Source organism: Haliotis rubra, unplaced genomic scaffold (genome assembly GCF_003918875.1).
Source record: "Haliotis rubra isolate DU_JTF1 unplaced genomic scaffold, ASM391887v1 Scf177, whole genome shotgun sequence".
NCBI classification, from domain to species: Eukaryota; Metazoa; Mollusca; class Gastropoda; order Lepetellida; family Haliotidae; genus Haliotis; species Haliotis rubra.
The window spans coordinates 724,861-796,949 of record NW_025765747.1 but is presented as its reverse complement, the minus strand read 5'-3'; the positions used below and the strand labels follow the sequence as shown (position 1 = coordinate 796,949).

At 41.2% G+C, this 72,089-nt stretch overlaps 4 protein-coding genes and 1 long non-coding RNA gene across 6 annotated transcripts; 1 reads left to right on the top strand and 4 right to left on the bottom strand.

The window, feature by feature from the left end:
• Positions 1-36,835: 36,835 nt before the first annotated feature.
• Positions 36,836-38,000, bottom strand: LOC124273141. Of its 2 annotated transcripts, XM_046708359.1 has the most exons (3): positions 37,837-38,000; positions 37,430-37,681; positions 36,836-37,063 (listed from the first exon to the last, which is right to left on the bottom strand). In XM_046708359.1, the coding sequence occupies exons 1-3, from the start codon at positions 37,845-37,847 to the stop codon at positions 36,853-36,855; spliced, it is 474 nt and encodes a 157-aa protein (XP_046564315.1). In that variant the 5' UTR covers positions 37,848-38,000; the 3' UTR covers positions 36,836-36,852. The 2 variants fall into 2 exon arrangements, with proteins under 2 accessions (XP_046564315.1, XP_046564314.1); XM_046708358.1 differs by lacking the exon at positions 37,837-38,000 and having other exon boundaries at positions 37,430-37,724.
• A 1,281-nt stretch (positions 38,001-39,281) lies between these two features.
• LOC124273143 lies at positions 39,282-45,581 on the bottom strand. The gene is made up of 5 exons (XM_046708360.1): positions 45,427-45,581; positions 44,739-44,795; positions 41,269-41,347; positions 40,505-40,757; positions 39,282-39,557 (listed from the first exon to the last, which is right to left on the bottom strand). The coding sequence occupies exons 1-4, from the start codon at positions 45,490-45,492 to the stop codon at positions 40,555-40,557; spliced, it is 405 nt and encodes a 134-aa protein (XP_046564316.1). The 5' UTR covers positions 45,493-45,581; the 3' UTR covers positions 39,282-39,557; positions 40,505-40,554.
• On the bottom strand, positions 40,327-56,596 carry LOC124273144. Its single transcript, XR_006897560.1, has 3 exons — positions 56,509-56,596; positions 47,109-47,114; positions 40,327-40,341 (listed from the first exon to the last, which is right to left on the bottom strand). It is a non-coding gene; the product is annotated as an uncharacterized LOC124273144 (long non-coding RNA).
• Positions 46,656-54,021, top strand: LOC124273140. Its single transcript, XM_046708357.1, has 6 exons — positions 46,656-46,820; positions 48,921-49,603; positions 51,488-51,573; positions 52,077-52,245; positions 53,157-53,547; positions 53,967-54,021. Exons 2-5 carry the CDS (start codon positions 48,922-48,924, stop codon positions 53,540-53,542), a joined length of 1,323 nt encoding a protein of 440 aa, XP_046564313.1. The 5' UTR covers positions 46,656-46,820; position 48,921; the 3' UTR covers positions 53,543-53,547; positions 53,967-54,021.
• Positions 56,597-59,112: 2,516 nt separating the features above from the next.
• On the bottom strand, positions 59,113-60,594 carry LOC124273128 (homeobox protein Meis1-like). The gene has a single exon (XM_046708345.1). It carries the CDS (start codon positions 60,592-60,594, stop codon positions 59,113-59,115), a length of 1,482 nt encoding a protein of 493 aa, XP_046564301.1.
• Between the last annotated feature and the right edge of the window lie 11,495 nt (positions 60,595-72,089).

The window sequence follows — 72,089 nt, the reverse complement described above, 5'->3', positions numbered from 1 at the left end:
TCGCAAAATTACAAAAGCTTCTGATCTCCAAATGACAAAACGCATCTGACCAAGATTTCGCGCATGGAATCTATTGTACGTGATGTTGTTTAAACGTTTCGGGCGGAAAATGTGAAGTGTGTGGTTATTTCAAAAAACCGTATTAATAAATAACTCAGCAAATAGATCCAGATGCCAAGGTTAGTCAACAAAAACAACTCAAAGACCTTCGAATGTGTGCCAGGGCAAATATGATTCTTTTGCTTTATGTTGAGACATGTTTTCTTAACTGCTGAATTCATTAAGTCGTCATATTAAGAATATATCAGACAAATTGCGAGTTTAACTTTTTGTAAATCAAAGGGACTGATTACATTAATATCCGTTTATCCACCATTTAGAAATGGCAGTTTGAGAACCCGACAATTATATATATATATATAGTCCAGTTATTTCTTCTTGCCAAATGTCCTTTATATCTGCACAAGATCTTTCGCCGTTCAACGGCTCTTCAGGTGTATACATATATTTATTGCTTATACACCTGCAGAAATCACGTGTTTATATATATAGGAAATCTTCCAGTCTGGCATTCACTCATTGTAAGGAGATAACAGCTATGATTCACATCAAAACAATTTCCACGCCCTGCGTGCTTTAAAATGAATGACCACTGACAAAAACCATGGAAACGACTACAACAAATCAATCGACCACTCATAGATCTGACTGACCAGCATCTATTTATAGCACCCTAACGAAGGGAAGTTCTCCAAAACAGCAACAACAACACATAGCACGTGTGGTCATCAAGGTCACATGACCACTTGAGAACAATCACTTTTCACGTGATGGTATCTGACGTCAGACACATGACTAACGAGCTTGCACTTTGCAAAGTTAAATAATTATATCCACCGTAATCGCAAATTCTAATGCGGTTGCTCGTCATTCCTTGTATATGTTTGATGAAGGAAAATAGCATTGGTGAAGTTTAGAAACGACGTTTTCCACGCCGTACATTTGATTCTTTGGTTGAACAGGAACACTAGTTAAATATGTACATTGAATTTGAATCTGTGAATCTGTACATTGGTTGAATCTGTACACTGGTTGAATCTGGCCACATTGGTTGAATCTGAACATTGATTGAATCTGTACATACGGCTGAATCTGTACATTGGCTGAATCTAATACATTGGTTGAATCTGTTGAACTGGCTGAATCTGTACATTGGTTGAATCTGTACATCTGAGCTGTTGAATCTGTACATTGGTTGAATCCTGAACATTGGTTGAAATCTGTACATTAGCTGAAATTGTACATTGGCTGAATCTGTACGATATTGGTTGAATCACTGTACTGTACGGCTGAATCTGTACATTGGTTGAATCTGTACACTGGTTGAATCTGTACGTTGGTTGAATCTGTACACTGGTGGAACTGGTTGAATCTGTACATTGAATCTGCTGAATCTGTACACACTGGTTGAATCTGTACATTGGTTGAATACATTGGTTGAATCTGTACACTGGTTTGAATCTGTACATTGGTTGAATCTGTACATTGGCTTTGAATGGTTGAACTCTGTACACTGGTTGAATCTGTACATGCTCAATCCATCCACTGATTTGCCCAGACACGATACTCCGGTTGGTTATCTGTACATCAGTCTGTACATGGATTGATCTCACTGCCAATGTACAGATTCAACCAGTGTACAGATTCAGCCAATGTACAGATTCAACCAATGTAAGATGACCAATGTTATTAGATTCAACCAGTGTACAGATGTCAACCAATGTACAGATTCAGCCAATGTACAGATTCAACAGTGTACAGATTCAGCCAATGTACAGATTCAACCAATGTACAGATTCAACCAATGTACAGATTCAGCCAATGTACAGATTCAACCAGTGTACAGATTCAGCCAATGTACAGATTCAACCAGTGTACAGATTCAGAAAATGTACAGATTCAACCAGTGTACAGATTCAACCAGTGTACAGATTCAGCCAATGTACAGATTCAGCCAATGTACAGATTCAACCAGTGTACAGATTCAGCCAATGTACAGATTCAACCAATGTACAGATTCAACCAATGTACAGATTCAACCAATGTACAGATTCAACCAGTGTACAGATTCAACCAGTGTACCCAATGTACAGATACAACCAATGTGAAGATTCAACCAATGTAAAGATACAACCAATGTACAGATTCAACCAGTGTACAGATTCAGCCAATGTACAGATTCAACCAATGTACAGATACAACCAATGTACAGATACAGCCAATGTACAGATTCAACCAGTGTACAGATTCAGCCAATGTACAGATTCAGCCAATGTACAGATTCAACCAATGTACAGATTCAACCAGTGTACAGATACAACCAATGTACAGATTCAACCAGTGTACAGATTCAGCCAATGTACAGATTCAACCAATGTACAGATTCAGAAAATGTACAGATTCAACCAGTGTACAGATTCAACCAGTGTACAGATTCAACCAATGTACAGATTCAACCAGTGTACAGATTCAACCAGTGTACAGATTCAACCAATGTACAGATTCAGCCAATGTACAGATTCAACCAGTGTACAGATTCAGCCAATGTACAGATTCAGCCAATGTACAGATTCAACTAGTGTACAGATTCAGCCAATGTACAGATTCAACCAATGTACAGATACAACCAATGTACAGATACAGCCAATGTACAGATTCAACCAGTGTACAGATTCAACCAATGTACAGATTCAACCAGTGTACAGATTCAATGTACAGATGTACAGATTCAGCCAATGTACAGATTCAACCAATGTACAGATACAGCCAAAGTACAGATTCAACCAGTGTACAGATTCAGCCAATGTACAGATTCAGCCAATGTACAGATTCAGCCAATGTACAGATTCAACCAGTGTACAGATTCAGCCAATGTACAGATTCAACCAGTGTACAGATACAACCAATGTACAGATACAACCAATGTGAAGATACAACCAATGTTAAGATACAACCAGTGTACAGATTCAGCCAATGTAGAGATTCAGCCAATGTACATATTCAACTAGTGTACAGATTCAGCCAATGTACAGATTCAACCAATGTACAGATACAGCCAATGTACAGATTCAACCAGTGTACAAATTCAGCCAATGTACAGATTCAGCCAATGTACAAATTCAGCCAATGTACAGATTCAACCAATGTACAGATTCAACCAGTGTACAAATACAACCAATGTACAGATTCAACCAGTGTACAGATTCAACCAATGTACAAATTCAGCCAATGTACAGATTTTAACCAATGTACAGATTCAACCAATGTTCAGATTCAACCAATGTGCAGATTCAGCCAATGTACAGATTCAGCCAATGTAAAGATTCAACCAATGTACAGATTCAGCCAATGTACAGATTCAGCCAATGTACAGATTCAGCCAATGTACAGATTCAACCAATGTACAGATTCAGCCAATGTACAGATTCAGCCAATGTACAGATTCAGCCAATGTACAGATTCAGCCAATGTACAGATACAACCAGTGTACAGATTCAGCCAATGTACATATTTAAACAATGTACAGATTCAGCCAGTGTACAGATTCAGCCAATGTACAGATTCAGCCAATGTACAGATTCAGCCAATGTACAGATTCAGCCAATATACTGATTCAACCAGTGTACAGATACAACCAATGTACAGATTCAACCAGTGTACAGATTCAGCCAATGTGCATATTTAAACAATGTTCAGATTCAGCCAATGTACAGATTCAGCCAATATACAGATTCATCCAATGTACAGATTCAGCCAATGTACAGATTCAACCAATGTACAGATTCAACCAGTGTACGGATTCAACCAGTGTACAGATTCAGCCAATATACAGATTCAGCCAATGTACAGATTCAGCCAATGTACAGATACAACCAATGTACAGATTTAACCAGTGTACAGATTCAACCAGTGTACAGATACTACCAATGTACAAATTCAACCAATGTACTGATTCAGCCAATGTACAGATTCAGCCAATGTACAGATTCAACCAGTGTACAGATACAACCAATGTACAGATTCAGCAAATGTACAGATTCAACCAGTGTACAAATACAACCAGTGTACAAATTCAGCCAATGTACAGATTCAGCCAATGTACAGATTCAGCCAGTGTACAGATTCAACCAGTGTACAGATACAACCAATGTACAGATTCAGCCAATGTACAGATTCAACCAGTGTACAGATTCAACCAATGTACAGATTCAGCCAATGTACAGATTCAACCAGTGTACAGATTCAACCAGTGTACAGATACAACCAATGTACAGATTCAGCCAATGTACAGATTCAACCAGTGTACAGATTCAACCAATGTACAGATTCAGCCAATGTACAGATTCAACCAATGTACAGATTCAGCCAGTGTACAGATTCAACCAATGTACAGATTCAACCAATGTACAGATTCAGCCAATGTACAGATTCAGCCAGTGTACAGATTCAACCAATGTACAGATTCAACCAGTGTACAGATTCAACCAATGTACAGATTCAACCAATGTACAGATTCAGCCAGTGTACAGATTCAACCAATGTACAGATTCAGCCATTGTACAGATTCAGCCAGTGTACAGATTCAACCAATGTACAGATTCAACCAATGTACAGATTCTGCCAATGTACAGATTCAACCAATGTACAGATTCAACCAATGTACATATTTAACTAGTGTTCCTGTTCAACCAAAGAATCAAATGTAACGTGGCGAAAACGTCGTTTCTAAACTTCACCAATGCTATTTTCCTTTTCTCAAACATATACAAGGAATGACGAGCAACTGCATTAGAATTTGCGATTACGGTGGATATAATTATTTAACTTTGCAAAGTGCAAGCTCGTTAGTCATGTCTGACGTCAGATACCATCACGTGAAAAGTGATTGTTTCAAGTGGTCATGTGACCTTGATGACCACACGTGCTATGTGTTGTCTGCTGTTTTGGAGAACTTCCCCTTCTTCGTTAGGTGCTATAAATAGATGCTGGTCAGTCAGATCTATGAGTGGTCGATTGATTTGTTGTAGTCGTTTCCATGGTTTTGTCAGTGGTCATTCATTTTAAAGCACGTGCAGGGCGTGTGGAAATTGTTTTGATGTGAATCATAGCTGTTATCTCCCTTACAATGAGTGAATGCCAGACTGGTAGATTTCCTATATATATAAACACGTGATTTCTGCAGGTGTATAAGCAATAAATATATGTACACCTGAAGAGCCGTTGAACGGCGAAAGATCTTGTGCAGATATAAAGGACATTTGGCAAGAAGAAATAACTGGACTATATATATATATATATATAATTGTCGGGTTCTCAAACTGCCATTTCTAAATGGTGGATAAACGGATATTAATGTAATCAGTCCCTTTGATTTACAAAAAAGTTAAACTCGCAATTTGTCTGATATATTCTTAATATGACGACTTAATGAATTCAGCAGTTAAGAAAAACATGTCTCAACATAAAGCAAAAGAATCATATTTGCCCTGCACACATTCGAAGGTCTTTGAGTTGTTTCTGTTGACTAACCTTGGCATCTGGATCTATTTGCTGAGTTATTTATTAATACGGTTTTTGAAATAACCACACACTTCATTTTCCGCCCGAAACGTTTAAACAACATCACGTACAATAGATTCCATGCGCGAAATCTTGGTCAGATGCGTTTTGTCATTTGGAGATCAGAAGCTTTGTAATTTTGCGATTTTAAATCGTATAATTCTGTTGAACATACATCACCCATGTTTACATTTATCACGACCCGTTCCCGTACTTCCTAATGAATGTGGTTTGGTTGTGACTTGTTTAACGAGGCACTCAGCAATATTACAGCTATGGTGACCAGACACTCCAGTGACTGACATCATGAGCATCGATCACTGACACCCAACAACCGAGTGATCGTGTCTGGGCAAATCAGTGGATGATGTCACGAGCATCGATCACTGACACCCAACAACCGAGTACTCGAGTCTGGGCAAATCAGTGGATGATGTCACGAGCATCGATCACTGACACCCAACAACCGAGTACTCGAGTCTGGGCAAATCAGTGGATGATGTCACGAGCAATAACACGACACCCGGTGTGAAGACACGTGATCAGTTCAGCCTAACAGCTTGACCATACATACAAACGTGAGTGAGTAAGTGAGCGAGTTTTACGCCGCACTCAGCAACATTCCAGCTGTATGGTAGTGGTATGTAAATAATCGAGTCTGGACCAGACAATCCAGTGATCAACAGCATGAGCATCGATCTACGCAATTGGGATACGATGACATGTGTCAACCAAGTCAGGAAGCCTGACCACCCGATCCCGTTTGTCGCCTGTTACGACAAGCATGGGTAACTGAAGACTGATTCTAAGAGTTGCCATTATCAACGTGAATATGACAACGCAGTTACGGAAAAGCTTGAAACTACGATCTGCAATTTCAACACTACACTACACTACAACTGGAATAAGCTAGTCTGAACAAAATAAGAATACCTGGCATTCGCGAGGCGAGATGAGTAAGGGAAGTAAATTCTAGCTCAAAATCAATAATTAAAACAATATTAAAATTTCATGTAAGAATTCAGATTTTTAATAAATGCATTTGTTTAGTCATATAACTGTCTGTTCCGAGACGACATGGAATGAGACAGTCATGTGACGCTGCCGTCGTTGTCAAGACCACAGCATGTCGTGCCCCGACAACACCGATATCGATTAAAGCCATGACCAACCCCTAACACGTGACTCAAGCCAGTAATTAACTGACCAGCAAATTACACACTAGTCCCCTAGCGACTAATAGTAATGTAACATTAGACGACATCACAGAACCTGAGACGAAATTCCTGTGGTCTTTTGATGAATCACGTACCATTTTGGAAACAATTTCCCCATTTTGTCGATGTTGATGAAGCTGACATAGAACTATTTTGGGGTAAGTTGTGAAATCGGTAGCCATATTGATTGCAAACGTGAACACATCAGTTTCGTAAGTTAATAAATAATAAGCAATATGCGCAGTTGATTTGCAATTATGTTATTTTCTGCCCATTAGTCTCTGATGTTAAATTAAGTATTACAAACAGGAAACTTTTCAAAGCGATGAATTATTGATCTTAAATGGAAACTTCCGAAAATATTCATACTGCATTGACAATACATTGACAGTAGCTTTTCTGTGAGGCTAACTCTAATTTTGCAAGACTGTACATTTAGCACGAGGTAATTTTCGTTAAAACTGAAGAAAGTTAGTCAAATATTAGACATGATCACCCAAAAAGTAAACAAGATCAATTTGCCCTATTATGTGATGAGATGTACGCAGCATATTGATGATGGTGCTGTGTGATTCAATAGAGGGTGTGTCATGTGATAAAGTTACAAACAACAGACGCCTATTGTGATAAAGCATGCATGTCGGACCTGTTAATTTTCAAAAGCGTTCACTCGTCACATCGAAGAACCGGGTTCGATTCTGACATTGGAACAGAAGACCAATAATGACACCCCTTTATGTCCCTTTATGTGTTGGGTTATAATTGCGTGATATAAACATGATACGAATATGGTATAAAAGTGGTATATATATGGTATAAACATGATATGAATATGGTATAAACATGATATAAATATGGTATAAACGTGGTATAAAGATGGTATAAACCCGACTGACCAGCAAGATGTTTAGAATATCCTTTCATGCTCACAGGACCATAACTGTCGAAAGCCAACAGTACCGATCTAACAGTTGAAAATCCAGTTACACCATTTCATATTGCCTCAACTAATACTACTGAGAGTAGTGCTTGGTGCCATTCACAAACTAAACCAATTTATAGAGAAAATTTATAAAAAGGGCACGTCCACATTGACACATTGGTAAATTCCGCCATCTTTGAACCTATGAAGAATCATTGGACTTATCTGTTGTCCTGCCAGGAATAGACGTACAGTACTCAGAGGGCACAACATGCACACAGCACAACACGGCTCTTATTGCCACAGGGTTACCTAAATAAGCTCATATATCTCCTGTGATGAACTCGCTACATTGGCTGCACCAAGTAAATAAATGAGTGGATTGTGAAACCATGTTCCCTTCTCAGTGCGTCGATAACATAGCGTGGAAATAGCTCTCAGACAAGATTGACCTCTCCAGCCTTGCTAGGTCACTCCGATCTAGTCAACAACAGCTAGTTGTACCCATATGGAAGCTGGTTTGGTTGTCTTGTCATTACATGTGTGCAAGCAGCAATAATATTTTACTATCTCACGATGGAGTGAGTGAGTAGGGTTTAGTTCTACGCCGCACCCAGCACTATTCCAGCTGTGTGGCGGCGGTCTGTAAATAATAGAGTCTGGACCAGACAATACAGTGATCAATAACATGAGCATAGATCTACGCAATTGGGACACGATGCCATGTGTCAACCAAGTCAGCGAGCCTGGCCACCCGATCCCGTTAGTCGTAGTGGTAACTGAAGACTGATTCTAAGAGTTGCCATTATCAACGTGAATATGACAACGCAGTTAGTCTGAACGAAATAAGAATACCTGGCATTCGCGAGGCGAGATGAGTAAGGGAAGTAAATTCTAGCTCAAACATCAATAATTAAAACAATATTAAAATTTCATGTAAGAATTCAGATTTTTAATAAATGCATTTGTTTAGTCATATAACTGTCTGTTCCGAGACGACATGGAATGAGACAGTCATGTGACACTGCCGTCGTTGTCAAGACCACAGCATGTCGTGCCCCGACAACACCGATATCGATTAAAGCCATGACCAACCCCTAACACGTGACTCAAGCCAGTAATTAACTGACCAGCAAATTACACACTAGTCCCCTAGCGACTAATAGTAATGTAACATTAGACGACATCACAGAACCTGAGACGAAATTCCTGTGGTCTTTTGATGAATCACGTACCATTTTGGAAACAATTTCCCCATTTTGTCGATGTTGATGAAGCTGACATAGAACTATTTTGGGGTAAGTTGTGAAATCGGTAGCCATATTGATTGCAAACGTGAACACATCAGTTTCGTAAGTTAATAAATAATAAGCAATATGCGCAGTTGATTTGCAATTATGTTATTTTCTGCCCATTAGTCTCTGATGTTAAATTAAGTATTACAAACAGGAAACTTTTCAAAGCGATGAATTATTGATCTTAAATGGAAACTTCCGAAAATATTCATACTGCATTGACAATACATTGACAGTAGCTTTTCTGTGAGGTTAACTCTAATTTTGCAAGACTGTACATTTAGCACGAGGTAATTTTCGTTAAAACTGAAGAAAGTTAGTCAAATATTAGACATGATCACCCAAAAAGTAAACAAGATCAATTTGCCCTATTATGTGATGAGATGTACGCAGCATATTGATGATGGTGCTGTGTGATTCAATAGAGGGTGTATGCATGTCAAACAACAGACGCCTGTGATAAAGCATTACCTGTTAATTTTCAAAAAGCGTTCACTCGTCACATCGAAGAACCGGGTTCGATTCTGACATTGGAACAGAAGACCAATAATGACACCCCTTTATGTCCCTTTATGTGTTGGGTTATAATAGCGTGGTATAAACATGATACGAATATGGTATAAAAGTGGTATATATATGGTATAAACATGATATGAATATGGTATAAACATGATATAAATATGGTATAAACGTGGTATAAAGATAGTATAAACCCGACTGACCAGCAAGATGTTTAGAATATCCTTTCATGCTCACAGGACCATAACTGTCGAAAGCCAACAGTACCGATCTAACAGTTGAAAATCCAGTTACACCATTTCATATTGCCTCAACTAATACTACTGAGAGTAGTGCTTGGTGCCATTCACAAACTAAACCAATTTATAGAGAAAATTTATAAAAAGGGCACGTCCACATTGACACATTGGTAAATTCCGCCATCTTTGAACCTATGAAGAATCATTGGACTTATCTGTTGTCCTGCCAGGAATAGACGTACAGTACTCAGAGGGCACAACATGCACACAGCACAACACGGCTCTTATTGCCACAGGGTTACCTAAATAAGCTCATATATCTCCTGTGATGAACTCGCTACATTGGCTGCACCAAATAAATAAATGAGTGGATTGTGAAACCATGTTCCCTTCTCAGTGCGTCGATAACATAGCGTGGAAATAGCTCTCAGACAAGATTGACCTCTCCAGCCTTGCCAGGTCACTCCGATCTAGTCAACAACAGCTAGTTGTACCCATATGGAAGCTGGTTTGGTTGTCTTGTCATTACATGTGTGCAAGCAGCAATAATATTTTACTATCTCACGATGGAGTGAGTGAGTGGGTTTAGTTCTACGCCGCACCCAGCACTATTCCAGCTGTGTGGCGGCGGTCTGTAAATAATAGAGTCTGGACCAGACAATACAGTGATCAATAACATGAGCATAGATCTACGCAATTGGGACACGATGCCATGTGTCAACCAAGTCAGCGAGCCTGGCCACCCGATCCCGTTAGTCGTCCTCACGATGGAAATACGGGTGTCTCTAAAACTGACGACGTTCGAACAACGTCTTAAACACCAGTTATCTGTTTAATCGTCATACCTAAAACTAAATCAAGTCAGTCTGTACGAGCTTTGATCGTACCAGCCGTGTGGGGAGTCTAGTGTTGTATCATTTATACTTTAGAATTATAACAATTTATTACCTGGTTCACATACATTATGGCACCAGTGTCGCAGTTGTTTCGCCGACGTGATGACGTACACGGACGACTATAAAGTTTCAGCACCTGCGTCACCCTTCCGGTATCTTAATGGACGTCCATGCCATTAGCATCTCAACTCGACAATTAGCCAGATATGTGGCATACTTGAACAGTGAATTATTACCCAGGTCTACAGTATAAATAGAAATCTAATTACATGTGTATCAATCATTGGTGACATCGCACTCTGGGTCGTTCACGTATATGATGTATCAGACCCAAATTGGAGTCAACTATGGTGATTGCCAATTAATGTATACAATCATAATTAACTGATGTCGTCAGTCATGGCTGTGTGTCATTTAGCTGTATGCCATTGCTGTTATTTAGAGCTATTTGTTATAGCGGTGGCGGGGAACTGTGGGATTTAACTGCAAGTTTTAGCTGTGGATTGTAGCTGTGGGTTATTACGATGAGTTGTAGCTGTGGGTTGTAGCTGTAGCTTGTAGCTGTGGGTTGTAGCTGTAGGTTGTAGCTGTGGGTTGTAGCTGTAGGTTGTAGCTGTGGGTTGTAGATGTGGGTTGTAGCTGTGGGTTGTAGCTGTGGGTTGCAGCTGTGGATTGCAGCTGTGGGTTGTAGCTGTGGATTGTAGCTGTGGGTTGTAGCTGTGGATTGTAGCTGTGGATTGTAGTTGTAGCTGTGGGTTGTAGCTGTGGATTGTAGCTGTGGGTTGTAGCTGTGGATTGTAGCTGTGGGTTATTGCTGTGAGTTGTAGCTGTGGGTTGTAGCTGTGGGTTGTAGCTGTGGATTGTAGCTGTGGGTTGTAGCTGTGGATTGTAGCTGTGGGTTGTAGCTGTGGGTTGTAGCTGTGGGTTGTAGCTGTGGGTTGTAGCTGTGGATTGTAGCTGTGGGTTGTAGCTGTGGATTGTAGCTGTGGGTTGTAGCTGTGGATTGTAGCTGTGGGTTGAAGCTGTGGGTTGTAGCTGTGGGTTATTGCTATGGATTGTAGCTGTGGGTTATTGCTATGGATTGTAGCTGTGGGTTATTACTATGGATTGTAGCTGTGGGTTATTGCTATGGATTGTAGCTGTGGGTTATTACTATGGATTGTAGCTGTGGGTTATTACTATGGATTGTAGCTGTGGGTTATTACTATGGATTGTAGCTGTGGGTTATTACTATGGATTGTAGCTGTGGGTTATTACTATGGATTGTAGCTGTGGGTTATTACTATGGATTGTAGCTGTGGGTTATTACTATGGATTGTAGCTGTGGGTTATTACTATGGATTGTAGCCGTGGGTTATTACTGTTGATTGGAACTGTGGGTTGTAGCTGTAGGTTGTAGCTGTGGAGTGTAGCTGTGGGTTGTAGCTGTGGGTTGTAGCTGTGGGTGTGTAGCTCTGGATTGTAGTTATGGGCTTTATATATATTTGAGAGACAGGTGTGGAGTATAGCCGGTGGATATTAGTGTTGACTATTGCTGATCTTACAAGTTGTTGTGATAGCTGTCATGAATGAGGCGTGATTTGTTTGTCTGTGGTCGCTAATAACTTCAAAAGAGGGACTTCAAGAATTACTTGTTTGTTGGAGTTCTTGGTAGTTGAGATATCTGAGTGAGTATAACGCTGTTGGAGGATCTCAGTTGACGATGATCGCAGATGCTATATATGCCGGATCCACGACTTCGGATTCCGACACAATTAAGGAGCAAGCATAGGATAGAAAATCAAGATGGTTATCTGTGAAAAAACCCGTCCACCTCTAATTGATCGCAATCGTGTCTTCAGGTAACCTAGCGCTACACGCGCACTACATTCCACTGCCATGTTTAATATCATTTGTGTGCGTACATTGTTTTGAGCTCAAGGGTAGCCTAGTGGTTCAACCGCTCGATCGTGACGAGGAATATCCGCATGGGTACAATCTGTGCAGCCCATGTCAGATGTCTCCACGCCGTGGCGTTGCTGGAATATTGCTTGAAGCGGCGGTAAACCTCACTCACTCCATTTCACGACGTGTTCAATGTCAGGTAACAATAGATTGTGTTTGGCCAAATGTCGCTGACCCGACCGAATTTGCCTCGATCAGCCATTCTTTCTCAGACAACAGTAAATTCAATGTTCATTCTGTTTTTATATTCAGTTTAATGTGCTTTCCCCGTGTCAGTAACCTCACAAGTAGTGCTTTACCTTCACCTGGGACGACGCTATACAAGCACTGCTGTAGAATGTATACACCAAGAGGGGGTTAACTCTCCATAATTACATATGTGACCTCTGAACGAACGTTGTTAATGGAGTCTCTCTGTCAATTAACTACGAGCTTTAACAAGCCCAATTACCACCGGTGCTACATAGCTTGATTGGTATTCCTCATTAAATGTAACTAATCATGCATAGAAACACTGGTCCGATGCCAGGTTTTGGTTGTTTAAAAGTAAGAAGCACGTACATTGTGAGGCGCTCTGTGAACTGAGTGTATGACTTTTATCTGGGCCGTCATGATACCCGTCAAAGAGTGTGTTTATGTGCGTGCGTGCGTACGTGCGTGTTAGAGTTAGTGTGTGTTTAAGGCGGAGACTGACCCATTAGATAGCTAGATTATTTAATAACATCTGATAAAATACTTTCCATGTATCAAAATCGGGGTGGAGGCTGAGTTTGTGCTGTAGCAGCTCGTACCCCACGAGAACAATAATCTCGTACATCTAACCAGAGGCACATTATCAGCGGATTAAGTAATGCGAGTGTTGGCTAAACAGAGAAATCTTTTCGGTGAAAGTTTTGTTTGTGATAATAAGCTGCATCTTGTGGCCGCCACATGACTCTCATCTAACAGTGTGACGTCATAACAATCGTTCAGGCAGGCCAGACAACTTGTATTGTTTTTTTCTTTATCGGGCAAAGATGAAGCGCTTGTTTCTCATTTTGCAGCAACGCTATTAACTATGGTACCGTGGTGATGTAAAGGTTGGGAATCAGATATCTGATCAAAACTTGTATGAGTGAGTGTATATTTCACGCTGGTCAGCTGTAGTATGTCTGTATCATGACACCTTGCAATACACGCGCACCAGTGAGCGAATCAGTGGGCTATCATGACGTACACAGGTCGCCACAAGTCGGTTCACATGACGTATATTGGTCGCCACAAGTCGGTTCACATGACGTATATTGGTCGCCACAAAATCGGTTCACATGACGTATATTGGTCGCCACAAGTCGGTTCACATGACGTATATTGGTCGCCACAAGTCGGTTCACATGGCGTATATTGGTCGCCACAAGTCGGTTAACCTGACGTATATTGGTCGCCACAAAATCGGTTCACATGACATATATTGGTCGCCACAAGTCGTTTCACATGACGTATATTGGTCGACACAAGTCGGTTCACCTGACGTATATTAGTCGCAACAAATCGGTTCACATGACGTATAATGGTTGCCACAAGTCGGTTCACCGTATATTGACGTCGGTTCACATTATTGGTCGCCACAAGTCGGTTCACATGACGTATATTAGTCGCCACAAAATCGCCACAAAATTGGTCGCCACCTGTCGGTTCACGTACGTATATGGTCGCCACAAGTCGGTTCACAGCACGTATATTGGTCGCCACAAAATCGGTTCACATGACGTATATTGGTCGCCACAAGTCGGTTCACATGACGTATAATGGTCGCCACAAGTCGGTTCACATGACGTATATTGGTCGCCACAAGTCGGTTCACATGACGTATAATGGTCGCCACAAGTCGGTTCACCTGACGTATAATGGTCGCCACAAGTCAACAAGTCGGTTCACATGACGTATATTGGTCACATGGCGTATATTGGTCGCCACAAGTCGGTTCACGTATATTGGTCGCCACAAGTCGGTTCACATGACGTATATTGGTCGCCACAAGTCGGTTCACATGACGTATATTGGTCGCCACAAATCGGTTCACAGCACGTATATTGGTCGCCACAAGTCGGTTCACATGACGTATATTGGCCACAAGTCGGTTCACAACGTCGGTTCACAGCACGTATATTGGTCGCCACAAATCGGTTCACCTGACGTATATTGGTCGCCACAAGTCGGTTCACCTGACGTATAATGGTCGCCACAAGTCGGTTCACATGACGTATAATGGTCGCCACAAGTCGGTTCACATGACGCATATTGGTCGCCACAAGTCGGTTCACAGACGTATATTGGTCGCCACAAGTCGGTTCACCTGACGTATATTGTCGCCACAAGTCGGTTCACATGACGTATAATGGTCGCCACAAGTTGGTTCACATGACGTATATTGGTCGCCACAAATCGGTTCACAGCACGTATAATGGTCGCCACAAGTTGGTTCACATGACGTATATTGGTCGCCACAAATCGGTTCACATGACGTATATTGGTCGCCACAAGTCGGTTCACAGCACGTATATTGGTCGCCACAAATCGGTTCACATGACGTATATTGGTCGCCACAAGTCGTTTCACAGCACGTATATTGGTCGCCACAAGTCGGTTCACATGACGTATATTGGTCGCCACAAGTCGGTTCACATGACGTATATTGGTCGCCACAAGTCGGTTCACCTGACGTATATTGGTCGCCACAAGTCGGTTCACCTGACGTATATTGGTCGCCACAAATCGGTTCACCTGACGTATATTGGTCGCCACAAGTCGGTTCATATTGGTCGCCATTCGGTTCACATGACGTATATTGGTCGCCACACAAGTCGTTTCACATGATTAGTCGCCACAATGTCGGTCGCCACGTATATTCGCCACAATTCGGTTCACATTCACATTGGTCGCCACAAGTCGGTTCACATGACGTATATTGTACACAAGGTCCCCACAAGTCGTTTCACCGAACCGACTTGTGGGGACCAATATATGTCATGTGAACCGAATTGTGGCGACCATTATACGTCAAGTGAACCGACTTGTGGCGACCAATATACACCATGAGAACCGGCTTGTGGGGACCAATATATGTCACGTGAACAGACTTGTCACGTATATTGGGTCCTGAGGATATTATGAAAGAATCCTTTCATTTTACATTCATCTTAAGGGTTTTGAAGCAAAACAAAATTAATTCCACCAATGGAACTAAAACGGGTTTCAGTATTGATCAGCCTCGGCACTCTGTCACGTTTAGTTTCTTCCGACTCAATTCGGCTATTTCCGTATGTCGGAGAAAACAGTCGAGTAGAAGGCGGATGATTGGGGAGGATGAAGAGCTCAAATATTTGTCGGCAGGTTTTCTTTAACACCAGCTGAGTCCGACAATTTGAATGTCAGCTGATTTAAAATGAAACACTTCAATATGCCACTCTTGATTCACTTGTGTCTTCACAAAGAGGCGGGCACGAAGTAAAAAGGTCAGTTCGTTAACTGTGTTGTGGAAAACCTCCAGTAAAAATTAAACAGTACGTTGTCCCTTGTAACAACGGGATTCGACTGTAATGTGTGTATACCAAGTGGGTTTCACCATGTGGTACATATCTATATTGTGACTTCGTGGGTTTCACCAAGTGGTACATATCTATCACCTGGGCTTGTGGGTTTCACCATGTGGTACATATCTATCATCTGACTTCGTGGGTTTCACCAAGTGGTACATATTTATCACCTGAGCTCGTGGTTTTCACCAAGTGGTACTGTATCTATCATCTGAGCTTGTGGGTTTCACCAAGAGGTACGAATCTATCATCCGACTTCGTGGGTTTCACCATGTGGTACATATCTATCATCTGAGCTTGTGGGTTTCACCATGTGGTACATATCTATCATCTGAGCTTGTGGGTTTCACCAAGTGGTACGTATCTATCATCTGACTTCGTGGGTTTCACCATGTGGTACATATCTATCATCTGAGCTTGTGGGTTTCACCAAGTGGTACATATCTATCATATGAGCTTGTGGGTTTCATCACGTGGTACGTATCTATCATCTGACTTCGTCGGTTTCACCATGTGGTACATATCTATCATCTGAGCTTGTGGCTTTCACCATGTGGTACATATCTATCATCTGAGCTTGTGGGTTTCACCAAGAGGTACGAATCTATCATCTGACTTCGTGGGTTTCACCAAGTGGTACATATCTATCACCTGAGCTCGTGGTTTTCACCAAGTGGTTCTGTATCTATCATCTGAGCTTGTGAGTTTCACCAAGAGGTACGAATCTATCATCCGACTTCGTGGGTTTCGCCATGTGGTACATATCTATCATCTGAGCTTGTGACTTTCACCATGTGGTACATATCTATCATCTGACTTCGTGGGTTTCACCAAGTTGTACATATCTATCATCTGAGCTTGTGGGTTTGACCATGTGGTACATATCTATCATCTGAGCTTGTGGGTTTCACCAAGAGGTACGAATCTATCATCCGACTTCGTGGGTTTCGCCAAGTGGTACGTATCTATCATCCGACTTTGTGGGTTTCACCAAGTGGTACATACCTATCATCTGTATTACTGTTGATAACCTCAAAACCCCCCCCACCCCACCCCCATTTAACATTCAGTTGACACACCCTTGTAACTGAGCCACTGAACAAAGCGCTGTAAACAAAAAAACAACAGTCGTAAGTCCACTCACGATGCAAGAGCATAATCAACTTGAAGAACTGAATGTAATAAATAGCTCAAATATAAGCCGAAATCCGAGAACAATGTGTTTTTATGCTCCAGTCCATCTCCAATGACTATGTCATACGTGGAACATAAAAGCACAATGGAGACTGTATTTCATAAGACGCTATCGACAAGATCATGTTCTATAAATCTGTCATCAGCCTGAGCTTGACATTTAAATTGTTCTTTTATGTGTAGTTGTGCAATATGCCACAGCAGGTCATCGTGACCTAATCCCGATTCCAGAGTCAATCTTATTACAACGGACACGCCCTGAATGTTGAACTGATCACTTGTGTAATAAACACATTAACGGATTCTTTACATGGGCCAAAATAACTGCATTGTTTTTCAGTTGGGCGTTTTGAACATGCTTGCCTTCTGAACTTTAAATTGCTTTGGCTCAGAGGGCGTTGTTGCTTTGTAGTTAAGATGCCCAGTTCGATTCCACATATGGATACACTCTCATTCCTGGCATCAATTTCGTGGTCTCCGTCTTAAATCGCTTTAATCTATTCGTTATGTTGCTCCGGCGGGATCCTACGTGTGATATGTGTGAGAAGGCCAGCGTGTATGTAATTACAAGTATAATATTACGGTTTATAAAGCACTGTATAATATCTTAAACCGTGAGCACTGTATAATATTGTTTATTTTCTGTAGAAGGCAGGTGTAATACTTTGGTAAAACTGTTAATTTTAAAATGGCACAGTTTAAAACAACGATGTAGAACAAGGCCCGTATTGACCTATTGGACATGTCAAACTTGCATCCAACTTCAATGTTAACTGACCAACAAATAGCCATTTTCTACACACTCGTGGATTTTGGACGCTTTCACAGGTTTTCAAGTGGAGTGTTTTCTAATATTCGAACATGAGTAAATATTTTACCCCACCTGATTTAGGAGTTGTACCAGAAAACAGTACAGACTCATTGTATCAAATCTCTGGTCACTCGTCATATGAGCGAAATATTCTCAAGCACGACGTTAAACCCAATTTCACCTCACCTCTGGTCACATATTTACTCATACATTTCTGTATCCAGACACTCCCTAAAATTTCGAAATATTTACTCGTGTTCGAATATCAGAAAACACTCCACTTGAAAACCTGTTCTAGCTTCTGTGAGAGTCGTCTCTATAACTAGTGTTATACGTCATCAAACATGAAAGTACTGAAATACGTATACTTCTCACTCATAGGAACACATCTTATAACTTTTATACTTACTTGAAAAAATGTTCTCATTCATAATGCGCTCATAACGCCAAAGACCCGGGTTCGATTCACCTCTTGGGTACACTGTGTGAAGCCCATTTCTGGGGTCCCCCGTCGTGATATTGCTGGAATATTGCTGAAAGCTGCGTAAATCTAAACTCACTCACTCATTCATAAATCATGAATGGCTGAAAAGGGCCGATCCGTCTACCTTGTCTTTGGCACAATATGGACATTCCTCGTACAGTGGTCTCTTGTACCTGATTTATATCGTCAGTTCCCCATTAAGCTGTAGCCAGCGATCACAATACTTCTATACGAGGTCAATTTATTGCGTTACTATGATACAACTTAGACTTGATCAGGGTTGAAGATCCGAGCTGCACGAGTTCGATGAAGTATAAATATGATTTGTTTCTGATCGAAAATAGGGATAAAGAGTGTTGTAACGCTGTTGTAGCTAGGTCGTGCTGTGTGATTGTAGGGTTATACAATATGTTGTTAGCTTGATACAGGCGGACATACGACCTGGCTGTCACCCCGGGGCAGTACAAGGGGGATCTGAGGCTGAGGGTTAATTAGGGGACGGTGGGGTGACCTAGTGGTTAAAGCGTTCGCCGCAGACCCGGGTTCGATTCCCCATATGGGTACAATGTGTGAAGCCTATTCCTGGTGTACCCCGCCGTGATATTGCTTAAATATTGCTAAAAGCGGCTTAAAACTAAACTCACTCACTCACTCACTCACTGTTTTCTATTATCGGTTAGAGGGTGATTCTTCAGAGATATATGGGTTACAGCTGTACCAAAGGGTGGCTGTCGTTATCAATCCATATTGTAAAACATATTGTAATTGTTGAGTGTGGACACATATTCCTCCGAAAGAGGCGGACATGTTGGCGTTGAGGTGAAGGTCAACGTAATTCCTGATATTGCCTCATCATACTCAAACAGCCATTGTGTCGTACAGGTAGCGAAGGTCAAGGCCACCAGAAGGTGACACAGGTTAACCCTAACTCATGCACGCACGCACGCACGCACGCACGCACGCACGCACGGGCTCACTCAGTCCCTCATCCAACCACCCATCCGCGCGAAATCCACTCACTCACACTTGTGAGTCCTTGAGAAAGGCCCCAAGAACTCCTAATTAATTTGGTCAGCTGTGTAAGCTCTAACGCTGACATTTAGCCTTGCGTAACACCGATCAATACTGTTACTCAACTCGGGAACATTTCAGGTGGGAACGTAGGTACCGACTTACATAACCATATGCTGCCGTGACGACCTCGTCTACAAGGTCACGGTGACACAGGACAATCGAACATCGATTAACAATTATGGTAATGACGTGCGTGTAGTGAGGTTGTAAATATGTTCATTGAAAACCCATTCATACCTCGAGAAGGACAAACACTCCCCACAAGGTTACCAGGGGAACGCCCAAACAGAAACACCCCGGAATCCCCCACTCCCTCGGGTTACGGCAAATTACACGTTAAACTTCTGTTGTTTTCTTCTTTGATAAAGTATGCAATGACTGACTGACTGAGTTTGGTTTTACGCCGCTTTTAGCAATATTCCAGCAACATCACGGCGGGGACACCAGAAATGGGCTTCACACATTGTACCCATGTGGGGAATCGAACCCGGGTCTTCGGAATGGCGAGCCAACGCTTTAACCACTAGGCTACCCCACCGACCCAAGTATGCAATGAAGTTAGCTTGTCATATAAAAGTAAAAGTGCTGGTAAGTCCATCTTAGTGTTTCTCTATCTCCTCTTTACAATCCTAGAAAATGGTTCGTGTGTCGGATCGTCTCTGGAGAAAGACGTCTTTAATTTGTAGAAGAATTGCGTGAATTAATTTTACGAGACCACACATATTGCCTTACGTCTTACATAACATTACACAACCCTTCACGCATCACTATTTCCTATAGAGCGTGTGTCTGATTTTCTTAACTACTGATGCCCGGTGAGCGTATCCCCATCACTGACACACGCAAAGGCAAGTCAATTATTCGAACGAACACATGAAAAAGGTGGTACAACAGACCCCGTTGTTTACAGTCATGAATATATTTTGGGAAAAACAAAGAATTGTTTACTTTTCAGCGTCTTTTGTACATACAAAGCATTGAAAGCGTGCATATTATTGTGTTCAATACTTTTATTTACAGAAACGATTTACATATGCTGAAGTTATCATCTATGTCTTCAGTGACTATTAGTGAATGTACAGTATTAATTAAGAAATACAGTTCGCTCTACCCCTATGAAAAGTGTAATAAAGTACACATTTGCCCTTAACTATTATAGTTAAAGTACGAGAATGCTTGCATTAACGTTTTAATAGTTCAGGGCAAAAGTGTTTAGACGAATATATTAACAAATATCATAGAACAGTATACAACCAAATACAACACAATACAACAGTATACAACACTATAGAGCTATATGTAATATTGCAATATGAAACCATATTCAACATTATACAACACTATAGAACTATAAACCATATTCAACATTATACAACCGTGGATGACATATTAACTTAGTGCAGTGTATGCATTCTTTGAAACCTGTTTATCAACTAATGTTGATAAAAAATATCTACGAATAAGAACAACGGGTATAATTCGTTATGGATAACATTCATTAAGGTCTGGTACAAGACATGTAGGTCACGTTAGTCTCGTGGCTCATATTGTTTGAGTATCGTGTAAAGTACGTTATTGGTGTCCTTCGTTGTGATGTTGATGAAACATTGATACAAGGGACACAATACATCACTTATTCGTAATCTCTTGTATCTGTGTATTGTAACGATCTGACAAAACAGCAGGCTTTTAACGCCTGTCACCTACCTATATTTATTGGTGACCAGTAACTGAGATGATGTTGCTTCGCCAGTTCCTACATAGCCTGAAGTAGCGATGTTATGTTCAGCTCCTATCTTTTAAATGTAGGTTCCTAGAGAATATTATCATTGTTTTTTGTATTATTCTAGAAGAATATAAAACAAATTTGGAGTAATTAATACTCTATCACCACTGCTGCTGCTGCCTCTGCTGCTGCTACTACTACTACTACTACTACTACTACTACTACGACGACGATCTGACAAAACTAGCTGGCTTTTACTACGCCTGTAACACCTACCTATATTTATTGGTGACCAGTAACTGACTACCACGACTATGTTGCTTCGCCAGTTCCTACATAGCCTGAAGTAGCGATGTTATGTTCAGCTCCTATCTTTTAAATGTAGGTTCCTAGAGAATATTATCATTGTTTTTTGTATTATTCTAGAAGAATATAAAACAAATTTGGAGTAATTAATACTCTATCACCACTGCTGCTGCTGCTACTACTACCACCACTACTACTACTACTACTACTACTACTACTACGACTACTACTACTACGACTACTACTACTACTACGACGACGACTACGACTGCGACTACGACTACGTACTACTACTACTACTACTACTACTACTACTACTACTACTACGACTGCGACTACGACTACTACTACTACTACTACTACTACTACTACTACTACTATTTCTACTATAATAAATACAATTGTTGCTGCTACTACTGCTGCTGCCTCTACTGCCTCTTCTTCATCAGCTGATTTAATTGTTATGCGAGACCTTCCAAACGTGTTCTTGTACACAGACTGGTGTTGACGTCTAATGTAACCATGACGGAGGCCTCCTGATCATGATCTACCCTAGAGGGTACTTCAGCCTTTCCAGTCTTCTATCAACACTCACCTGAATGGTTGAGTTGCTCATTACACGTCGCCAAGTGAAGGACGGAGCAGGTCAACCGAACACATCACACTGACTACACTTGATTATTGACACATGACCTCGTGTAAAACAATCACTTCTGGGAGCTGAACGTGTGAAGTGACACAATGTGTTGTTGTATTGACTGTTGTTGATTTTTGTCGCCCCCGCCATATTGAAGTGTGTTGAGGAGATGACGAGTAGCCGTATTTTATGTAATAATTACCCACTGTTACAGTGCCAGATTACTGTTAAATGTCCAGTAAACCCTTTTTCACACGCTCAATCACATATATACTCCTTTCTGTATATTAAAACACAACTAACTAATAATGTGACTTTAAAATAGTTTTATTCCACATGGAAAATTGAATAGGTATTATTGAGTGAGTGAGTATAGTTTAACGCCGCCTTTAGTAATCTTCCCCATTTTCACGACGGGGGAGACGACGTTGTTACTGGTGATCAGGCTACAGAGGACACCTTGTGCTTGATACACTGAAGGAGTCATTCCATGTCTAGATTCAATTATGTTACCAGTAGGTCAGATTACCGCTGCTTCGTAGAGTTACTGTCGCCAGGAAAGTGGTATTAGCGTGACGTCAGCAGACCTACATTCAGAGCGATGTCCACATCTGCGTAGAAATCTGATTATTTATTTACGTTTTTTACTTTGTTTTGCATTACTTCACCTTTATGACTGATGGGAAGGGAAGATGTCTACAGGCGTCAAGTGTTGCCATAGCTACAAAAGACGTCAGAACGGAAACCCAAGAATATGCAGTTGCTATGGCAACGCAACATTATTGTCAGCCATTTGCCTGTTATGCTTCTGGAATCGAATCTCAGTTCCATAAAATCACTCAAACTGACGCTTGACGTCACCAAATAAACGCATACGCTTTATCACTCCAGCTATGGTTTGAATATTGTTCATCTTGAAAGATATTGGAAAGAACAGAAACAACAATAATATGTCCACTATCTACATGCTCGGACAGCTTGGTGACTAGGCCTTGCATAATGATTAAGACGGCCTCCGTGGTATAGTGGGTAGAGCGGTAACAGGAGGTCGGTGGTCGGATCAACTGGTCGGGTCATACCAAAATACGGTAAAACTGCGTTGCTCTGGGCATTGAGCGGATAAAACGATCCGTAGGCCCATTTCAAACTTCAGTATATGCAATGTAGTGTCTCAGTAGACTAGCGGTACACTACTGTCTGGCCTAGTAGTACATTCAACCAATGACGTCACCACTTACAAACCTGTCAAGCCTCAGGGACATGGGAGGTAAAGTGGTAACGAGAAACTGTAATACCTTTTCCAGAGTTACGTGCCTTAGCGACGCCAGGATACCCATTTCCGAATGAAAAGATCCTTGGACTATCAGTACCTTGGAGGGTCACCAACTGAAAACGACCTGTTTGATTGGCACTTTAGGAACTGATCAATAATAAGAAAAGAATGATACTTTATGGATAACAACTTCTTTATTATATAGAGGAGATTTGACAAGAAGAAATATCTGGAATCATATTTTATATATTTATTACTTATACACCTGCAGAAATCACTTGTTTATACTTATATATATATATATATATATATATATAACAACTTCTTTATTATATATATAAGATGTCTACAGGTATATAATATAAATACGACGACTGACCTAACTGAAATACTGTTGGTCGATCACACCAACACACTGATATGTCTTCATCCATCTTAGCCTGTCGTGTCCTACCCAGTGTAACCTCGTCCCACGCACATCTCCCCAGACTTCCTGGCATCAATAATTCACAGGTGAGGCCTGACTACCTGTAGGTTCCACCTGAATGGTACAGCGAGTTCTCACATTCATCACCACACACTGAACAATACAGCCCCTGGGTCGGAACACACCAAGGAATCATGTATGTGGGTCGTGTCGGAGACGTTCTATTGTCATCGTCTGACGACGCAGCAGACAACGGTCGATTTTGGTTTTTGTGTCTGTGTCAGGCCTTACCAATTAACTTGTGAAATATGAAACCTTGAAGCTGATGACAACTGTCGAGGAATGGCAGGTGACATATTGCTGAGCAAGACCATAATTACACTAACAACAGTCTACTGTGAAAACAACGCGTTTCTGGATGGGGAAACCATGCCCCACAATAATCACATGTTGAGGGTTTTTCAGAGAGGATATATTTACAAACCTCGAGGTATTGAGGGAGGGACGTATTTCACTCTCTCTCTCACTCTCTCTCAGTAACCCATGCTTGTCGTAAAAGGCGGAATCGGGTGGTCATGATGCTCACTGACTCGGTTGACACATGTCATCGTATCCCAGTTGCGTAGATCGATGTTCATGCTGTTGATCCCTGGATTGTCTGGTCCAGATCTGATTATTTACAGATCTCTACCATATAGCTGGAATATTGCTGAGTGCAGCGTAAAACTAAACTCACTCACTCACTAACCACAGAGGGTAAAATAGCATCCTGCATTCACTTTGTGTTTACTACCACAGAACACTGCTGTATGGCGCCACAAAACTATAAGACACTAAAGATCGCAAAAATAAGAGTTGATGCTCATTTCATGGAATAACTGGTTTTTATTGTGTTTCTTATTATCAAATATATTGTTTTTTCCAATAGCCTGAGGCCAAGGCCCTATGGGATACCCACCGCGTATATTTTAGCACCGTTACATGTCGATATTTGGACGGTTCCACACTGCATGCAGATCAATGTTACGTTATAACAGGGGCACGCTATATAAAGGGGTAATACGAGGTCCAAAAAACTTACAACTGTCGTTTCGAAGAATCCTTTGCGGCGGACGAACTCAGTTGGCGCGGGAAGGTATCGACCAGAACAGCCTTCAATGAAGACCTTGCTAAAACTCCCAGGCCGCTCAACAATTCAATCAATATCCATAATCAGGGCTCATTATATAAACGTCAGGCCCGGGCGTTTGTATTATCTCATGGTGTTTCTACTACTACTACACTGGATGTGGAATGATCTATGAGCAGGTTGTTAGAACGCCGCAACGAACTGAGAGATCTGTCGATATTTGACGTTTAGAAAATTTAGGACAATCACTCTATTAGCTTATTTCAATTTACTGCGGGTCAAGCTGCTTGCTCAGCAGTTTCCCAGCGGCAACCAATTGGATATTCGATTACATTCAATTTCATATTCTTCCAATTTCTGCAATGAGAAGCCACCGTCAACAAACTGAGATTGCATTTCCAGACCTCCATTGAGGGCATGGCCATTTCGTGCAGCATGGCATCAAGTATTACCATTCTATTTATAGCTCTGTTCCTTACATACCGATATGCTTAGCTTCGATTTGTGGCATATGATTACACCCAGGTCATGATATCGATCTGGCAGATGGAACTCCACTTTCGGCACCTCTATCTCAGTATTATGTCCCCACACGAACACAGTACATACATCATCTAAGGGTGTTGGTAGAATGTTTTTTGAAGCCGCAATGGCGCTCTCACCCCAAATGATTCAATAAATCATTATCCCTCTTATCCTTTTGGGGGTATCTTTCAATCGCCATGCTCTAAATGACCTTGAAATATGTCATGTCCTTGAAGGCCTATTTTTACCATGACACCGGGTTATCGACCTTCAGTTGTTCCTACAAAGTATTGTACTAAGTTACACGTGATTAATAGTATTGAATTAATTACGTCAATTGTAGTATTGATATTGTAGAATTGTTGGGTTGTTCCCACGAGCCATGCAGGGAGTGACTATTTCCGGATGTCAGTTATCAGTGGGTCTGTAGAAGCAGCTATGCCGTCCCTGTGCTGCCGTTCAATACGTCATCACCGACATGGCACTACATACTACACGGACAGTGTAACAAGGGCTGTTTCCTGGATTGTACTGTGAACACCTACTCTCCATGCTTTCTTTTCTTGTATATTCTGTCATATTCGTATATTGTTCACCCAGAACAGGAAATATGAAATGTTGAATGTTTACAATTTGACTGGCCAGTTTTGGATGCTAACACTAGAAAAAAGTCCATTTGGTAGGATATCGGTGTTGGTGCTTATAGTAGGTATTTACTCTTTAATCAGCTGTATCCGTTTGTCGTGTGACATGGGGGACTGATAGAATGATTATATCATAATCTGCATTAAAGTGCCTTATCTTTCCAGTATATTAAGCAGATATATTCATGTATCTCTCTGTATGTATATATATAACAGTCTGTCTATCGTATAATCATTCTCCTGTTCTCCAATATCACTTCCATACAGCGGTGGGCATACCACAGTAGGTGGACTAGGCGCATTCCCAGTGTTAAGCGTTATGTACAGGAGAATATTTGATATTTTACTTTGAAAGAAAAGACACATCCAAGAAATGTGATTTACTGGATACGGGGATGATAGCCGTGTTTTTCACCTTAAATGTGCATTGATTAGATTATTGTTTTCAGCTAGTTTGCTGATTTACTTTGGGTTCAATCAGTTTGACATCTTTGAGTGGCATTGGCAAGTTGGTGTGATGAACTGCCACGTAGATCAATAATATAGAAGTTGTATATGGATAAAACATCTCCCGTTGTTCAGTCAGTTTAACTTTTGCTACAGACAACAAACCGATTTGTTTCAGTCATCCTTTAGAACCATTTGCAGCTACAACCACTTTGTATCCATGCGGAGTCTCCCATGACAGGCAACACCTTACCCACTAGGCTAGCCACCATCCCCACAAGCAGCAGTGGAGTGGCAAGATCCAAGAACAACGTTAAAGCTTTATGGATCATATGCATAACGAATATAATGACCGCTGCCTCCAGATTATGTGACGCTATGTGATAGTCATGTGAACTAGTGAAACTAATTAATCCAGTTTCTCTGTTTCCTCCTCCTAATCCCCGCGATTAGGACTTGCTGAGAGCTGATAAATGAACAAGACTTATAGCCAATCAGATGATGACGGGTATAGCTGGATAATGGACCCAATTTCTTTGGGCCTTAAAATGTTAAGCAAATAATACTCCTCGCGGGATTCACCAAGTGGAAGAAGGCCTTGACATGCAGTACTGGCGCTTTCCTCAAACAGTATGCTCACAAGCCATGATGTTGCTGAAATATTAACAGCGTCAAACCCAACTCACTCACCACTCAGAACCCACAATTCAAAGGGTTCACCCATCACTGACATTGAACATCTATATTACCGTATCCTATTAACGCTCTAGCCTGTTCGGTAGTGCTGAATATTGATTTTTGTGTCTCCACACGTCGTGTTCGGCTTCTTAAATAAACCCATCTTGGAACCTTTATCTGCAATGTGTTAAGTGGCGTTACATAATAAATGCCTCTCACTTGGAGCGCAAACTTCTGACTGATTCACAACAGAGGATTCGTACTGGCTGACCCGGGGAGCCGGGAACAACTCCACACCCTGACCAAGTCATGTGGAGAGTCTGTATGAGTGAGTGAGTTAAGTTTTACGCCGCACTCAGCAATATTCCAGCTATATGGCAGTGATCAGCAGCATTAGCATCGATCGGCGCAATTGGGATGACATGTGTCAACCAAGTCAGCGAGCCTTACCACCCGATCCCGTTAGTCGTGTCTTACTACAAGCATGGGTTAATGAAGATCAATTCTAACCCGGATCTTCACGGGTGAGTCTGTACGAACGACATACCCCTTCAAATGAAGTGCATTCAAATCCTTTGAAATTAAAGAGAATTTCGTTTTCGAACTTCTCATTAAACTGTCTGATCAACCTCTTGGTTATATTTTGTTCTATAGTATAGCAGCAGTCTAAAGGATACAGGTCTAATCTATAGTTGTTTTGTTGCAGGAACTAAAACCGGTCTAAAAGCACCCACTGTAAACTGTTCAAGATGGTGGATACATTATGAGATGAATAGGCCTGTATGGACTGAAGTCCCTCTTACAAGTATCCATGGATATGCATCCAAGTCATAACTGGTTTATTTTTCATTCTAAAAAGACATTTTATGGATCGGTGGATTAAGGCCCCGCCACATGGCACGGGCACACACGTGATGTGTTACTCGCTGATCATGTGTATAATCCAGGGTTAGGGCTGGACGGTCGATATACGTATTTCAAACCGTGTATGTTATTGATGGATTGACAAACAGCCTGAGTATTGGAAAGAGTAACAGCTACTAGTAACCGTTCACAACGTCCATTCTAACGTGGTGTTACTGTACAAGACGTACACATTTCGTAGAGACGGTTGTCAGTAGACTCTAGCTTCATATGAATTATAATTATGAGTCAGATGGTTGAGTTGTCATTAATTACCTGTCGATGGCATACCTCACGCTAACATTCATCACTAGAGTCAGTCCCACTGGTACAGTATAATACCGCTGTGTCGAAGTAGGAGGGACCTAGGCAAATACCTCGCGTTATCCGAGGTTCAACACAACCATACAATTATGACTAAAATATGTATTAAACAGGGGCGGAGCTCTAAATTCGAGACAATCGTAAGTTGGATGTTCTGCATTAGGTGAGTGAGTGAGTGAGTGAGTTGAGTTTTACGCCGCATTCAGCAATATTCCAGCTATATGGCGGCGGTTCTGCATAAAGTGGCCAAGTGGTCAATATATGGGTGTTCTGCACTGGCCAAGTGGTCAATATATGGGTGTTCTGCTGCACTGGCCAAGTGGTCAATATATGGGTGTTCTGTTGCACTGGCCAAGTGGTCAATATATGGGTGTTCTGCTGCACTGGCCATGTCGTCAATATATGGGTGTTCTGTACTGGCCATGTCGTCAATATATGGGTGTTCTGCACTGGCCAAGTGGTCAATATATGGGTGTTCTGCACTGGCCATGTCGTCAATATATGGGTATTCTGCACTGGCCATGTCGTCAATATATGGGTGTTCTTTACTGGCCAAGTGGTCAATATATGGGTGTTCTGCTGCACTGGCCATGTCGTCAATATATGGGTGTTCTGTACTGGCCAAGTGGTCAATATATGGGTGTTCTGTACTGGCCAAGTGGTCAATATATGGGTGTTCTGCATTTACCAAGTCGTCAATATATGGGTGGTCTGCATGCACTATTGTCAAAGTTCAATGTATTGCCCCCATCCCCATGGAGATGCTGATCTCTTGAAGTTCGAAAGCTATGTCCTCGACAGGGCCTTCTATATAATGTACAATGGTCCTGATTGTACATTGTACATGGGAACCATCGTATACTAAAGCCTTCACTGTAGGCAACCTTTACTGTTGGAACACAAATGTATGACAGTCTGCATCTGTGGTTCCACTCAGCGACACGGAAGACGCCATCAACCAAAGAGGGGACAGACCTCGACAATATTACCCCCAAAGCCATGACAGATCGCTTCAGTATGTAAATATATTCCATCTTAACAACAAACATTTCCTTATAATTTCAGACGTCACACAGCGCCAAACCCTCCATCCTCCTTCCTCCGCGTTCACCGATAACACCCAGGCTGGTATTGTAGACGCGGTGTTGCTGTCGTACAACCGGCAGAGGAGTTGTAGCCGTTTTTACGCTGCCCGGCAGAATGTTGGCACCGTGCCAGGTCCCGCGCACGTGGGCGGTGGAATGTATTGATCTTGATGGTCGATAGAACCACAGCCAGAAAGCGCGGGATCTCAGGCTATACTCTGTTTCCGACTTGTTACACAGGGTTCCACGGTGGGTACAGGTATAGGACGGCCTTCGTTATTAAAATGGGGGAGGATTGACGCCGCTTGTCGCCGCTGTGGAGTTGACATAGAAGGGCACGTTAAGCACACTGCAACTGGTAGTGCAGGTAGTTTTCCCGCAGGTCACAGTGTTGGCCAAAGTGTTGGTAAAACGAAAAGAGTGCAGTAAACGAACAATTGCTTCCTGCAATAACCACGGAGGTACAGACTGGGCATCTTTGATGTATTTAAGGAGGTACAGACTGGGCATCTTTGATGTATTTAAGGAGGTACGGACTGGGCATCTTTGATGTATTTAAGGAGGTACGGACTGGGCATCTTTGATGTATTTAAGGATTTTTGATGTATTTAAGGGTACAGGGGCATCTTTGAAGTATTTAAGGAGGTACAGACTGGGCATCTTTGATGTATTTAAGGAGGTACAGACTGGGCATCTTTGATGTATTTAAGGAGGTACAGACTGGGCATCTTTGATGTATTTAAGGAGGTACAGACTGGGCATCTTTGGTGTATTTAAGGAGGTACAGACTGGGCATCTTTGATGTATTTAAGGAGGACTGGGCATCTTTGATGTATACTTTGATGTATTTAAGGAGGTACAGACTGGGCATCTTTGATGTATTTAAGGAGGTACAGACTGGGCATCTTTGATGTATTTAAGGAGGTACAGACTGGGCATCTTTGATGTATTTAAGGAGGTACAGACTGGGCATCTTTGATGTATTTAGCAAACAATGGCTGAAGGTTTCAGCGTTTAAAGTTTGTAATAATTCTTTGAGAGAATATTCATTTTATACAATTTTGTTGGAAAATATGTTTGTTTTAAAAACACACACACACACACACACCCACACCCACACCCACACCCAACTTATATTCTGAATTTTTTAGAAATTTATCCTTATTGTAGCTTACTGGTTGACCTGCTGGATACCAGAAGGTCTTTGATGCCAAGTGTTACGTTGTTACGCGCTGACTGCAATACGTTAAAGTACACGCCACTGCTTACATGTGGTATTGATATATCCCTGACAACGTATTTTGTGAAAAACACAACAGTATGAACCATCAACATTGTACCGATGAGTGAGTTTAGTTTTACGCCACACTCTAACAGAAACAACGTAATACAATTATTATCAACATTCTTTAAGTGAGTGAGTGAGTGAGTTTAGTTTTACGCCGCACTCAGCAATATGGTGGCGGTCCGGGTGATACATGTCATCCCAAATGTGTACATCGATCATGATGCTAATCACTGGATTGTCTGGTCCTGACTCCATTACTTACAGACTGACGCCATACACCTGGAATATTGCTGAGGTTGGCGTGAAACAGCAAATATACTTCTGTTTACTTCTAAATAACGGGAATATTGCTTTAATATTTTCATCCGAGTTGAAACACACCTTGCTCAAGGTTATTGTACAATCACATCATGACACCAGGCACGTGTCACTGCTGTCGAATAATGTACAATTTTTATGGATATACAACTTCTTTTATTCTGTGAAGGGCGACGTTTCGACATTGATTCTAATGTCGTTGTCAAGCAAGTGATGCTGTCGAGCGCGTGAATCAGTACATACAGGATAAAATTGCACACTTAAAAATTTAAGTGAAGAAATATGTGTTGGAACCCCGTGGTCAAAGGGCAAGAATCAAAGAGCACGTGTCAGTGGGTACGTGGCACACAGATCAGGAGTCACGTGTGGATTAATAGGCATTGATGTTGCAATAGCAGCTGACAGATGTTTATAAAACCCAAACATAGGACGTTTCAGCATGCACGGACAGTCATGCTTATAGGGAAAGTGTCAAATTAAATTCGTGGAAATAAGGAGTGGCGAGGAGGACCCCCCAAACACCCCGTGCGTCATTCTCCGTCAGTAGTGTAGGATGCAGTGCCAAGTAGGGACCATTGCAATATATCTGCATCATTAACTCTGGTCATGATGCAACTTCCTGACATGGAAGACGGCGTTTGTCAGAATGACGTCTAATGGTGGAAGGGAGGTAACTCTCGCTTAAAACAGGATTACGCGTAACCGTTGAAATACATCCGCGGGTCTTAAAATTTCTTGTAAGGGCGGGCCCCTTTGCACAAATCGATCCCACGACTATCGTAAATCTATGTTAATGTGAAAATAGGGGCCAGATCAGTGTGCGAAATAGTTTCTACAGTTTGCTAGCCAGTCGGGCCAGCTATGCCTGAAAGTCACTAGCACACAAAGTAATTCACCAGCCCGAAATTTGAATGTAGAAATTAAGCAGAAGATTACAAAAATAGATACAGAAGATTAAAACTTCGTGTATTATAACGTAACAAGTCGGAGAGAGTGATATATCTACAAAGTGACCCCATGAAACTTCACTAGTCCGTCAGGCCAGTGACTGAGATTTACTGGCCCGACGAGATTTTTACTAGCCACAGGTTAGCGGGCCAGTGGCTGTATCGCACACTCGTCCAGGTAATACCACTATGAACCAACAGCGCTACATGCATTATGGCACAAGTAGTTGTTGTTCTGGCTGGTAATTCCGAGTCGAGATCATTATTCAGTTCTATCTTACACATTATGGCTATATTATTTCCACGTATCAACTACAGTCAAACACGGCGGAGTCGACCTTTGATGTGTCCTACATGCGGTTGTCTCCCCTGCGTATTCCTTCAATGTTAATTGAGTCCCTGCTGTATGAAACCTCGGATAACTCGAATAATTAACAAAGGTCCCTTTAACTTCGAGACAACAGTGACTGTAGATTATTTCCACAAAACGGCTACATCATTTCCACATTTTATCACCTCTGCACAACACCTCTTACGCTATATCATTTACACATTGTGATGCCCATTTCTGGTCACCCCCGCCGTGATATTGCTAAAGGTGGCGTAAAATTAAACTCACTCACGTGATGAGAATAGTACCATTTCCACATACCGCCTAAATCATCACAACGCAACGCAACCACACACGCGCACATTCACACACACCTTTCAATAAAATACCTAGTATCATTCAGACACAACATTGTCATCTCTGTAGTTTTGCCGCCATTGAGTGGCTGATTCACATGACCTTTCACTGAAGAGCCCCGTCGACTTCCGTGTCACTCTAAGCAGTACCCCCAGCCTGTCAGCAACCACCTGGCACGGACCTTGTACAAGACTAGCGAGTACTTCTTTCTCGAGTTACATTCACAAGACCCGATACTCGAGTTCCTTTTACAAAGTGAGACACTCGACTTACATTTACCACTTCGGACACTCTAATAGCTGCAGCAAAACTGAATTCATGACAGCTGTGCAATCTGTATTCGTTCACTCACCTGGAGTGTACCTGTCCTGTTTTCCATATACAAGTGGAGGAATTATGTGTGCGGTTTGACAAGTTGGCAGATATTTCATCACAGAATAAGAGGACTTGTTTCACAGTTAGTCGTGTGTATTTTAAAATAATGATCACACAACCTCCCCTAGTTTTACTGCTTGCGTTCAGGTATTTTGTCAGAAATAATACACATTGTTTATAATAAAATTATATTTTCAGAACATCAAGGGCATACTACAACTCCAAACTCCTACCACATGCCTCAGCAACAGCCATGGTCCGTGTAGACCGAGAGCTGTGTCAGATACCAGAGACGAGTTGTTGTTGTTGTTGTTGACAATTACCTTCAGTCGTACTGCTAAAAATTGTCAGACGCCAGTGGTGACCACTCCGTGCGAATCGGGGACTGTCACCGACTGGAGCAGGGCACTTGGCGTCGGATGTTAGACGAGTCGGAATGACGTTCTCAACTCTTATCCTGGTGACCCAAACAAGGCCGGAAAGAAACGAAGAATAAACGACGAGGTACCGAGGGGCAGACAACTCCTACCGTTGGCCTGATGCCAAGTGGACGCTGGGGTTTGTGCGTGACCAGGGAGGTGGACTGAAGGGAACGAGAAAGGCTTTTGAAGGATACCTACAGATAATGGTTACACAATGTGAGATGTGTTAAGCTCTTTGCATGTTTTATTTTTTCGTAATCTTTCAGTCGGACATGCATTCTTACCCTTTGGCCGGCACCTGGTGGCATCACTGTTCCCCTTCATATACTTTCACGATTTGTTGACTTTTACGCCCATTCTAGTGAGTTAAGGTTTACGCCGCTTTTATCAATATTCCAGCAATATCACGGGGAGAGAGAAACACCAGAAATGGGCTTCACACATTGTACCCATGTGGCGAATCGAACCCGGGTCTTCAGCGTGACGAGAGAACGCTTTAACCTCTGGGCTACCCTGCCCATTCGAGATAGGCGTTGGCGTTACAGGTTTAGATAATGTATTTGAATAAACGGTTTGTCAGTTGCGCTTTAACACTGAATACAGTCATGGAAATACGGAAGATATGCTACATAGCTTTGAAACATGCACATGTATGAAAGCAGTGTATAAAAGGGCAGTGTCGAGAGTATTGTATAAGAATGAATACGTTCTTGCATCTCACGCGAATGTCCATGGCAATGGAAATCACAATCACCCTTGATTGAATCCGTTAAATGTTTGCAGGAAGTAAGAACACAAGTAACCAACATGCTTATGCCTCCAGGCGACAGATTTCCTTGGTTTAACGAGCTTATACTGATTTCAGGGCATAGTTCCTATAAGTCAAAAACATTTCCATATTTATTGCCACGTAATGTCGAATCCCATTACAGAACGGTCATTGTTCCCATTAGTTAACTACTTCTCTTTGGTCAAAACTACAATTCGTGTATACGGACAGGAAACAGTAACAAAGCCTGAATGTATACATCGTATCCACATACACACATCAGCATTAATTAAGCACCATCTTAATCTACCTCCAGACATTCGATCATCCTCCAGCATTGTAAATGCACATGCAAGGGACATGCAGCACACGGTATCTCAAAAGCTATGGGTTGCATGTTCACGTGCTGCGAGGGCGGCAAGCAAACATTGAGTATTGTTTTACGCCGCTTTTAGCAATATTCCTGCAACATCATGGCGGGGTACCCATGTGGGGAATCAAACCCGGGCGTGACGAGCGAACGCTTTAACCATTAGGCTACCATACCCACCGCCCCATCAGGCAAATAACTGCGGGTTGATGATCTGAAGACATGTCGCCCGAACACGATCCGGGAACCTCCAAGTAGAATGTCCAGACTAAAAATGCCGACTTGTTCTAGAACCCCCACTGTATCATTTTGTATAAAACGAGTAAATTTACAAGGTCCCCCACATATGTCCGTCAAAAGTAGTCGATCAATAGCAAACTATTGAAGGTGTTTTAGAAACTATTGGCGACCCAGTTACGTGACGAGTCACTGATAGCCAACTAATGAAGCCACATTTAGGTTTAAAATGTAGAGACTTTAGGTGTATCAGTCATAGACAACTGTGACGGACTGGTGTTGTAGTCGTGATGGACAGAACTTCTGGTATTGATAGTGTCGTTTGTACGTATTCTTCTCAGCAAGTAAATTGCTACCAAATATCAATTTTTACTTCGCTTAGAGCAGAGTATAGAATGGGCAGTATAATTGGTTGTTTAACGCCGCACTCAGCAATATTCCAGTTATATGGCGGCGGTCTGTAAATGATCGAGTCTGGACCAGACAATCCAGTGATCAACAGCATGAACATCGATCTACGCAATTGGGATAGGATGACATGTGTCAACCAAGTCAGCGAGTCTGACCACTCGATCCCGTTAGTCGCCTCTTACAAGCATGGGTTGCTGAAGACATATTCTAATCTGTATCAATGGGCAGTAAAACTGATGTTCGAGGCAAACACAGTGTTTTAGTTACTGGTGGGTGTTCATGTGTATACATTTTGTTATAATCCATCATGGATTGTCATTAAAAATCCCAAAACACTCAAAGACTTTCAGGTAGGTACAAGCAGCGTTCGAAATTAATGTCGGTCCTTTGGCTCAAACCGACTGTAAACCACAGCTTGTTTTCTGCAGGTCCTTAAGGCCGACAGCTTTTTCATCCCCAATAACCAAAAGTATTAATTCCATATAATATAGGGCCGACACATTCTGATCAGGACCCATAACTTTTTATGGTTTTGGGTCCTTATGGATTGTAGCTTTTTTCGGGTCAAGGGCGAACACTGGGTACAAGTATTTATATATACTGCAATGCCTGAATAACGCTCCTTCAATCGAGTTGTTTTCCCCGAAAGAACACGGCGAGAGACAGCAAGGCCTTATAGACCTAAAAATCTAAACCCTCCTAGCAGGGCCTTACAAACTTTGTATAACCTCATTTAAACCTAAAATTGCCTCCATTACACAACATATCACTCCAATAAGCATGGAATGGGAAGCCCGTATCTTTCGTTTATTGGCGACTTTTTCTGGTGTATTGGCGCCCTACTTTGAAATATTGGCGCCCTATTACCTACCCGGTCCAAACGCTGAATTCAAACAGTAATACTTACATTACCGAAATGGGGCGGTGGGGTAGCCTTGTGGTTCAAGCGTTGGCTCGTCACACTGAAGACCCGGGTTCGATTCCCCACATGGGCACAATGTGTGAAGCCCATTTCTGGTGTCCCCCGCCATGATATTGCTCGAATATTGCTAAAAGCGGCGTAAAACTAAACTCAGTCAGTCAGCCATTACCGAAATATAGAAACAAAAACCTCACAATGTTTTCATCCCTTTATTACATGTCAAATGTCACTCTTGCACCGTCGCGTTCAACAACGAAGTGTACAGTTTTAACATTTGAACAGTTGGCGTCTTGACGTCTCTTGGGGTCAGTGGTGTCGGAGACGTGAGGTGTTGGCGAGCTAGTTGCCGATGTGGCAGTTGTTGGTGTTTTCCTCTGGACAACATCAACAATCTTTAACATGCCCTCGCTTGTTCTTTTGTACCTGTATTGTATATAACACAATTATTCAGTACATGTTACTCCCTCACTAATATATATTTTTATATACATTTTACAAGTGATTGTCAGTGAGTGAGTTTGGTTTTACACATTCTTTAGCAAATATTCCAGCAGTGTGACAGGGGGGGGGGGGCACACAAAGCATGGGCTTTACATATTGTGTCTGTGTGGGGAATCGAACCCGCACCGCAGGCACGATAACCACTAGGCTACCTCACCGCCCATAGACGTGATTAATGATCATTAAATACAGTGCACATATGTCCCATTGTACCAGGGCACATATGACATCAAAGCAACCTGTTGTTCAGTATATGATTATTTCAAATGCAATTACACCTATACTTACGCACGAATAGCTGTCGATCTGTGACCTGTCCTTTCGGCAATCAGCTGCTCATCCAAACCGCTCTCATACAGGCGTGTGGCCGTTGTGGCCCTTAGGGAGTGGCTTGTATAAAATCCTTGAAACCCGGCCCTGGCGCAGAGCCTCTTGACCACCCAAGACAGAACGTGTCTCCCTATAGGAGCGGCAGAGTAACACTGGTTAGGCTTAGGATACTTGAGTGGAAGAAGGTAAAAGTCATCACAACCCACTGGCCTGCAATCAAGTGGTACATACATTGCATACAAGCTTCACTGTAGCCGTCTCCATGGGTTTTTTTTATAATAAAAAGCAACTTTTTTTTAAAACAATATGAATTTCACATATTTTCAATTTTAAGATATTAAGTAATCACTAAATTATTCACTCACCTCAATGACATGTACTTTTGGTGAAGTTCAACTGGACAACGGGCAGGGTTCTCTTCATTAATATCCACTGAAATGACCTTAGCAGACAATCTTTTATGTTTCAGCCCTCCTGAATTCGTTTTGGAAACCCCTTCAGAGTATACGAATTGTTTTTGTTGTTTCTTGTAACACAGAAGTCTGAAAATTCACCTACTTTTAGAGCACGATGTTCCTCCCCACCTCGTAAACAAAGGTTTATCCCATTCAAATAAAAAACTGTTTCAAGCAATTTCTCAGGGTTGTAATCCCCAAGCAAACCCCTCTCCCACAACGCATCCTCCTCCTGTGGTGTGATGACGTTAGCTCGCCTTCTATGCATGCCAATACCAGCCTGGGCCAGTGATTTCATTTTAGCATCAAGAATGGTTCTCAAACCCCTAAAAGCAAAGTCGGTGGTTAGGTTAACATCTCGACCACTTTGGCGCATGAATCTCTGCATCGAAATAAGAATCTCATGAATTGTGGTGCCGTTGTATTGACCTCCCCTTTGGTTCCTTACTTCTGTGACAAATAGACTCAGCGTTCTATTCAGATCCTCATCAGAAAGACTTAACAATTTGCTGCCTAACTCGGATTCAAACCCATCCCTTTCACGTTGCCATGTATCGAAAATCCGCACTGCCCACTGGCTTTTCTTTTCTGTATGTTTATTTTTGCAAGATTTTCCAAGTTTTGATATTCAGAAACAGAGGGGTTTGCCAAAACGTTTGGTAGCTGTTTGATCATTCTCTTTCTATCTGCTGAGAAGCAAGCATCAGTTCATCTGCTGAACTATTCATTTGGTCAAATTCCTGTTCTAGGTTTTGCGACTCACGCAGCAATTCCTCATCCCAACTGTATCTACATGATTTTTTGTCCCCTTGCAGAGTGATATCAAACCTGATACTCAAAATACTTCCCTTCAAAACTTCCTCAAAATCTGAATTAATGTCACTCACATTCAAAGTTGTAGCTTCGGAAAATGTATTTTGAGTGACAAAGACATCGCTTAAAAGGATCCCATTCGCCCGACATGGTTGAAAACATCTGGTAAAATAGATGCAGTAAAATATTTTCGTTTGTTTTGTACCCCTCCAATATGCTGTCTCGTGCCGATTGAGCGTGTTCATAACGTGTGTATCGTGCATACCGTGCTACCCAATATTAATATTGCTGTGTTCGGGTGCAAGAGTTACGAAACTAGGGCGCCAATATGTATGATTTTAGGTTTAAGCGCAATAAACTCCTCAGACTCGCCAATATTCGCGCGGCTGGTTGGGTCCTCGGCCTCAACCAGCTGCGCGAATATTGATGAGTCTGAGGAGTTTATTCCTTACATCGAAACATGCCTCCACAAGATGAGCAAGTTGTTAGAATGATGTTGGGAATTAAAATTAAATTATCAAACAGTTTAAACAAAACCTACGTCATTTTGCAAACCGAAATTTTATTATTACGCTGGTCAAAATATCCACACCCTTTACATTGAATTTGAGCATTTGAAAGGGTTACTTCAGAAAGGGATACTTCTTAAATGATCACAACTATGATCAAAACAACAATTGCCACAGAATCACAACAACCAACAAAAACCAAACACCAAACTCAATACTATCTGCTTGAGAAACAGCATCCTCCTGAATCTTCAAGTGGTTTCTTGTTTTGCGCTGCACTCGGAAAAAATCCAGCTAGAAGACGGCGGTCTGTAAATAACCAAGCATCGATCAGACAATCCAGTGACTGACATCGTGAACATCGATCTATGCAATCAGGATACGACGATCAACCAAGTTCGCGAGCCAGATCTCTTCAGTCGCCACTATGACAATGGTGGGTTACAGAAGAGGTCATGTTGATATTCCGGGAATGTACATGCATTTTTACCACTACATATCTGGCAACAGAAGCTAATGGTGTACACAACATCCATAAGCAGAAAAGCCGATATCTGTTCAACACGATCATGTCCGAAATTAAATTTCAGCTGACTGGTACGAAATGTTACGGTCACATTTAATGACCAATTCACATTCGTAACTACTCGCGTCATTCCGGCAAGGCAGATGGCGACTGGTACCCCCTTCGTGGCCATGTTCACGACTGGGCCTCGTCTAAGCGCAAATCGGCACGGAGATGAAAATAGCCTCGAACTTTTCCCAAGGAAGTTAACTGAATTTCAAAACATGGCCACTCCAAGAAAACGCCAATTTATAATACAACACGAAAGTCACTTTAAGTTTCAAATGTCGTTAACAAATATCAGTAACAAGATATTATAATCACGCAAATAATTAAAATCGATAATCGCTGAGAAACTATTTGACCTCATTTCACGACGCGCGATTTGATTGTTTGCCACGATTCTTGACAATGGCGTACAATACAGGTACGAGTCGTCTTTCAGGTCACGGAAAGAGGCGAGTAGTTACGAATGACCAACTCCATGTCACGTGGCATAGGGGAAATAACTGACAAAACTGAAAAATGCTTATTTCAAAGGGACAGCACGGGTTTCAGCGTCCCCATACCAGACAAAACTGAATACAGCTCAACAATCAAGTTTATTGCGAAAAACGATTGTAAAAAACATGTATATATAAGAACAATGCAAGACAAATATAACATTTGAAAAGGCAACATGTCAAATTACCCCCATCGCACGCTGGTTTGTGTCAAATGTTGTATACAGCTGTTACGTCACTAGACGAGGTACAATGACGTCTCGTACTGCCCTCGTATTGTATTCGCCATCTTTGTCAGGCTCTGTAGCATGCTGGCCATCGACTTCAGCTGTTGCCCTAGCAACGAGTCGCCGGCAGACGACTTCCCGGCGACGTCACACCCTGACAGGAGTTCGCTTCTCGTATTCAGCAACAGCATGTACACCGCGAAGAGATCCATGGCTGGAATAGAATCGTGTACCTTTAACAATATACCGGTTACGTCACATCCGGTGACTGATATTGACCAATTGTGTGGTGTGGTTTGTTTACTGCCGCACTCAGCAATATTCCAGCTATAAGACGGCGGCTTGTGAATAATCCTTTCTGGATTAGGGGTTGATTACACGCTTCAACTTAATCCTCACGGACCACCTGATCAGTCGCCTCTTTCGACAAGCATGAAAGAAAGTTTGCTCATGAGTTCGACCCCCGACCTAACCTTGACTTGACAGACAATCTTAATTACTCCACGTAGTGTATCCATGTACAATCATTAGTAACAAATTGTGTAAAACTGGGTGGACTTCTGAATGTGGTCTTGTCTTAAGCTGGACGAGTGAATGACATTCCGCCATTAAATTGTTCAGTACAATCATCAAAATAGCGGACTCGAGGTCAACAATGTACTGAGCATTGTAAGGTGCGAAATGTATTCATTTCGTGTTTTAGAACAACTTCCTGAAGTACCGACCTTCTTTGTCGTCATCTGTGGTCTGTTTAATGAGTTGCAGCAGTTGGTCATCGCTGGTCAGCTGAGACTGGTCCAGATCCTGTCAACATGCAGGGGACATCAGGGTCCCGATCCACAAAGCGTTCGTAACGTTACGACCTGTCGTAATGCTTTAGTTAATCATAGCCTTACGAATGTCGTAGCGCTACGAACGTGGATTGGTACCCATGAACAGGGAACAATACATGCTGCACTCAATACCTAATTACTCAGATTATGATCACATAACTATTTGTATAGCAACCTACATGCATGCACTTGTACTGCGGACTATAGTCTCAAGTGCACGCTCGCAGGGACACCATGCCAGTTAAAGGTGGATAGCAACACAACAGACACATCCTGGTTTCAAACTGACAAGACCCGTTTTGTACCCGGAATGTTCAACTTCAGAAATGGCAGTAACAAGCGCGAATTATTTCGACGTCTTCAGGAACGTAAGGCTGGGGCTCAAACCATTGGCCTTCCGCTCTTTGCAGAGGTGAGTGAGTTTAGTTTCATGCCGTACTCAGCAATATTCCAACTATATGGCGGCGGTCTGTAAATAATCGAGTCTGGAGCAGACAATCCAGTGATCAACAGCACGAGCATCGATCTGCGCAATTTGGAACCGATGACATGTGTCCACCAAGTCAGCGAGCCTGACCACCTGATCCCGTTAGTCGCCTTTTACGACACGCATTGGTTGCCGAAGATCAATTCTAACCCGGATCCTTCATGGATCGCTCTTTGCAGAGGACCAGTTTATTTGTGGACGCCCAAACATTCAGGATATGGAACTGTACTATTCGTGAGGTATTGAAATTACCTCTGATATAGACAACCTAGACAAAGATATATCACTCGAAGAGATACTTAATGCTATCTCAGATATGCAATGCGGGAAAGCCCCTGGTTTCAATGGGGTACCAGTAGAGTTCTGCAAATATGCACCTAGACAACGTATTTAGTACCCGAGATTTTTGTTTAATGCCACTTTGTCTACAGGTGTTTACCCAGAGGCGTGGACTGTAGGCGTCATTCCCTTGCACAAGGAAGGTGATAGAAACTCCCCTTCCAACTATAGACCCATTACCTTGTTGGATACAGCTGGTAAAATATTCTCTAAAGTTATTTGTAACAGACTATCAGCGTGGGCTGAAGACAGGAAAGGTGAAATTTGAGAATATTTCTCTCGTGACTACGTGCATGCGTGTGTATGCCCAGACTGAAGAGTGAAGCTGGTTTTATAGTGCTAACCCACTGAGATACCATGCCGCATTAAAGCATGAATATCCCACTCGACTCCAAGCCGACCAGTCCTTGTTGTACCCATTAATGCCGAGCGCCAGGCACGGACCAACAAGTACCATATTTTAACGTCTTTTGGTATGACGCGGCCGGGGATCGAACCCGCGACCTTCCGCTCTCCGGGCGGACGCTCTAACCACTACACCACGGAGGCGGTGGGCTGAAGAGAACACTTGTTCCAGAGCAGGCTGGGTTTCGGAAAGGTTTCAAAACATGCGACAACATGTATTGGATACAATCGTAGACAAATATTTATCTCTATAGAAAGGGCGGGTGTATTGCGCTTTCATTGACCTAAAGGCAACGTTGGACTGTCTAGAGGTGTGGACGTTGTATAAGCTGTGGACCAGTAACGTCAAGGGTAGGACATTTAGGTTGATACAGAACATGTACAGCACTGTTAGGTCTTGTGTCTTTGAACGATGGACTCACCGATTTCTTTGATTGTCTCTTTGGTGTTAAGCAAGGGTGTCAGATGTCACCATTATAATTTTCATTCTATGTAAATGACCTTGATTTCCTCGGAAATGCTAGCAATAGATCTATTGAAAGGTATTTTGCAGATATTCATATTATTTGCAGACGACATGGTGATAACGGAAATCTGTTAATGGGCTATAGAGGTTAGATAAACTAGGTGAATATTTTAATAATGGCAATTGAAAGTTAATGTCGACAAGACTAAAATCATGGTTTTCAGGAAAGCCAGAAGGTTGAGAAAGTATGAGAAGTTTTATGTTAACGGCTCCAAGTTGGAGATTGTCTCCACCTATAAGTATCTCGGTGTTCATTTCTCTAGCACAGGCTCCTGGTCGGTCCCTCAGCAGACACTGTCAGCAAGCCCTTAAATCCCTTCATATCGTCAGGTCTAGTGTTCATCATAACTTTGCTAATCTGCTATACAATGTTCTTTCACATTTTTCATGTTAAGATATTGCCAATCCTATTGTACGGTGCGGAGATCTGGGGATTTCATCCATCACCATGCATATCACGTGTTCATGAAAATGTTTGTAAAGAAGTCTTACATCTTGGAAGATCCACTCCGAATCTTGTCGCAAGAGGTGAGCTAGGTCGTCACTCATTACAAGTTAACCAGTTTAAGATTATAAAGTTTTGGGTTCGTGCTTTGAACCAGGTGGATAATGTAGTGCTAGAGAAAGCGTATGACTCAGTATTCACTTGCTGAAAAGGGACGTAACTGTCGGGCACTCCAAGTTAGAGACTTTTATTCAGTTATGGTTTTGGTTACGTGTGGATTAATCAGAATGTTACATGCAGCCAGGAATTTATATCTTTGTTCAAAGAAAGATGCATAGCCATTGATCGCCAAACATGGATGGAACAGGTTGGACTGTATCCTAAATTTGAATTATATTCCAGCATCAAATTAGGTTTTAAATTTGAAGATTACTTGTCCGTTATTAAGGTGCCCGCAGATCGTATAGCACTATGTAGATTTCGCTGTTCTAACCAGTTTACTACTTGAAGGACGAAAGTTTAACTCGTCACGAACGATTATGTCCATGATGTATCATTCCTTATGTAGAATCCGAATACCACTTTTGTATGGTTTGTCCATTTTATGATATTCTGAGAAACTCCATTTTACCAGTATATTACACTACCTATCCAACATTTGAGAAGTTTATTCACTTATTATCCTCTACAAACGTCGATGCCATTGACAGTCTTGCACGATTTGTATTTCTTGGTATGAAAAAGCGTGTTCGATTTAACAACCTTGGCGCTCCACGTCAGTATAACAAGTCTGTATGTACTTGTATAATGGGCCGGTGGCCCCCTTACAGCTATAAACATCTCTCATTCGTGAGGTATTGGGTATATTTCCGCTATGTTCTACGTCTAAATAGAAAGGCTGGCTGAAGATCAATTCTAACCCGGATCTTTAGGGGTCCCGCCAATGTATGGCGAAAGGTTACACGTTATTTAACTTCTAGTCTGCCGTGACGTCACAACCTCGTGAGCCAAGAAGTTTGACTTCCTCCATCACTGGAGATTCAATGTGAGTTTTCTTGTGATTATGCTCTGTCAGTATAGTAATATGGTCTGCATATATATGTATTCATACGAATATCTGAAATATTTCTGAGACGTTAAACAAACGTGAAACTACGTACCTGTAATCTGACGGGAAACAGCACAGTTTGGTTCAGGCGGTCCACACTCGCCAAGAACTAGAACAGATATGGCAAGGTCGAATCATCTCAGGATAACATTAAACATTAATCAACTTGTCTACTGACGTTTCATGTCGAAATTGTGTTATAACGACGAACAGATGAAATGAAATATTTATACCAGCTGGTAATGTATAGGAAATAGGTATATTGACTGTCGAAGCAAACAGATCTTTAACATGGCAACAGTCCCACCACTTGCAGCTGGTGTTGGGCGTCGAACTGGTGGTAATAACCAAATACAAATTGCGGTGCCGAATTTTCTAACATGAGCTGGAAACGTTTGACAAAAAGCCATATGTGTTGCACTATTTCCACGTGGCCTTGTCGCCCCCTAACACGGACCTATCACAGGACACTTGGATCCATGGCCCATGTAAATGATTGAAATATTTTTGAGACCTCAGATGTTTTGTCTACAAGAGGTCACACTTAAATGAGAAATATAGTCTCTGGGATTTCAAAGGTAATAAGCCGATATTCAGTGGTCTCCCAAACTAAATGCTCAATTCAAACCATGCACCGATTGGGTTTTTACCTATTCACATTCCTCGCCAATATTCCACAAGTTAATCGCACTTACCAGTTTGTCCCTGGTTTCGCCAATATAAATGTTTTAAATGCTCACCTCTCGCATCACTGCAAGAAGTCCACTGGTCGAGTTGAAAACGCGTGGAATGTGCTTTGAAGTCATTGTAAGGACGTTGCTTGTCTTGCTTCGCTGTCAGTGAATAGGGACAGAGTGCACGAGCGTTGAGAGACCTGGCAGTTTTGTAGCCAAACACGCATGAAATGCACGCTTACCAGACGAGTCTATTATCGGCAGAAGGGATTGATTAAACGCGCTCACATACGTTTTCGTGATTTATTATGATCTCTCAATATGATATCTAAAATGTGTTATATTTATGTGTGGTAGTTATTTATTTATTCAGATGTGAGTTGTAGACAACAGGTAACTAGGCTGGTAACCAGTGGCAAACAAAAGACCCGTACATATTGGGCTCGCCTATGGACGATGTGGCGGGGCATGGCTTGTTTTAAAGTATAAAACAGGGAGTACGGATGATCTCTCTTTTCGAAAGACTGCGTGATGTATCGGACAGCCATAAGGAGTATATTTTCACCCGGCCCTAACAATGTATACTCTGTTACAAACATATCAGTCTTTTAATATAGGACCAGAGCTCATGATCTTCTGTAACCCATGCTTGTCGTTAGAGGCGACTAATGGGATCGGGTGGTCAGGCTCGCTGACTTGGTTCACACGTGTCATCGTATCCCAGTTGCGTAGGTTAGTGCTCATGCTGTTGATCACTGGATTATTTGGTCCAGACTCGATTACTGACAGACCGCCGCCATATAGCAGGAATATTGATGGGTGCAGCGTTAAACAACATACAAAACTAAAACTTGTTTTAAACCAAAACTATCTGAAGGAATATAAAAGTGAACATTGACTGTCCAAGTTATACAAAATGAATAAACCTTTCACACACTCTGTTTTCGTATGTTATACTGATAAAATTTAGGAAAACGCTTCCTTTACCCAGAAGTAGCCACAGTAAAACTATCACCGTATCTGTAAAGTTTGGATAAAAGGTTACTTGGCACAATTATGCCTTTTGAGATTTATTGTTTTTAAGTAAACATGACTGAAAACAAGCAATTACATTATTATATTACAATTTATCACATGTAACACGCGAAACGTGTCTGTACATGCGGAGCAGGTAGCTGTATGACCGGGTTAGCAACAAGCCGTCGTGTATGTATTCTGATCGTAATCACACAACCATCCTTCTCTACGTCAGGTGACATGCTTTGTTCACCTAATACCTGCCAGGTCATTCTACTACCTTCAATGTTTTACACACTTGTTATCGACAACATTTGTCTTTCTAGTTTCGCTTTCGATTCCAACGCATCCACTTTCGTTTTAGATTGCAACATACCAAGGTTCGTTTTGAGCAAACCACCGGAGTACGACGTGCTGAACACAGTGGCTCACTGAATACTGAGGTAAAAGTGTGATACATTCTTCGTATAGCTATTTGACTGATTATATAAGCCAGCGCACCTGTCAGTTGGGACGATTCCTTGTTTGTGCGCAGTGGTGCCATGGCCACCTTGTGTGTAGCCTACTGTCTGCCGGATGCCTTCATGGTCGTGATTCACAGACACAGGGTTGTGTCGCATGTCGCTGACAGAAGAGCTCCCTGTATATTTACTTGCACATGTGTATCATAACAGTAGATATATGTTATCACCCGTCTATATCGACTTCATAAACAACACTTATAGGATGACTGATTTCTTTGACATGAAATCGTAGTCTCGACGTCAAATAATGGAACAGGTTTCGAAGCTAACATTTGAATCTATAAATGTGAATGATGTCATTTGTGAAGAATGACAATGGCCGTCTTGTACTGTAACATACCCGCTTGTGTATATGTAGGCCACGATCGTTCGGGCAGTTGTCTCCAGTGAATCAATCAGTATGTACTGGTGTAAGACCAGCCGTGAGTCCGGGCAGTACTAGAATGCAGTAAAGCGTGACAGAGAGTTGCTGTGTCACTATTTTACGTCACACAGTCATCAATGGATCAGCTTTATCGGGGCTGCCTGTCCATGGTCGAACCTGGATCGACGCATGGCGGGGCTTCAGTTTCTGTCCAGGCCACTCCCGTTGCCGAAATACCTTAGTTGTGTGTGCGACGCTAAATAAAGCAAATAACTAACTACTAACCTTGATATATCAACATGGCAGGGTTACGCAAAGTTGAAAATATCATATTGCAGAGAGGCACTAAACAAATACTTAATACATGTTGTATTATGCAGTAATGTAAATGAAATGCATCTACAAATTCCTTTAAATGACACCAAGACCATTGCCCGAGTCACACACTCATATTGAGTGAATTGTCAACATAAATTTTTAGGGGTATAGTCTGGGCTGGAGGGGTATACTTTGGCCTGGTCCAGAATATACCCCCGGGGAATAAACTGGGCTACCCTATAGTTTACCCCGGGGTATAATCTGGTGGGGGGTTATTCTGGGCTGCTACACCGGGTGTTCACCATTCACAGCACAGGCGAATCTATTTGGTCAAAACGCTGTACCCGCCCCCGACACCGTTATGGTTGCCGCCACAACCATGGTCGTTATTTGTTGTGGTGAGACAAAATGTATTACACAGCACAAATAGTAATTGTTTGATGTGTCTTCGTGTGTATTAAGGGGCGGTGGGGTAGCCTAGTGGTTAAAGCTTTGGCTCGTCACCCCGAAGACCCGGGTTCGATTCCTTACATGGGTACAATGTGTGAAGCCCATTTTGGGTGTTCCTCGCCCTGATATTGCTAGAATATTGCTAAAAGCGGTGTAAAACCATACTCACTCACTCGCTCGTATGTATTAATTCCGTACCCGAGTTTTCATAGGTTTGACGTACGTGCGTTAGCCTTCATGTTTGACGTCCGCACCTGTGTTTTATATGTTTGAGGCCTGTACCTGAGGTTTTATATGTTTGACGTCTGTACCTGAGTTTTTATATGTTTGACGTCTGTACCTGAGTTTTTATATGTTTGACGTCTGTACCTGAGTTTTTATATGTTTGACGTCTGTACCTGACTTTTATATGTTTGAGGTCTGTACCTGAGTTTTTATATGTTTGACGTCTGTACCTGAGTTTTTATATGTTTGACGTCTGTACCTGAGTTTTTATATGTTTGACGTCAGTACCTGAGTTTTTATATGTTTGACGTCTGTACCTGAGTTTTGATACGTTTAAGGTCCGTACCTGAGTTTTTATATGTTTGACGTCTGTACCTGAGTTTTTGATACGTTTGACGTCTGTACCTAGTTTTTTATATGTTTCACGTCTGTACCTGAGTTTTTGATATGTTTAAGGTCTGTACCTGAGTTTTTATATGTTTGACGTCAGTACCTGAGTTTTTATATGTTTGACGTCTGTACCTGAGTTTTTATATGTTTGACGTCATTGCTGAGTTTTTATACGTTTGACGTCTGTACCTGAGGTTTTATATGTTTGACGTCAGTACCTGAGTTTTTATATGTTTGACGACAGTACCTGAGTTTTTACATTTATCTTACAGAATGACCACGTCACCGTCAGTTGTGTGGCGTCAGAGAGGCAATGAGGTCTATAAAACCGCCACTGAAGGCCTTAGCCCTGTGATACTGAAAGATCGCCTCAACAGTGCACTTAACTATTATCAGAGGGCACTGAATGCGGCAGCGACCCCCAACGAAAGATCATCGGCTTGCAAGAACTTAGCAAAAGCATGCTGGAAAATGGCCCCCGTCGTGAAGGCAAGGGAAGAGAAACCGGACATGATCCGGTTTTACTTCAAGGAGGCGCTGAAATATTTCCGTGATGCAAGATCTGCCGGGGAAGATCAGAGCTTGTCCTGGCTGGAAGATCTTCTGACGTCCGCCATTGTGTGCTGGACCGAGTTTCTGGAGTACATGGACTACGCCGACATAGAAACTCGGATCCGGGAGCTGCATGTTGCCGTGGAATACGTCATCGATGACGTCACACGAGCTGAGGCCTACCTTGAGATAGCAAATCATTATTTCCATGCTGGCATCTCGGCTCTTCAGACGCGCGAGTATAAGAAAAGTTTGAGCCTGCTGAAGGACTGCCATTTCCCCCTGTACGAGGCGAAGCGGCTGGGCACAAGTTCCTCTGGTGTATTGGAGGAGGTTGAACTCCTTGAGAAGGACATGTACGTGCAGATGTGCGTCACAGAGTCAATCAAAGCACGTGTTACAGGTAACGTGAAGTAGTGATGATGTCATGTCCTTTTTGTTTCTCAAGCATTATACATGTAAGTGTTGTAGTCAGTCATATCTGCCTAAATATATTACTGTGATCTTTCTGTGGCTAATAAGGGACCGTTCATAATTTATGGATAGGGGGTTGGGGTTGATGATTTTAAGGGGGATCACCCATTTTGTTATGGGGAGGTAGGGGGTCATCAATTTTGTGCACATGCGGGGGGTGGTCATAAATTTTGTACATGATGATATTAAAAAATAATGTTTAAAAATTATGGGAAGGAGGGGATGTCATTGATTTACTACATGACATGCAGGGGGATCACTTACTTTCTACGTAAATTTTAGGGGAGGGGGGGGTCAATCACATTGTAATGCTTCTCCATAAAAATCATCATCACACCCCCTAGCCATAAATTATGAACGGTCCCTAAGATTCAAGAGTAAGACGTTATTGAATAGAAATAGAAATAGAAAAAGTCAAAACATTGATTACACAACAGTCTCGTTTCCTGTTGACTGGGTTCCTTCCTATTGCGCAACTTAGTACAATAGCCAGTCCAGAATTTTGAGACCAATTTTTACGACCTAATGAAACAGGGGCAGTCTGTGACGTCTTAGTTAAGGTCACGCTGCCTAAACCTCGCCATAAAATATAGAAATACGATTTTTTTTAAGTTTAAAAATAAAAATTCATTTGTAAATACCACTTTCTTATGAACTAGGGAAATGGAACTTCGTGTAACCATAGTTGTTTGTAGTGTCTCGGTTCAGGTGAAAATTAGTTCATTGACTGAATTGGTTAATAAGACTCATGTTTCGGTTTGTGTGTCTCCGCCGTTCTTGCCGAAAGACCGTGTTAAAACAATGTGGAAGACCTTTTTTGGAGATAGAATAATATGTCTTCTGCAGAAGGAAGAGAAACCAGTGTTTTTCCTGATTCCAAACAATTTGTTCAGATTTTTGTGAACATATAATATTTCGCCCCGCACGTAAGTTTCAACATGACTGTTATTTTCTTTAAATCACAAAATAATTCTTGCTTGAACTTTTACACACATACATTTCGCGAAGAAATCAAGACGTCGTCGACATTTACTAGCTTTGGCCCATCCCCTCCTGGGCCTAGATTTTCGAAGCTCTCTTAGCGCTAAGATAGTCGTAAGTGCCATACATTAACTTACGACTATCTTAGCGCTAAGAGAGCTTCGAAAATCTAGGAACTGGTCCTTTTCGTGGTTGGCATTGTGGAATAACATGAAGTAGTGATAAGAGTAAACCATCGTCCTTATTTAAATACTGATAAATAATTGTTATATTTCCAAATTGCTTAGGTGGACAACTATGTTGTTTTCTTAAAATCCGGGCAAGATGGCAAATGTGTGTGGAGCAACACACACATACTTCACGTGTAAAGTGGGAGGCTTGTATGTGCTGCAGGTTGGGCACGACCTGGTGACCCTGTGTGGCCAACATATGCCATGATTGATTTTCAGCATCCTCGATAATCTCCAGGGTATATGTTCCGATAAACATCTACTATACCCTGGATGCATCTACGGCTCGATAATTTTATTACCTCCCTTTGCTGGCTCCGCATTCTCACAGTAGCCAATCAGATAAGCCTTAGATGCATCCAGTATAGTGGAGATTTATCGGAACGTATACCCTGGATATTATCGAGGATGGTTTTTCAGAGGTTCGTTCATTTCATTTTCACCGCTAGTTTGGAATCTGTTTTGTCGGATGTTCTGTTGTTGATGATGCCATATGATACCAGCGTCTATATACAGCATTTCTCCTGTGCTACACTGAATATTAGTTTGGGGGGAAATTTAACAATATAAATAACACGTATTGTAAAAATACTTTGTGACAGGTGACGAACTCTTGTCACGTGTGATCCGTGACGAAGAGGTACTGAACATAGACATGGTGTGGGAGGTGACTGACTGGTACAGAACGGTGAGTAGCCATCACAGATCTCAAAGCCTTGTTGGCAGTAACTGGCTGGTAAAGCAAAGGACGATGACAGTTGGGGTGAATTCGTGACTTTTACGCCGTTTTTAACAATATTCCAGCATAATCACGGCGGGGGACACGAAAATAGGTTTGACATATTGTACCCATGTGGGGAATCGAACTCGGATCTTCGGCGTGACGAGCGAAAGTTATTGTAAAAATATCTTAAGAATACATTTTACCTTATAAAATCTTAAATTCGTTCACGGCATTTTGTCAAAAACTACGTCACTAGTAACATATTGTTCCAAGTATCCAGATATTTGACACCATAATTTGGTTAAGGCTTTGTGAAATTAATTAGGATGAGCTACAGAGACAAGCTGCTGCTCATTGTCACCAGAAAACACCAACGCCTGAACCTTCATAGTCTTAGCACCATGATGTCGCACTGAAAGCGAAACTATAAACGTACACAATTAAAGGTGGAGTTTTCTTCTTCTCAGGCGATTATGCTGACCCGAGAGAATGACTTCGAGATGGAGGCAATTGCCCATTCGCGCCTGGGGCAGGTCTACGACCAGGTTCTGATGATGAAAAACAAGGCGAAAGAAAACTTCAACAGATGTCTGCATCTCGCCAACCTGATGGTCCCCAGGACCTTCCATAGTGAAGGTTGGTCAACTGTCCACATTATCGCGTCATTGCTTCATTGAAGTTCGAATATGCAATGTTATCTCGATATAAAGCATATTTGGAGCCGTGTGTGTTTACGTTTCGATAATATCATAAACTAAAAAATAACATCATGCCAGTCTTTCGCAATGTTTAAGAATCAATTTCAATTTTTGAGGTAGCTCTGTATAAGAGTGGGTGAGTGAGTTTAGTTTAACGCCGCTTTTAGCAATGTTCCCGCAATATCACGGCGGAAAACTTTGTATAAGAAATCGCTTATAGATATATTATTTGAGTGAACCGCCCAGTTTATCATGTGCTGCAATGTTGCAATGTTACGGGGATATATTAGAAAACGGCTGTCTTAGCATACTGGTAGCGTTCGTCCATATTTTATTGAAACAATCAAACAATATTGTAATTTAAAAAGTCCGATCCCAGTCAAGGACCAGTATAAATGAGAGTGCCACTTTATCTGTGGGGTTAGTTTCCTTGCCGGCTGGTTACAGAATGGTTTGGTTGAATACTCCCGCTAACAGATCAGTTACTAACTATTTGCCATGCTCATTCATTAGTGAATGGGTACCCGTTAGGGTGGATTGGTAATCTGCATCACAGCAAAAATAACTTGGTTTCCGCAATGTATGTTACTATATATTGCGCTTCACAGGCAGCTTGTGAATTTGTTGCATAGTTGAGGATGGAAGTCCCGTGCACTGTGAGACATTGATAATGGTATTCATAATCAGCGTCCATAAAAGTACCGTTTTAACTGAAATAATACTAAAAGCACCGAGCCTATGCTTTTTAAGAAAAAACAACACTGAACCAAGTATTGAAAGAATCGAAAAACCTAAGCTTGTTATCCCTGAATGGCGCCCATTCAAAATGTCCTGTTCCTCTTGTCTCAGACTGGCACATCTACGCCACGACAGCCGTACAGCGCTACCAAGAACAAACTGTCAGGGACGAGGAGAAGGCCAAACAGGAGGAGAGGGACAAGGTGAAGGACGAAATTAAAGACGACCTGACTAAGGTCAACTCTGCCTTTGAGAAGTCGACCAAGATGGAGTTTTTGGAGTTCCTCTACAAGACCTACCCTCCCAAGAACCCCATCTATAAAAAGGAGGACCTGCCAGACAAACCTGACATGACCCAGTTGAAGAAGGTGTACTGCAAGGCCGTGACGCACTACCACCCCGATAAGGTGGATGTAGAGGAACACGGGCTAAAGTGGAAAGTGTTGAGCGAGGAGATCACCAAACTGCTCACTAACCACTATGAAGGCCTTAAGTAGACAGCCTTTATCATCAATCCTAGAACTGCAAGAAGCTCTGTTTCAGATTTGTACGTGTCGTCACATTTAATAAGAACAAAAGGCCTGTCAGTTTTTCTTACTTTGTCATATACCAAAAAAACCCGCACGTACGTCCTATGAAATGAAAGAACACGTTACTACGTAAGCTGGGTCAGGGCGGTGGGGTAGCACAGTGGTGTGCGTGGGCGTGTCTGATATGTGATATATAAGTCTTCGGCTTGTGTGCTTCTCATGCCGACAGGTTGCAAGTTGTTCACTATTGTCGATCTTGAAGCCTTTGTTCGGGGTGCACAGTTTACTTTCACCAGTTTTCATCAGAGTTTCAATGATCATTTAATAAACTTTCAGGGCAAAAGGGTGGGGGGTAGGCGTTGGTGGGTCCCCCCCCCCCCCCTTTCGGGATCCGCCTCCGCCTAGGCTATTATCTATCTACTTGTTTGTATCGGTGACATGTGTTTTTTTTTTTTTTTTTTTTTTTTTTTTTTTTTTTTTATTCATTCAAAATCAGTAGATACATGTATACAAAGCACATGATGCAACAACACTTGTACACCGTAGGAGAGAAATTCATATGGGTTGGCATTACACATATTGGGATCTTCATTAGGCTGGGAATGTGTGCAGTAGAGATGACCATTTTCTGTCAAATTGTAATATGTTTTGATTCTTACTGGCAATAAACTTTTCTGTCTTGAAGATATCACTCAATATTTTTACAAATGTATCCAGTGATAATTTATTTTTTTAATACTTGATATATGGATATATTTTTTTACTGGCAAGAAGTATGTGATTCATAAGGTCGTTATTATATCCGCCAATTAAGACTGTATATTTTGTAAGGGTAAAAGTTTCTGATGATTTATCTTCAATATATTCTTTCACTTTCAGCCAGAACGTTTTCACACATTCACATTCCCAATAAACATGTATCAAATTTTCTGACATTAAATTACAAAATGAGCAAAGTTCATCATCTACTAATTTCATTCTCAATAATTCTTTCTTTGTGTAGACAATATTGTGGATAAATTTAAACTGGAAGTCAATCAATTTGGTATCTTTTGTACATCTTCTATATTTTCTAAAAATATCTTGCCATGGAATTGCAATATCAAAGATATTTTGCCATTTTTCACATGTTGATGGTAGGTTTTCAGTAGTTATAAGTTTGTCATAGAAATATCTGGATCTCTTTGGTGCTGAAAGTAAATCTATCAGTGATGTGTTAAGATAATGATTATGAACAATCAATAAATTCTTTCTTATAGTTTCTTTCCATTTTTGGGTATATTTGAAAGAACCTGGTAATAGTCAAGAATTGTGCCTTTAATTTTGTAAGTTTTCTTAAGTTCACTAAATGGCAAAATACCTTGATCATTACACAAGTCTCTTATAGAGTGAATACCTTTGAGATGCCAATGTCTTATAATGAAATTACTATTTTGGAATTGGTGATTGAACCAAAGGGGTTGAGATAAGATTTGATCAATATCTGTAAAATCAGTTTGATGTGTTTTATAGAATATTCCCCATGCAGCCAATACATCTTTCCAATAGGGATTTATAATACTGACATAGTTTTCAATATTGGCTCCAAGCAGAAATATATCTTTAAATGGAAAGATACTAGGGATAGAATTGCTATTATTTTGAAGATATTTATGTAAAACTGACAGTTTTAAAGAGTTTATGAATACCTGTACATTAACCATTCTGAGTCCCCCCTCTTCATATTTTCTAATAAGTGTCGTTCGCTTTATCTTATCCCGCTTATCATTCCAGATGAATTTATAAAATATATTGTTTAATTTGTCAATGAATTCCTTTGGAGGATTTGGGAGTGAGGTGAATATATGCACCAATGATGAAAGTGCTAAAGTTTTAATAACAGTTATTTTCCCTATTAATGTCAACTTTCTTTTCCTCCAATTCCCTAGAGTTCTATTAATAATTTCTAGTCTTTTCTTGTATTAATTACCCAAAGGTTATTTAAATTAGGATTAAGTCTTATTCCTAGAATATCAAAGTCCTCATTATGCCAATCAAGCTTAAGGTCCTGGCATAAAATCATGCTACTACCTGACATTGAGCCTATCCACACTGCTTTCGTTTTATCTATATTTATTCTTAAACCAGACATTTTGTAGAAATTATTGAGAGTGTCAGTTGCTGCCCTTAAACTTTCTTCGCGCCCATCGAGAAATAATTCAGTATCATCTGCGTACTGTCCAATTTTATGTTCAGTGTTATTCAATGTAATTCCTTTTATTGCAGCGTTGTTACGGATCATTATTCCTAATATTTCAGCCACTAAGATGAATATATAGGGAGAGACTGGGTCCCCTTGTCTACAGCCACTTTCATTGTCAAAAATTGTGATAAATGACCATTCTGTATAACACATGATGTAGCATTATTGATTAATATTTTGATCCATTTTTCCATATTGGGTCCAAAGCCAAACTTTCCAATTGTTAAAATTATAAATTCTTTAGAGACAGTGTCAAAAGCTTTTCAAAGTCAATAAGCAACAAGAGTCCCTTTTATCTTGTACTTTTGCTTCAAACATAATGTCGTATAATAATCTAATGTTCTCGCTAATACACCTTCCAGGTATAAAACCTGTCTGAGTTTCATGAATAAGAGTATTCAATGTTGTTTTAATTCTATTGGCTATACATGTGCTGAGTATTTTATACAAAGAATTCAGTAGGAAATTGGGCGCCAGTTTTTAACAACTGTCTATTTTTGTTAGCTTTTGGGATACATGTGATGACGCCTCTGTTTATTGTTGGACTTAACATATTTTGCCTGAATGCTTCTGATATATATCTACAAACCCAAATATGAAGATCTTTCCAGAAAAATTTAAAAAATTCTATTGGGAAACCATCTACTCCTGGGCTTTTGTTATTTTTCATTGATTTAACGGCTCGTGTTACTTCATCTATAGTAATATCACCCTCAAGATTTTCAGCCTGTACAGTGTGCAGTTTGGGTGTAATAATATCATCAAATATATTAATATATTTATCTGTTATTTTACCACCTGATGAGTATAGATTTTCATAAAATTGCCTTTGTTCATTTAATATAGCCTTACCATCTGATATTACTTCCCTTTGTCATTGAGAACACTATTCATAAAGTTTACTGGTATAATTTCTATTTTCGAGATGACAGAAATAGTTGGTTGGTTTTCTCCTTCCTCATACCACTGAATTCTATTTCTTATCTGTATACCTCTTATTTCATCTTCTTTTAATTTTTTCAAACTCTAATTTACATTTGGATAGTTCAGAAAGTTTAGTTTCACATATGGTTTGGAAATTTTCTCTGATTTCTTCTTCCATTGCCAAAATTTTTTCCTTCTAAATTTTTGCTTTTTCAGTTTTGATTTTTTTTTTTAAGTAGGAAGAGAATGATATTGTTTTCCCCCTCACTTTCATTAAAAATGTTTCTAAGAACAAAGTGTCGCTTATATTAAGTTGTAGTTTAGAATCTTCAATATCACCTAGTTCATCCTCAGTGCAGTTACAGTATTCTAATTTTGTTTCAAAAAGCATATCCTTGACTATGTTTACATATTCTTGGTTATAAAGTAATGATGTGTTTAGTTTCCAGTATCCTCCACCTCGTTCCTTATTAAGTTGATTAGAAAAAGACATGGTAATTGCTGAATGATCAGATTTATATCCTGGAAGTATTGAACAGTCAGTTGTCATGTTTGCTAAAATCTTGAGAAACTAAAAGAAATCAAGTCTGGACTGTTGTTTAGGGTTTTTTTTCCACCATGTGTATTTCTTTACATCATAATTTCTCTCCCTCCAAATGTCTGTCAAATCATACTTTTCTATATTATCTAGCACTACTTTTCTTGCTTTTTTGGATTATTGATATTTTTATAATTTTCTAAGTCTATGGAAGGATTAAGAACTAAGTTCCAGTCTCCACATATTATGAGAGATTCATTTTCAAATTCATCAATTTTATGAAATAATGCATTATAAAAATCAGGTTGATCTTGATTAGGACCATATATATTAGTCAATGTGATTCTTATTCCTTCTATAGTTACATCTGCTATTATATAGTTTCCACTGTTGTCAGTCATGAATTTGTGGATACTTACTTCCAAATTATTGCTAAATAAAATAGCGACCCCTCTTGCATTTGATTTATATGGTGCTATAAAGCTTTGAAGACCCCATTCATTTCTCATAGTAGTTTCATCTTCCTTGGAAATATGAATATCTTGCAGGCATATAATTGAAAACTTTCTTTTTACGCCAAAGGTTCAATATTTCTTTACGTTTTCTCTTTTCTGCCAGACCTCTACAATTGGCTGAAGCTATTCTTATCTTATCACCCATATTGCTTCATAATGTGTGTACTGGTATTATAACTCAAATGCCTACTAATATCCAGACTTACCTGCTGCACTTGTTCACTGCTGTTCCGTGTTCGCCACCAACAATATCCGGCGTCTTTGTAGTAGATATCTATCTTGACTAGAGACGATGTGCTTTATGTGCTGGTAGTGGTCACAATGTATGTTTACTGGAATTTCCTTTTGAATGTATTTTTGGCCTACGGCCTTTTACTGGAAATAACCTCTGTCTGTCTGTATGTCTGTTTAATAAATATGGAAACAGCTTGTGTGGACACATGTTTTTGTAGAAGCAATGCGAAGTACTTTCTATTCTCAGCCCGACAATACCTGGAAGAACCCTGCCATGTTTCAGCCACTGCTGTCACCCTCTTAACAAGCCAGCACCGATATTACAAGATGGTGGCAATGTACTTGCAGGTATAAGAGAGAATATGTAACGTCCAACAGTAGTAACAGAATCATGCATCCTTGCGCCTCACCCGACATCATTGCGCATCTACAAACTTCCGTACATTTAAACTTCAGTTACTGACCAAGTCTTAATTTCTGTTAGGTCAATGTGTATGTTTCTTCAGACCTTTCGTCATTGCGTATATCTAAACCCCTGCCTTGGCCTACGTCTGAACGTGAGACACAGCGTACGTTCAACTTTACATTTTCGTCATACCTGCGTATGTGTGTGTGTGTGTGTGTGCGTGTGCGTGTGTGTATCAATGGTACAAGATGTGAATAGAATCAGTATCCACTCTACAGTGAGTTGTAGAGTGTAGCAAGCAAGGAAGAGAGGTTCTGTTGGCAATATCCATAGCTCTCGTCACATGGAACAGGACGATCACATAAAAATTATAAACTTTATTAACATTCCAACCAAACATTCTACATACTACATAAACTGACGACTCTAGAATGTGATCATTCACACTATGTATGGCAACGAAACAATATAACTGAATGTAATCAAACCAACAAATACTGTATCTACGGTAACGATTGTCAACCTAGACGCAACAGTTTTAATAAAAAACGACACATATATTATCTATCATTCTAAGACTAAGTTTAAAAATATATCATTTGGCAACTTGGTTTATAGGTTTTCCTTTATCAAAATGGAAGTTGAGGAAGACAGCAGTTGTCTCCTCTTGAGACTGGTCTATTCATTCCCTAGGTTGGGGTTGTGGCCATGCATCATGTTGTGCCCCTGTCCCGGGAACATAGACATCATAGGCTGTGGCTGTAGGCCCGTGGTGTACGGGGACAGCTGCTGGTAGGCACCTGGCATCTGGTACATATCTGCACGAGGCACGCCTTGCATCCCAAACATATCATACTGTTGTACACCGTGAGGCATATGAGAGTAACCTCCCTTCATCGGATCGTATACATCACTTCCGGTCATCCCTGGCATCCCTGGCAACCTTCCGATCTGCATGTGCTGGTTGTCAAGGTAACTGACTCCGGGGTCGGGAGTGTAGGGGGAGTATGTACTTGAAGGGGGTGTGTATGGCAGCGATTCTGTGGATTTGGGTCGTAATTCGTTCAACAGTTGCGGATTACCTCCCCTGCTGGACTGGTCAATCATAGGCTGCACGATCCTCCTTCTTGCGTTGATGAACCAGTTATTGACCTGGAGTATAGTCAGGCCCGTTTCCTGTGCCAGCTGTTTCTTCTGATCCTCCGTAGGGTAAGGGTGAGACAGGTGTTGGAACAGCCAGGCACGCATGATATTTGTAGCCCCTTTGGGGAATATCCCCCGTTTCTGCTGTCTCTTGGTCGAACGATTCTCAACTGTATTCTCCTCCTCGCCGTCTGTGCATTCTCCAGACCCAACGCTGTTGTCTAACGTCTCCCCAGCTTCGCTGTTACCGTCCTGACCATTAGAAACAGACGACAGGGGCGTGCTCCGTGACCTTGGTCTCGCGTCGTCTGCTTGACTGTAACCTGCGCTGCAGGAAGGCCCAGGGGTTGGATCACGGGAATTTGAATCTGTTTCAATTTTGATCGCTCTGGTTGAGTTAGAGCTCTTGGAGTCGTCATTTCCACCCTCGGTGTCTTCCATTCCCAGGTCAATGGGCATCTTCCCTTTCAAACAGCTGATGTAACGACTGCAGAAGTTGTCGCAAAGCTCCTGGACCTTCTCTAGTTCCAACAGGTGGAACCGCAGCACCTGGGTGGCTTGGATCATGATACTATCGAGCTCGTGGTTGTCGGTGAACAAGGACTTATCGGACTTGGAGAGAACCTGCTTGGCAAACACGTCGATGTCTTCAGTGAAAGAGTCCGAGGAACACACCCCTCCTCCTGCTACACGAGGGGAGCACGTAGCCAACTCGCACTTCTCAAACACCACGGACAGGAGAGGGAAGAGGCTGTGTGAATAGATAGCATCCTTGTCTTCTTTCAGGTCTTCGTCTATGAGAGGGAGTGTCATTGCCGCGGGGAAGGGGTTGCTGGGGGTGAAGGGAGGGTACTGGTGTATTGGCTGGGGGTGGTGCGGTAGGCCTGAGGTATTTGGCAAGCCCTGACCCGGAACAGGTGCGTGAGGGTCGGGATACAGAGATGCTACTTCAAGATTTGTGAACTGGAGAATATCAGGGTCACCTGGCTTTCCATGGGTCAGACTATCTATATCCATTGTTGCAGGAAGACGGGGATCACTGTTTCTTTGTGCTTGAAATTCAGTCTTTCAAAGATGCTTGTGTGATCACTGGACTCTCATTGGTATCTACAATAATAAAAGGAATTTAATTGTAAAATATATATTCAAATGCAGACGACCTGAACATCATCATCACATACGGTGGCAATGTTACCGAACACGTGTAAGTCATCCTTCTCAGTGTAACATGTAAGTTAGTAGATTTGCCATCTTCAATGTAAACATATTGATGAATGTAAACCCAAACTATATCATCACATGCAGTGTCTGTCACGGTGATGGGCTTTCGTGTATGTCAAGAAATAGATTTGGACAATATTTTCTCAACCTTTTCAATTTTGTTTAATTTTTTTCATTGGTTCACATGAAGCGTAAATATGTAAGAATACATATGAGGTATAAGTAGAATATAATGGAAAAATATAGCCTCCTCTAAATATGTACACTAAGTGATATTCGGAGAAAACATATATATATATAACTTTTATGACGTTTTGCGAATATGTTTTTTCATATAGGCAGGTAGTAACGTTTCCATATTCTGTTGTATGATAAGTTACTAACTTATGTTTTCTGTCTACAGGTTTAAGTTTCTCTAATGTTTTCGTTTTTCGAAAAAGAAATCATGAAAAAACCCAACACCTAGCCACGCTTGATATTTTGACTTTTTGAAGAAATCTACAAAAACAACAGAAATAGTCACTTACCTCAGTTTAAAATATACTCCAAATGTTCAGAGAAGTTGTTTTTGTTGGAAGATGATATTGCTAATGATCCTCTCGGCCGCGAACTTCAACTATATACGGGTAAATCCGACAATGACGGTCACGCGATGCCCGGCCCCGCCAGCTATGTTGTGAACGGTTCGATTATCGTGGTCATAAACTCATTACGAAGATGTCAGGAGCACAAAAGATTTGGGTAAGATTTAGGAAGTAGGATAATCACGATAAATAAACGATCAATTGTCTTTATCCAATTGGGATTGATTGAAAAGATTTGGCATTTGCGATTTGTGGCACGTTTACTGTTAGTGAATCAGTATGTGTTGACATTGGGGGCTTAGGCAGGGGCCGAATTTTGAGCTGACCCTTAATTTGTGTTACCGGGGACAATAAAAGTGCTACTGAAAATCTAATATTTTCCGTTGTTTTTTTCAAAAAGATAATTTTTTAATTCATTTCTTTCAAATTGCTAAATAATTATTACTGTTTTGTTTTTGTGGAACTGTAACTTAGTTCTATTATTACATGACGATGTAACTAATTATACCGAGATATATTGTATACGTTCTGGGATATCAATGTATTTTGGTCGGTACCAATTGTAAAAGGTTGGTTTGAAATATAGATATATGACATATTAGAAAAACATGCAATTAATACAGTAATTATCTTAGTATAAATATTCTGTTGTATAATAGGAAGTAATTCCATGCAAGAAATATATACATGTTAATGAATTTATACATTTCTAATCTTTGAAAATCTGTGTGGCAGTTAGTCTTGAGAAGCCCATTTTTGTCGGCGGAGTGCGACTTACGGGATCGGGTGATCAGATTCGCTGCATCTCATCATATCTTGATTACCCAGGACGATGTTCATGGTATCACTTTACAAGAATATTCTGGCGCAGACTCGTCCGTTATGAAGATGGAGTCTAGAGAGCGGCGTTAAACAACAAACAGAAATACCTACATGTACGTCAAACAAAGCAAAAACCCACATTTTTAAAATTAGAATGATAAAAAACAATTAATACATAAATGTCGGCAACAGTTACACGGTAGATGTTCGATTCTCATCCAGTCTGAATTCCTGGATAGTCACGAAAGACATCCATAAAATATTTCATCCTCAATCCCAGAACGCCATCCTTTTTGTTGTGAGTGAGTGAGTGAGCTGGTCCTAAGGTCACTTTTATAAGTATTCCATGTATATTACGACATGTCCGTATAATGTGGGAGGGAAGGCCGGAGTAATGCAGGTTTAAGACGAGTGCCAAATCCTAACAACGCATCAGATTCGATTCGGTTCGATCCCATTATCATACATTCCTGGTGTGCCCAAGAGACGCGACTCTCCCTCCTCTCTCTCTCTGTCTCGAGTCTTTTCGCATACTGCCGACCCCCATCAATACCACCGTCCCTTCTAGACTAACATCTAGTCTCTGAAATGAGCAAATGTTACAAAAATCATCTTTAATTTACATTCACAAGATAAAATTAAAAAGGAGTCCGGAGACTTTCTGTGGTAAGCTAGACTTGCCACACATTCCCGACGTCTAGACGTGCTGTACAGAGTATATTTGTTTTAAGTCTATATATGAAGTCAGGTATCTCCAGTATACTGGGACATATCACTGATACCTTATATGGCAGAATACATCCTTCCATGTGTTTTCTCTTAAATTATATTAAAACTTATTTCAAAACTAACTATTCTTGTGCTTACTTTTGAATACAGTGTTTGTGATATCAGTGTTAGGAGCTTGCAGACAGACTACCAGATGTATCAAGAGAATGGTTCTCTGTGTATGTCGCGCTGGGAACTAAGCTATAAAGACAGCGCCTACCACTATGCCGACCAGTGGTTATAAGCCTGTAATGTACAGTAGTAGGTAATGCTGAAATCATGGTACTGCTCACTCAAAGGCTTAACATACATGTGACAATCCTACCTTCACACATCCAGTCTGTATAAAATTCATATATCAAGTGTTCAGGTTGTACGTTTCCGCGGGTCGTCCTTTTTTGTGTGTTGAATACCCCCGAAAAAAACACAACAACAAACAAAACCCACAACAACAACAACACAAAACAAACAAAAAAACAAACCCCAAAACCCAAAAACAAAACCCCCAAAATAAAATAAAAATAAATAAAAATAAATAAACAACAAACAAAAGCAAAAAAAACACAAATAAACACACAACAAAATCCAAAACAAACAACGAATAGAAAACGCAAGGGATAATATACATAGAAGATACCCAATACCAATCAAATGAAAAAACACACCCAAAACAGTAAAAATGAAACAAAATACACCACATAGAAACAATTAGCATCACGTGTTTTTAATATTATTGCCGTAAAGATAATTTCTTTCCGTTTTTACTTGATAAAACTTGAGCAGAACGTGCATGAGTAGGTGTCCAATTCTCAAGTGCCACATTTTAATGTATATACATTATATCTTCATAACTAGCGGCTTAAAGCAATATTCATTCATAACTAGCGCTCCTCTATATCCATTATAAAGTGTAAAGTGCCAGAATAATTTATGAACTCTTCGGGCTTTTCGGCACCCAGATTATCTCTTATCTTAATGGGATTAAACTGATATCCATAACATTACGTGCTTAAACATGACAAGCGATTAGTACTTAATTGCTTCTTACAATTAAAGTGATGGGACCATAGGGTTTTAACATCCTCGACTGGGGCCATATAGTGTCCGACGGGCGTCCAGAATCAGTATAACGAAGCAGCGCGGCCTGACACGGCCCTGCCTGGGGCTCTCTTTGGTTAATGTACTACTTCGTGTTATAGATTCCTTCTCGGCTGTGATTTGAAATGATTTGGCGAGGGCGTGGTGTCATTTCATGCTTCGTGAATCATTTCACGCTGTGTTGTTTACTTTTGACTTAAGTCAGTGAACCTAAAACAATGCCTACAACTGAATACATGGCACGTTGTAAGGATAACAACATATACATTCTTAATACAACGTTTCAGAGCTAATTCACTTCACCTGATGAAACGTCGTATAAGGAAGGGGCGGTGGGGTAGCCTAGTGGTTAAAGCGTCCGCTCGACATGCTGAAGACCCGGGTTCGATTCCCCACATGGGTGCAATGTGTGAAGCCCAATTCTGGTGACCCCCGCCGTGATATTGCTGGAATATTGGTAAAAGCGGCGTAAAACCATACTCACTCACTCACTCACTCGTATAAGGAATAAAGAGAAGTTGTTAACCATAAACGTGTCACGTATCCATGTTCGTTCAACTTCTAAATGCCTTTCAAAAATTTGAATGCCTACAAATGAGTGAGTGAATTGAGTTTTACGCAGCTTTTAGCAATATTCCACCAATATCACGGCGGGGGGAAACCAGAAATGGGCTTCGTGCATTGTACCCATGTCGGGGAATCGAACATGACGGCAAACGATTTAACCACGAGGCTACCCCGCCGCCCCTCCTACAAATGACTTTTACTATTTTGACATCAACTTCTTGAGCAATCTGAACGGTGACTCTGTCTTACACTGCGGTTGTTGCCATTCGGTCATCATGGAGTTAATACATATCCACACGTTCAATATCAGGATATCGACCGCGTCATAACGTGCCCGCGTGCAGTATTGGCTGAAGCGCCAGTAAAATCATATATACCATCATAATGAAACATTTGCTGTGTGTGTCAGTTCAGCCTTCCACTTAGACTAAGGCTTAGTCTCTGAATATATATAATTTTGATAGTAACAAACAAGCCCATTTATATTGAAAAGGAGCCCTAGGGAGACCAGAGATTCAGAACCTGAATCTCAGGAAATCTAGACTTGCTTTATTTAGGGCTTTAGCACTGCAGAGAGGGCTTGGCAGTAGGGAAATTAATGTGGTTCAGGGACTGTGAGACAGACTACCTTCCACTCAGCAGAGTTCCAGCTACATGACCACGGTCCAGTGATTGACATAATGAACATCGCCTCACTAATATGGGGTAAACCGCATGTGATTAACCAGGTCACGAACCTGACTACCCGATCCCATCTTTCCCTAGTGTCCCCCGCCTGATAGTGCTGGCATATTGCTGGAATGCTTACTGCAAGAATAAGTTGAACATCGTGTTTTAACTTACGTTGTACGGTCAGGGCTTCTGTAGGCGTGTCGTCAAAGTCAAACAAGATTAGCATTGAGTTAGTGGTTTCTCCAGAACCTGTATAACGTGCATGTATAACACAAAGTAATAACTTCGTAAATCCGGCGTCCATACGTTATAACAACATCCTGAACAGGTGCCCGTGTGTCCTTCTAGCTGAACCTGACCAGTTGATTTTAGCCAGGAATGGAGTGTTCATGTTGTAAATTAAATTATACTTCCGGGTTAAGACAAGATGTCCATTCAAAGTGGCCCGTATATGTCAAACACTGGGTTGTCCTGTAGTGACTTTATTATGTAGAGGGCCTCGTCGTATATAGTAAAACCTGGATAGTAGAGGTCCCAGAGGACAGTATCGCCCGTGTTCACGGATTAACAGGGTCCGGCATGTTTCAAACAAAATGAAGAAGCTTTTTTAGTGCAGTTAATGAAATACATAAGCTGTCTCAAAACACATGACCTACCTCATGAGGAGTTCATACGAAAACAATTCATGATTGAATCTAATATCAGTGAATATTAAGGCATACTATGCCATACATCTTTCTTGCACTGAATTTTCGTTTTTCCAAAACATCCTGTAAATAGCTTGTTAAAGATGTCAATAATAAAACAGTTAAAACCACAAGTGGCACTATTTTATGTAAGCACGATTCGCTAGCTATTTGTTCGACTTCTATATAACCCCTTTAAGTGGCATATAGAAGCTGGTATGATGAAGAGGAACACGTTTTATGGATAGACAACTTCTTTATTACAATAGATGCACGGTGTCAGGATCTACACCAAAACGTCGCACATATTGCAATAAAGAAGCTGTTTATCTATTGTAAGTGTTCCTCGACTTCTATATAATAACCAGTGTACATTAAACATTATCTGCATTGTTGTTTTACGTGATTTACAGAACTAAGATATACATTCCTTATCATAAATCCAATCAACACAGGGTTGAAGGGTGGGACACACACTGCACTGTGCACTGACAGTGTACGGGAACAAACAGCCGTGAAGCTCATTTAACAGTCACGGACATAATTTTATTCAGTTTGAACTCTTCTGTGACAAATCAATAATCTCATCTGTTGTCATTATTTCTTCAAAAGTAAAGTGTTACAAGGTTTTACGAAGCATGAAACGATGCCACGCCCCCTTCAAATGTAAATCACAGCCGGAGGACGATCAGAGAGGAAGGGGCGCCTCCGGGAAGCTCACTGCCATGCATCTCGCTTTGCTTCACTACACAGGGTTGGGGCTGGTGTCAGACTTTCATATCGCCCTATTCTGGGATTTTGAAACATTGACACACCTTCCCTGTTACTGCCAGTTGCACTAATCGCTTGTCAGGTTTAAACACCTCATGGATATCGCCTTAATCCTGCTTAGCGGAGGATTCTTTCCGTTGAAAAAAGTTGAATGGTGAATCATGATTTAAAGATTTATTTATTTATTAGTCAAATGTTTTGGTTTGCTCTATTCACATGATTAATGATATTGCATGCTCTAGTAAGCATACATGTATCGTATGCCTGTAATGTATATCTGAGCAAATACAATTTTCTCAGGTTTTCTACAGGAGAATTATATACATGAGAGCTATACAACATTGTTATTTAAGGGTTTGGACAATGAACATACATTGGTCTCCCGACACATATTTGACAACAATACCGTTTGAAATTCCCACTATTCCGCGTGATACGGGTTAGAATTGGTCTTCAGTAACCCATGCTTGTCGTAATAGGGGATTAGAGGGATCGGGTGGTCAGACGCGCTGACTCGGTTGACACATGTCATCGTATCCCAGTTGCGTAGATCGATGCTCATGCTGATGAGCACTGGATTGTCTGGTCCAGACTCGATGTTTACAGACCGCCGCCATATAGCTGGAATGTTTCGCTAACAGTCTAGGCTCAAGTTGCTAGGCTGGGAGATTTGGTTTATTGTGGGTCACCTTGTCCTGACGGAGTGGGTCGTGGCTCGTGGCTCGTAATATCAACCACTAGTTTGTCTCGTCCATATAACTGGTAACTCCCAATAACAACTTAGAGAGCTGACGATCCTGCCACCATGCATGAGTGACAGACTGAATATGGGTTTACGCCGCGTTTAGCAATATTCCGCCTAGGACACTTGAAAAGAGCTCCAAACATTGTACCCGTGTGGGGAATAGAACCCGGTCTTCGACGTGAGCGAATGCTTTAATCACTACCTATGAAGAAATTCACTATCCATGAAGAAATCACGGACATGACGTGTCGTATTACACTTACATGAGCATTCGCTGAAATAGGTTTTCCGTTTCTACGATGTAGCATATTTATTTACCTTACAGTGTCCCGTTGGTAGATGTAACAAATATTATTCAAACACACCCATGCTGGACTACTGCAGTTAATGATCACCTTTATTCAACAATGTCCTAATGTCACAAAGGGGACACATAACTAAAACGAAATGTTTACATTTTATGAACATCAATGTATTTTTCGTCACCGATATGTTCATGATTATGATTTATTACACTTGTTTCAAGTCTGTCATGGCGATGACGCACCGCTGACCACACCCAGACAAGTATGGCTCAACCACGGAAAAAAAAACAACGTTCGACTTTCACATACGACTCGGACACAGCTCGAAGGAGAATGTACGCAGTTTGTAAAGTGTGTATAATGTATGTAGCTTTGAAATAGCTAATGCCAGAACCATTATCTCAACTGACAGTCGGACTAGGAGGCCATTTTGTGACGTACCGGATTAACCAATGAGGTGCCTCGGGCATCTCCGTGTCACTTCGTGCTACATCGGGGCCGCCATCATATGTGTCAGTTAGTAGCAATTAGCTTCTAATTAAGTGATAAACACTGGTCATATTTAGCCACGGATATCTATTTAGCAACATTGATGGTGACATTTTTTCTCGATCACTCAATAATGTCCATCCATAGCATAAAATCGTTTGAGCTCACAGAAGAGCATCCCTAAGGGTGTTTCGTTAAAATCTAGTGTGGTAGTGGGTCTCATTAATCTCTCTTTAGTGCTGTTGTCCTAAACGAAGCAAGTCTAGGAGTATAATAGGTTCAGTATAATGGAGTTGTTTGTTTCTTCCAATGTACATATGTTCAGACATTAAGCGTTTGTCAGGCAGAGTACATGTAATCAGGTCGAGAGTTTCTTTTGAGACAAAGTTAGTCACCGTGTCTCTGAAATATTGCCGATGTGACTTAAAATCTTAACTCACTCACTCACTTGAGACAAAAGTTGTTTTCAATCACAGCCTGACATGAAAATATATTCTCTGTATATATATTCTCTGTATATTTATTCTCTGTATATATATTCTCTGTATATATATTCTCTGTATATATATTCTCTGTATATTTATTCTCTGTATATATATTCTCTGGTATCATCAATATCTAACGGTGATCCATAAACACATTCTCATGATATTGGCGGGATCGCACCATGAACTAATGGAATGATTTTTGTCTCTTCAATATTCTCTGAATCAACCCGTGAAGATCCGGGATATAATTGATCTTCAGTAACCCATGCTTGTCTCAACCCGTGAAGATCCGGGATATAATTGATCTTCAGTAACCCATGCTTGTCGTAAGAAGCGACTAACGGGATCGGGTGGTCAGGCTCCATGACGTGGTTGACACATGTCAATTGCGTAGATCGATGTTCATGCTGTTGATCACTGGATTGTCTGGTCCATACTCGATTATTTACAGACCGCCCCCATATAGCTGGAATATTGCTGAGTGCGGTGTAAAACTAAACTCACCCACCCACTCACTCACTACTCTGAATCCTTGGGTCAACCGGGACCCAAAGCGAACATGTTGTAGCTTTCTGTGATACTATGGGAATGTTAACGACCGACAACCCACCTATGCTATTTACCAGCACAAAATAAAGTACGAGGTATGATATGTATCCGTTTTTGACTACTGGAACTTTCAGAATTGATAAGATTGGTTGGTTGGTTTTTGTCTAACGTCGCACTCAACAATATTCCAGCTATGTTCTGTAAATAATCGAGTCTTGAACAGACAATCCCGCGACCAACAGCAAAAGCATCCATGTACGCAACTGGGATACGTTGATATGTGTCAACCAAGACAGTGAGCCTGATCACCCGATCCTGTTAGTCGCCTCTTACGACAAGCATGGGTTGCTGAAGATCAATTCTATCCCGGATCTTTACGGGTAGAAATGATAAGAGAATGAGTTTTGTGGAACAACGCTTTGAGAAGTGTTACAGTTATATCAAGGCGCGTCAGCCTATATCTGACACACGTATATTTATCCATACATATTGTGCCTTTCTCCGGAAATGATTAGCTTGCCAAACTGAAACCACTGAGCTGATAGGAAATGATGCTGTATTCAGTAAGACCACTATACATTGATGCGTAGTCCATTTACTTGACATGTTAATTTGATTAAATGCTTATGTTTCTATATAATAATATAAGATTTATTTATCGTAGCTTTAGTATTTCTATAACCTGTGGTCTACATGGTGTAACACTTCAGTCGTATCATATTCCTAATGTTCTCAGGTACTGGGAGCATGCGTACTGATGAAGGCAAAGATGAACCCAAGAGATTGCGGATCCTTAGACAGGAGAGATATTGAAGAGATCGAACATTGGCACATTCTATCAAGAACTGACGGAATGCCTCTCCCTCGCGACCGGAAAACACCGGAAGGTCTGATTCCGGGATCCATGTCAAGTCTTTAGCGATGTTATATCCACCCTCGATAAGCACTCGGATAATTTCTTGACGTTTATGTGGCTTTTCAATGTCACAAGCAAGACGTAACAGACTGTCGTCTGCTCGATGACCCGAGTCGTCTGCTTGCTTGGATGTTCGGCCGTTTTGTCGTTTCCGCTGCTTACAATATGGCTTCCCTGACGTTAAAGTGTCGCTATTGCCATCAGGGTGAGCGTTTGATTGTGTTTTTAGTATAACACCTCGGTGTGTGTTTGACCAAGAGTGTGGCTTGTCAGTCCGGATACACGATCGAGAATTACTCGACGTTTCCTGAACCAGAGGAGCATTCCTCTGTACAAGATAAGTCAGGATGACCACGTCTCTTTTTAGCACAGCCATACGGCAATCTTCGAAAGTAGGTTCCGCTCCAAGCTCGCATAGGCATTTAACATGATCAACATGAGTCCTCCAAATAGCTCCCTGTAAAGGCGTTAATCCGGTGCAACTGACGTCATTGACGACATCCAACGGCGTCCCCTGAACGTTTTTGCGACACATTTTTCCGAACGTCTCTACAAGAAACAAGATCATGTCTCTGTTGTCTCGTGTTGTGTCCACAGCATAATGAAGAGGGCTGTGGCCCATCTTATCTCTGAAGGACACCGACGGATTCTTCTGCAGCAGCAACTGAACAATGTTGATTTTCCCATAATACGCCGCATAGTGTATCGGCGTCTGTCCGTGAGTTAGTGCCACCGTCGGGCTGAAGCCATATTCCAGCAACATCTCAAACATCACCGTATTTCCTGATCTAGCTGCGATGAATAATGCTTGTGACTTATTAAACAGATGTTTCGCCCCTTTCATTGACGCTAAACATCGCTCCACTGTTTCACAATCACCACTTGCTACACCGTGAATCAGAGCATCCCACGAGACACACATCATTCCACCATGACGGAGCACAGCCTCCTGCTCGTTGTCTGTGGCGCAGTCGAAGGTGACGTGTCCATCCCTCTGAGGCGAGTACTGGACATGTTGATCTTGTTTAGGGGTCGCTTGTGGCTCTGTCTCCTGAGATGTTTCCGTGCGACAAGCCTCATCTTCATCACCAGACTCGGCGTCAGCTGTGTGTTGAGGCAGAAGGATCTTGACCATTGTCTGTAGGGCCATCAGGTTCGAATCCTGTGTCGTAGTTTGGGATCTGTAATGACAGAAAAATGATAAAACATGAACTATGAAAAGTTTGGTTTTCCATCCAAGATAACATCTGATGAAATTTGTAGGTCAAATCAAAAGTGAGGATAGTTTTAAACTATTTTTAACAATAAACCAGACACATCTTGTGGAATTCACAAAGAAAGGTCTTCACATACTGCAACAATATAGTGAACGGCGACACGATACATGAACTATTTCAACAAAGTTATAACAGAGGAAGACGTCATTAGTGAAATGGTCCATATCGGTCATGGATGATTGTTTACACCACATGCATCTGTCAGCGAGAGGTTACTGTCTCAATCTACTGACGTGTAAGTGTTTATCCAACTTTATAAGTCCAATATTTATCAACAACTGTTGATCGACAATTTCCACGAATATTAGGAACGGATGTAAAATATCTCCTGCTGGCTTACTTCTTGGACGAGATTCTCAGAAACATTGTTGGTCATCAGCACCTCTGTGGCCTGTGTGACGGGTTGACCCACCCGGCCACAGATAAGAAGGTTGCAAGTTCGATCAACATAAACATTTGACGTCCGAATTATATCATTCTACACATTTCCTAATGAACATGTGTAGGATGATGTCAACCCAGCAACATGAGTCTCCTCTATATTCCCTTGGGTA

Coding starts and splice junctions, on each gene's coding strand:
- LOC124273141 (XM_046708358.1), bottom strand. CDS start 37,704: ATGTATGTACCACTTGATTGCAGGCCAGTGGGTTGTGATGACTTTTAC. Junction 37,064..37,429: donor AGATCGACAGCTATTCGTGC/GTAAGTATAGGT, acceptor TATACAATACAG/GTACAAAAGAACAAGCGAGG.
- LOC124273140 (XM_046708357.1), top strand. CDS start 48,922: ATGACCACGTCACCGTCAGTTGTGTGGCGTCAGAGAGGCAATGAGGTC. Junction 49,604..51,487: donor AATCAAAGCACGTGTTACAG/GTAACGTGAAGT, acceptor ACTTTGTGACAG/GTGACGAACTCTTGTCACGT. Junction 51,574..52,076: donor TGACTGACTGGTACAGAACG/GTGAGTAGCCAT, acceptor TCTTCTTCTCAG/GCGATTATGCTGACCCGAGA.
- LOC124273128 (XM_046708345.1), bottom strand. CDS start 60,594: ATGGATATAGATAGTCTGACCCATGGAAAGCCAGGTGACCCTGATATT.
- LOC124273143 (XM_046708360.1), bottom strand. CDS start 45,492: ATGACTTCAAAGCACATTCCACGCGTTTTCAACTCGACCAGTGGACTT. Junction 41,348..44,738: donor TGTTTCCCGTCAGATTACAG/GTACGTAGTTTC, acceptor GCATGTTGACAG/GATCTGGACCAGTCTCAGCT. Junction 40,758..41,268: donor CACAGATGACGACAAAGAAG/GTCGGTACTTCA, acceptor ATTCTATTCCAG/CCATGGATCTCTTCGCGGTG.